The sequence below is a fragment of the Rutilus rutilus genome, assembly GCF_951802725.1.
Source record: "Rutilus rutilus genome assembly, chromosome: 18".
Classification (NCBI taxonomy): Eukaryota; Metazoa; Chordata; class Actinopteri; order Cypriniformes; family Leuciscidae; genus Rutilus; species Rutilus rutilus.
Genome location: NC_140231.1, coordinates 35,968,273 through 36,040,361, shown reverse-complemented (window position 1 = coordinate 36,040,361; position 72,089 = coordinate 35,968,273). Strand labels below are relative to the sequence as shown.

Sequence of the window (72,089 nt, the reverse complement as noted above, 5' to 3'; positions counted from 1 at the left end):
AAATGGAAACTCCCTGATTGTGTAAGAGTGAAAGCTCAATCACAGGTGAACTGGAGCAGAACAGACTCTGAACCCTCAGGATGAAAGTGAAAGGTGTGTTTCCACGTCTATCTTTATAACCACTCAGGGCTTTTTTTGGCGTGCTTCCGGCCAAACATTGGAGTATTGCCATGGCAACGTGTGGGCGCAGGTGTGGCGTGCGCACCTGTGCTGTGTCAGGTGAGAGGCTTCCCTCGGGGACGGGCTCCGGTTGCCAGGCGACCGCATACTTGACAAACAAGCGCATTCCACAGGATCTCCCGGGGAAAGGAGCACCTTTGTTGTTGTTGTTGCCATGGCGCTGTGATGACGTCGCATGACGCACACGCAAACCGCCACGGGGAACCCACTCAACTAGTCCCGCTCTGGCCGGCGGGTGTGAACGTGGGAATTCCGGCAGATTGTGTTTTTAAATTCATTTTGGCCTTTAAAAATATATATATTTTCACTAACACTTTTCAATAAGTTCCATTAGTTAACATGAACTAACAATGAAAAGTATAGCATTTATTAATCTTAATTAAACATTTAGTCATGCATTATTAAAATCAAAAGTTGTATTTGTTAATATTATTTAATGGACCTGCACTAACAATGAACAGCTGTATTTTTTTATTAACTAACATTAACAAAGACCTTATTAAGTGTTACAATGTATAATTCTTTTTTAAAAGGGTTACACTTTATTTTAAGGTGTCATTGTTACAATGTAATTATTGAGAAATATTAATTAACAACATGTACTTACAATAGGGTTAAGATTAGGGTTTGGTTGAGGGTTAGTTGCATGTAATTATGCATAATTTACTGTTATGGTAAGTTCATGTAACATATGTAACAAGGGCACTGTATAATACAGTGTTACACTTATATAGTGTTACATTGTAACTTGTTACAAACTGTACATTTTGGGTGGGAAACACATTTTTGCATTTACCCAAAATATCATTTAAGATTGAAAATGTATTTCCTGCTCCTTGAAGTACATCTGGCAATATATTTTTGCATTAAAATTAATTTATATTTTGGTAACACTTCATTTTACAGTGTCTTTGTAACACACATTACATGTAGTAATGACTTTAACATAACACCATAATCCGAACCATAACCCTATATAAGTACATGTAGTTCATTAATATTACTCAGTACTGTACACTGTAACACCGACAGTTAAATAATTTATTAATTTCAATGCCAAAATTACAGTGTAATTATTATTTAAGTACTGTGTAATATTAATTAACAACATGTACTTACAATAGGGTTAAGATTAGGGTTTGGTTGAGGGTTAGTTGCATGTAATTATGCATAATTTACTGTTATTACTTTGGTAAGTTCATGTAACATATGTAACAAGGGCACTGTATAATACAGTGTTACACTTATATAGTGTTACATTGTAACTTGTTACAAACTGTACATTTTGGGTGGGAAACACATTTTGCATTTACCCAAAATATAATTTAAGATTGAAAATGTATTTCCTGCTCCTTGAAGTCCATCTTGCAATATATTTTTGCATTCAAATTAATTAATATTTTGGTAACACTTCATTTTACAGTGTCTTTGTAACACACATTACATGTAGTAATGACTTCAACATAACACCATAATCCGAACCATAACCCTATATAAGTACATGTAGTTCATTAATATTACTCAGTACTGTACACTGTAACACCGACACCTTAAAATAAAATGTAACGTGTATTTTTTTAAACACATTTAGATTTTTTTAGTTACACCTTTATTTTAAGGTGTCATTGTTACAATGTAATTATATATTTAAGTACTGTGTAATATTAATTAACAACATGCACTTACAATAGGGTTAAGATTAGGGTTTGGTTGAGGGTTAGTTGCATGTAATTATGCATAATTTACTGTTATTACTTTGGTAAGTTCATGTAACATATGTAACAAGGGCACTGTATAATACAGTGTTACACTTATAGAGTGTTACATTGTAACGTGTTACAAACTGTACATTTGGGGGGAAACACATTTTGCATTTACCCAAAATATCATTTAAGATTGAAAATGTATTTCCTGCTCCTTGAAGTCCATCTTGCAATATATTTTAGCATTAAAATTAATTTATATTTTGGTAACACTTCATTTTACAGTGTCTTTGTAACACACATTACATGTAGTAATGACTTTAACATAACACCATAATCCGAACCATAACCCTATATAAGTACATGTAGTTCATTAATATTACTCAGTACTGTACACTGTAACACCGACACCTTAAAATAAAATGTAACGTGTATTTTTTTAAACACATTTAGATTTTTTTAGTTACACCTTTATTTTAAGGTGTCATTGTTACAATGTAATTATATATTTAAGTACTGTGTAATATTAATTAACAACATGCACTTACAATAGGGTTAAGATTAGGGTTTGGTTGAGGGTTAGTTGCATGTAATTATGCATAATTTACTGTTATTACTTTGGTAAGTTCATGTAACATATGTAACAAGGGCACTGTATAATACAGTGTTACACTTATAGAGTGTTACATTGTAACGTGTTACAAACTGTACATTTGGGGGGAAACACATTTTTCATTTACCCAAAATATCATTTAAGATTGAAAATGTATTTCCTGCTCCTTGAAGTCCATCTTGCAATATATTTTAGCATTAAAATTAATATATATTTTGGTAACACTTCATTTTACAGTGTCTTTGTAACACACATTACATGTAGTAAATGACTTTAACATAACACCATAATCCGAACCATAACCCTATATAAGTACATGTAGTTCATTAATATTACTCAGTACTGTACACTGTAACACCGACACCTTAAAATAAGGTGAAACACGTGTATTTTTTAAAACACATTTACATTTTTTTGGTTTCACCTTATTTTAAGGTGTTGGTGTTACAGTGTACAGTACTGAGTAATATTAATGAACTACATGTACTTATAGGGTTATGGTTCGGATTATGGTGTTATGTTAAAGTCATTACTACATGTAATGTGTGTTACAAAGACACTGTAAAATGAGAAGTGTTACCAAAATATTAATTAATTTTAATGCAAATATATATTGCAAGATGTACTTCAAGGAGCAGGAAATACATTTTCAATCTTAAATTATATTTTGGGTAAATGCAAAATGTGTTTCCCACCCAAAATGTATAGTTTGTAACACGTTACAATGTAACACTATATAAGTGTAACACTGTATTATACAGTGCCCTTGTTACATATGTTACATGAACTTACCAAAGTAATAACAGTAAATTATGCATAATTACATGCAACTAACCCTCAACCAAACCCTAATCTTAACCCTATTGTAAGTACTTGTTGTTAATTAATATTACACAGTACTTAAATATATAATTACATTGTAACAATGACACCCTAAAATAAAGGTGTAACCCAAAAAAATCAAAATGCGTTTAAAAAAATACAAGTGTTACACTTTATTTTAAGGTGTCGGTGTTACAGTGTACAGTACTGATTAATATTAATGAACTACATGTACTTATATAGGGTTATGGTTTGGATTATGGTGTTATGTTAAAGTCATTACTACATGTAATGTGTGTTACAAAGACACTGTAAAATGAAGTGTTACCAAAATATTAATTAATTTTATTGCAAAAATATATTGCAAGATGTTCTTCAAGGAGCAGGAAATACATTTTCAATCTTAAATGATATTTTGGGTAAATGCAAAATGTGTTTCCCACCCAAAATGTACAGTTTGTAACACATGTTACAATGTAACACTATATAAGTGTAACACTGTATTATACAGTGCCCTTGTTACATATGTTACATGAACTTACCAAAGTAATAACAGTAAATAAAATTATGCATAATTACATGCAACTAACCCTCAACCAAACCCTAATCTTAACCCTATTGTAAGTGCATGTTGTTAATTAATATTACACAGTACTTAAATAATAATTACACTGTAATTTTGGCATTGAAATTAATAAATTATTTAACTGTCGGTGTTACAGTGTACAGTACTGAGTAATATTAATGAACTACATGTACTTATATAGGGTTATGGTTCGGATTATGGTGTTATGTTAAAGTCATTACTACATGTAACGTGTGTTACAAAGACACTGTAATTTTGGCATTGAAATTAATATATATTTTGGTAATACTTCATTTTGCAGTGTAATTATATATTTAAGTATTGAGTAATAATAATTAACAACATGTACTTACTATAGGGTTAAGATTAGGGTTTGGTTGAGGCTGAGTTGCATGTAATTATGCATAATTTACAGTAATTACTACATGTAACGCGTAACAAAGACACTAAAATATATTTTTTTCTGGTGTAGTCCCACATAAAAGTGAACATGCATGCGTTTGTTGTGGTTTTCATCATTGATTTTAACCGACGTTACACACACACTTCATTAACGAGCGCTGGAGACGAATGTCTTGCGGCGTGTGAACATGACGTTACATGTGCTTGAATCTGCAGATCACAAAAACTATGTTGAAGAATATGTAAAGTATTAACCCGATGGAGGACACAAGGGGTTTAACATTTCATTATTATTATTCGTTGAAGCGGGAACACTTTACAGTAAGCTTCATTAGTTAATATATTAACATGAACTAACAATGAGCGATACATTTGTTACAGTATTTATGAATCTTTGTTAATGTTAGTTAATAAAAATACAGCTGTTCACTGTTCATGTTAGTTCACAGTGCATTAACTAATGTTCACAAATACAACCTTTGATTTTAATAATGTATTAGTAAATGTTGAAATTAATATGAACTAAGATGAATAAATGCTGTAGAAGGGTTGTTCATTGTTAGTTCATGTTAACTATGTTATGTCATGTTAAGCTCAGACCATCGTACACCTTTTTTATGTCCACTTTAAATCCTTGTACATTAAAACATTTATATAATGTTGCAAGCCAGTGCAAGAATGTCTAGTAAATATGACATTATTTACAGTCAAACTTCTTGTACTTCTTGCCAAGAAAAACATCTGCATATAAAAAAAGTCATCTGATTTTATTTCTCAATGTAACGAGAATCTATTAATCTGGACTAGGCCGTAATGAAACCCTGATAACGACACTGAACCACGAGGTCACGAGGACTTTCAGATGTCAGAAATGTGAAATAATGGGGTGATGTTGTTTTTAATCAAATCTACATAAATTAAATTCTGTCTGGTGTTAATAATATCAGTCACAGAGGCACGACTGACTCGTAAAGACTCAGAAACAGGAACAAAAGCAGATTACAGACTCACAAACCACTGTGAAACACACTGAAGATCACAGGATATATATATATAACTCAGACGCGTGTCCAGAGAAGCTGAAGCGTGTGATTCCTGCAGGGATGATGGTGTTCAGACGAGCTTCGGCATGTTATTGATCGTCCAACATGATGTTTAACATCTCATCTGTGGTTTCAGAAGCTTCATGTCAGATATTTATTTGTGTTTTATCAGTGTTTGTCTATTATGTCAAGACCTGATTTTGTCACTCAGTTGAACAGTTTTTATATGAACATGTAAATGAAGCATGAATACAGCTAGAAGCTAATGCACATGCAAATCTAAACGTTAGTTTAGTGTGTCCCAATACGAGCATACTGCCTTAAACATGGACCAAAACTAATGTTTCTGAAGTCCAATATTCAGTTACAGCTAGTGAGAGGATGTTGAGAGATTGTCAGACCTGTGGCGCCCTCTGCTGGCTGATACTGTACATTACATACACTGTACATCAACTCAATATATCGCCCTCTGCTGGCAGACACTGGACATCAACTCAATATCAATCATTACAGTTTACACTGAAGCATTCATGTGTTCTAGCAACAACATTATAAACCATAAACTATACACTGCAAAAAATGCTTTTCTTACTCAGTATTTTTGTCTTGTTTCCAGTCCAAATATTAAACATTTCTTAAATCAAGATGCATTTACTAGAGGAGTGAAATGACATAAGATATTATGTCCTGTTTTCCGGGAGAATTAATCAACACTCAAATTTTTTTTATTTTTTGCCTCTTGTTAAATGTAATTAATTAATTAAAATAAGCAAAAGTAACACAATTGTTTAATATTTTGTCACAACTTAATTTAATTGTGTTCAATCAACCCAATATATTTAAAACTGAAGTTACTTACTTAATTTGTGTGAAAACTACATGAATCATTTTTGTTGACAACTAACTGGGCAGTGGATCTGTAGTTCCCAGCATGCTTTGCAAGGGACTGCATTGGGAGGGTCAATTTAGGGATTAAAGTGTTATTTTATGTGTTTTTCTGTAAATGGAAAGATGTTGTTGGTTAATGTTAGTGTTTACTATTCAGTTATGTTAGAAACTTAGAGGACTTTCTGTAATGTTTTTGAATTTTGTGGTTCCCATTATGCAGAAGAGTGTGTTTAGTTTAGGGTTGTGGGCACTTACTCAGTATACACTATTCATTAAACCTCATTCGCAGACTGGCATAAGTAATATTCAACTTTACTCTGTAAAAAGTGGTTTTAATTAAATTGAACACTAGTAGCTTCTATCATTGTAAATAACTGTAGAGTCAAATTCGCTGAAATTATAATGTTGGTGATTTTAGGCAGGGCAAAAATTAAATGTAGTCAACCTGAGAAAAGTTTATCTAGCAGGAATGACTAAATGAATTTAAGTTCATACAACAAGATTACAACAAATTATTTCAAACAAATTAGATGTTAAGCAAAAACTAATTTTGATTTATTTCCCCAGAAAACAAGACATAATATCTTATGGCATTTTACTCCTCTAGTAAATGCATCTTGATTTAAGAAATGTTTAATATTTGGACTGGAAACAAGACAAAAATACTGAGTAAGAAAAGCATTTTTTTTGCACTGTAGTGTTAAATCAAATATAGCTGATGAATTCTTGAGCATCTGTAATTATTTTTCTCATTGCAATAGATTAATCTTTCCATCACTTCTGGAGCAAATGTGTGGAGAATTCATTGTTCGTATCAAGAAACAGTTTAGTGTGAAAGAGAGATCAGGACCAACAAATGAGAACAAACAAGATCATGTGCTTGGTTTAAGCAAAAACCCACTTTTTTATCAGAAAACAAGATAGAATTTCTTATGTCATTTTACTCATCCAGTAAATGCTTCTTGATTCAATATTTGGACTGGAAACAAGACAAAAATACTAAGGAAGAATTTTTTTTTTTTTGCAGTGTAAATATTATAACATTCATATTTATTAATTTAGCAGACAGTTTTATCCAAAGAGACTGATAAATGATTGAAACACTGCAAAAGAGTTTCTGTCTCGTTTTCCAGCACAAATATCTAAACATTCTTAAATCAGGACACATTTACTGGAGAAGAAGTGAAATCACTGAAGATATTAAGTGTTGTTTTCTGAAATAATTATCAAAATGAAGTGAGTTTGTGTTTAAAACGAGAGCAGATATCTGCCAATGGAGTTTTTGCTTTGAATAAAGTTATTTTTCTGACTCCATTGGCAGATATCTGCTCTTGTTTTAAACACAAACTCACTTCATTTGATAATTATTTCAGAAAACAATTTTCATCAATGCATCAGTTGCATTTCTTCGTCAGTATTTGTTGGATTACCTTCTGAGTTTTTCTTCATCATCGTGCTTACTGCAACTATGCATGACAATAATGTGTGAATATGATTATAATAATTTGTAATACAATATTTAAGGCCTTAAAAAGGTCTAAAATCAGAGCAGAAAGTGTTAGATTTGCATGCATAAAAAAAAAAGAGTTATTCCTCAATATTTCTGTCCTGTTTCAAATAAAAATATCGAAACATCTTTAAATCAAGATTCATCTTGATGATCTTTTCAAGATCAATTACTGGAGAAGCAAACGCAAAATGAAGTCTTGAAAAATGTAAGCGCGTGTTTATACTTAAAAAAAAAAAAAAAATATATCTGTCAATTAGTTATGAAAATGTCCCTCTGAATTGAGTTGATTTTTTTTTTTTAGCCCATTGGCAGATATTTATTCTTGTTTTGATCAATTTCACCGCAAAACAAGACTGCATATTTTATCTAATGTCTTTTTATTTCCAGTAACTTAATTTATGAAAGTTTAGATATTTGTACTGGAGAACAACTTACAATACTGAACACTCTTGTCCTTCCAGACTGAACCAGTGCATTACTGCCATCATCTGAGTGAACACACACACACACACACACACACACACACACACACACACACACACACACACACACACACACACACACACACACACACACACACACACACACACACACACACACACACACACATTAAATATATATATGGTGTGTGTAATGTGTGTGTTCCCCCAGATGCACACACACACACACACATTAAATATATATATGGTGTGTGTAATGTGTGTGTTCCCCCAGATTCAAGATTCAAGATTCAAGATTTTATTTGTCACATACACAGTTATATACAGAATATACAACCAGTAGTGAAATGTAAATAGGGTGAACTCCAAGATAGTGCAATGTTATAAAACACTAAAAATATTAACAATTTAAGCAATATAAGATAAAATTCTAATAATAATAATTATTAAAAATTAAATAAATAAAAATAATAATAATAAAAAAAAAAATAAAAAAAAATCTGTAAGCTAACTGAGAATATTTACAGAAATGTACAGACAATAGTAACGAGGTAGTTACATAGCAGCAGTGTAAAGTGCAGGGATGCAGATTTGTAGCTTCGTTACAATAAGAGCAGTCAGTGCTGAGTGCAGGTATTAATGTCCAGAGTGCGGGTATGATGTCCAGGGTACAGATAATGCTAGGAGGCCGAGTTTAGGAGCCTGATGGCCTGAGGGAAGAAGCTTCTCCTAAGTCTCTCTGTTTTAGACCTCACGCTGCGGTAGCGCTTACCTGATGGCAGCAAGTTGAAGAGACAGTTATGTGGGTGGTTGAAGTCCTTAATAATTTTGTTGGCTCTGCTCTTGCAGCGTTTGTGGTAAATGTCTTGCAGGGGTGGAAGAGAAGACCCAGAGATGCGCTCAGCTAAGCGCACAACTCTCTGAAGTGATTTGCAGTCGTGACTTGAGCTATTCCCATACCACACTGTGATACACTGAGTTAAAACACTTTCTATGGCCCCTGAATAGAAAGTTTTTAGGATCGTTGGTGATACCCTGAATTCTCTCAGCTGTCGCAGATGGTATAGTCTTTGCCTGGCTTTCTTCACCTGTGTGTGAATGTGAGAGGTCCAAGTAAGATCCTCAGAGATGTTCACACCGAGGTACTTGTAGCTGCTCACCTTCTCCACAGGTGTCCCACTGATCATTAGAGGAGTAAAGGCCTGCTGTCTCTTTCTGAAGTCCACAATCAGCTCTTTGGTTTTGGTCACATTCAGAGAGAGACAGTTGTCCTGGCACCAAGATGTTAATTTCTCAACCTCTTCCATGTATGCGGTCTCGTTGTTGTTGGAGATAAGGCCCAGAACCACTGTATCGTCAGCGAATTTGACAATAGAAGTGGAGCTGTGAGAAGCCACGCAATCATGTGTGTAGAGAGAGTAAAGTAGGGGACTCAGAACGCAGCCCTGTGGCGCTCCTACGCTCAGGGTGATGGAGTCGGAGGTGGACCGGCCTACTTTCACTACCTGGGGTCTGTATGAAAGAAAGTCCTGAATCCACTTGCAGAGTGAAGGATTCAGACCCAGATTTAGGAGTTTGGAAGTTAATTTGCTGGGAATTATAGTGTTAAAGGCTGAGCTGTAGTCGATGAAAAGCAGCCTTACATAGTTCCCATTTTTGCTGTCGATGTGGGTGAGGGAGGAGTGTAGGACGTGAGAGATGGCGTCCTTCGTAGATCTGTTTGTCCGATAGGCAAACTGAAGAGGGTCCAGTGTATCAGGTATGAAGGAGCAGATGTTGTTTTTAACCAGTCTCTCAGATGATGGCAGTAATGCACCAGTTCAGTCTCACTGTTCAGGATTGAGCTCTTCTTCATCTGATTTAAGTCATGTGAGTTTAATGAGAGAAAGGAAGTGTGTGTGAGCTGGAGTTTATCATGATGAGACACACACCTGTAGATTACTCTGAATCTCTTCAGGGAAATATCCTTCTCACAGGGGAAATGATGTTGAGTTTTTATCCTATAAACAATCTGATAAAGTACATCATCATCTTCATCATCATCATCATCATCACAGATCATGAGAAGGTGATTTACTTCATTCTCACAGCAGATTATTAGTTCATGAGGGAAATATTGTTCACACTGAAACTGAATGTGAAATTATACTCTGTCTTTAATTGAAGTGGTTTGAACTTTTCTAACACATATTCTGTACAGAAATAATTAGGAAAATGTATGTGAGACTCCTTGTAATGCATTCATCACTAATCCATGATTTATGAATATTCTCCAGATAGGAGATTATGGATATTTGATCATCATCAGATGAATCCAGTCTCTGGTAAGAATATTAATTATTCTCTATATTTCATGTTTGTAGTTTTAAAGAAAGTGAGAAACAGGTTTATTGTGATGATAAATAATGAGAATAATCATAATTCTGTCAGATCATCAAACCATGAGCTTCATCAACACACAGAATAAAGCTTTGATTGGGCCGTTATCACACGATTCACTACATTTATAAAACTATTATATATTTAATGAGCGCTCTGTCTTAAATTGGACATCTTTGTGTTTAGTTCTGCTTTAATGAACTGTTCTGATCTTATTAAAACTCATAATGTGGATCATATTCCCTGATCAACTGTAAGATCTGTACATGTGCTTCATTTATGATGCTGTAAAATATTTGCATATGGAGATTTAGTAATTCTGCTGTGATCCTGTAGAGGGAGACACTGATTTACACGAGCTCTGATAGAGGAATATTAGTTTATTTCATAAATGTCTGAATTCCTTCATTCATAAATCTGGTTTATTTCTGAGATGTTGATGACAGTGAAACTGATTCAGTTTAAAGGAACACTCCACCGTTTTTTGAAATAGGGCTTATTCACCTTCTTTCCTACATTTAGATAGGTTGGCAAACGCATTTTTGTCTCAGTGCATGCATTGTTTTAGTTTGACAGGGTCGGCGCTAGCTTAGCTTAGCATAATGAATGGAATCCTTTGTTGCCAGCTAGCATGGCCTGAGTAAAAGTGATATAAAAAAAAAAAAAACCCACCTAATTACTTCTTGTGGCCTGCGTATTCACAACGAGTACAAATAGCGATGCAGATTAACACTAGGTGATTTCCTATAGGTAGATATTGACTTGGGACTGTATATTAGGGGGAAGTACAGGCGAAGCACTGCTTGGGCACAGAGATATCACGTAATTCCCCCTAATATAGTCTTTAATAAATAAGTCAATATCTGCCTAGGAAATCGCCTAGTGTTAATCTGCATCGCTATTTGTACTCGGTGTGAATACGCAGGCCACAAGAAGTAATTAGGTGTTGTTTTTTTATATATATATCACTTTTACTCAGGACATGCTAGCTGGCAACAAAGGATTCCATTCATTATGCTAAGCTAAGCTAGCGCCGACCCTGTCAAACTAAAACAATGCATGCACTGAGACAAAAAAGCATTTGCCCACCTATCTAAATGTAGGAAAGAAGGTGAATAAGCCCTATTTCAAAAAACGGTGGAGTGTTCCTTTAACAAACACATGAAAGATTATATATTATATTTTCTGGCTAGTTTACTTTATTTTTTATTTTATTTTTTAAATTATAATACACCATACTTTCACCCAAAATTAATATATATATATTTTTTATCATGGACATTATCCACCAATAATAAAAAAAAATCCCTGCAAAAAACATACATTTTCTTGTCACACCGAGCAGATTACAGTCATAAACACACACATCCATATCCACACCAGAACCACACAGGGTCAAAGGTCACATGGCATCATAAAACCCATATAAGGCCATCCTGTCATAAAACCATAAACAAATGATCATAAATCATATATTCGAAGTTATTTTAAATTCTTCCCAGTTGTTGCTTTCCCTGGGAATCCCTGGGATTGCATTTCAAGCTACACATTACACTGTTATCTGTTCTTGCTTCCTTAATGTGTAAATATCCAGTGAGGGTTCAACCACAAGTGCTCACTACTAATATAACCCAACAATATTCATAATGACACATGACACAACCACCTAACACTTAAAACAAAACCATTTTTGTTTCCCGAGTGGGAGAAAGAAAATGTTCAACCCCCCAAAAAATAAATAAAATAAAAGTACCGCAAGGGAAAGCTGCAAGACAAATGAAACCCAACACTAAAGAACAGACTAAACCTTGAACGTTTTGCATCATGATTTAGCAGAAAACTCAAGCAAAGAGATCTTTAGTCTGAAACACTACTCAGAAATACCTTCAAAAGCTGGATTGTTCATTTAAGAGAACTACAGTCTGAACAAACGACACACACAAGTTTAACACATGGCTCAACGCTGAGGGTTTTCACTGCACAACAACTAATGAATAAAGTAAAAGAAAAGAAAATGGGCCTATAAAATAAGCCTAGTTTTGTTTTTGTTTTTTATGAGCCGTAATAAATAAGGTTAAGTACGGACACCAAAAGCTACTAGTTTAAACGGTAAGTAATAAAATAGGAACAAATAATAAAATTACGAGCAATAGCACAAATAAATAAAACAGAACAAACATATAAATGATAAAACTTGTTCTTTTCAGGTTTTTCATGTTCACTGTAAAAAAAAGAAAAAGTTACTGCCTTAAATTAAGTACAATTAACGTGGATGTTTAAGTGATTTAAACTTAAATTACATTAAACTGACTCAAAAAATTAATTGAATCATGTAAAACCTGAATAAACCGTCACAGATATGCGTCATAAGTCATAATTCACAGTTCAAATATTTTGTATGGAGAAATAAAAAAATAAAGAAATAAAAAAGACTGCAGGGCTATGTCTCCGTTCCTTTCTTCAGGGAACGAGGGTTACATGCACAACCGAGACGTTCCCTTTCAGTTCGTCATGTTCGACGTACCGACTGATTCCCCATTATAACGCCAGCAGTGCTGCCACCTTCCAGTGCCTATAGACAAAAGCCTTCAGACCCCCCGCATTATTGAGGCGGAGATAGGACAGGGCTTAGACCAGGGAAGTCACTGCTGACTTGTTAACACTGGGGAAATGGCGCAAACTCTAACAAGAGATTTATTCTTTCACAGTGATGAGTACTAATATAACCCAACAATATTCATAATGGCACATGACACAACCACCTAACATTGAAAACAAAACAATGTTTGTTACCCGAGTATGGGAGAAAGAAAATGTTCAACCCGAGTAAAAATAAAATTAAAAAAAGTACCGCAAGGGAAAGCTGTGAGAGAAATGAAACCCAACACTAAAGAACAGACTAAACCTTGAACGTTTTACATCATGATTTAGCAGCAACCTCAAGCAAAGAGATCTTTAGTCTGAAACACTACTCAGAAATACCTTCAAAAGCTATTTCTTTTTATTTTTTTTTCAATTGGAAAAAAAATAGCTAATGAAAGTGTAACAGAATGCACTCTTGCATAGCTCATATATTTGCAGGGCTGATAAAGGCAGGGCTCATAGTCAGTCAGAAAGTCTCGGTTTGAGTCTCTGTCTAGCCTCTTCTTGTTGAAGTTGGTCTGTTCTTGTTCCACAGCTCTGGGGAATACTGGAAGAACTAGCAGAGGAAGCTAGAGGAACAAAATCTAGAAATATTGTGGTCATAATAATCCACCTGCGGTTTAAAGATTGAGTAAAATGGCAAACACATGCTGTATGTTCAGGGGTGTGTCACCCATCAATTGAAGAAAATAAAAATAAAAATCAACATTTATCATCAGTAATGGAGCCCTTCGAACACAGTGACCTATACCAGTGTTAAAGCGCTATATAAATGAAGATGACTGACAGTGTCTTGACTCTTATCAGCCCTGATTCGTCTCATGTTTCTTTGCTGGCTTTTCGTGAATGACTGATGAATTCATGACATAAAAAGAGATTACTAATACAGAATATCAAGACCGACAGCATGTAAATTACAAATCATACACACATAGAAATTATTTAAACTAAAGCCCTATTTGGACGGGACTAGTGTAACATGGAGAGGAGGGGTAAAGAGTAATAATTATCAGTGCTTCTCTGTGATTTTAGTCCCGTCTGAATGTGATCTCAGTGATCATCACGGACAATGTCAGTAAAGATTACGGCGACTTTTACCTTCAGTAAAAAGGTCTGGAAAAATGACCTCAGGTGATACTAATCCGGTGCGAATAGACCCGCTGTAAATATGTACGTAAATGTTTCATCATTTCCTGTTTAAAAGTAGTTTTAATTAATTATTAATTAATTAAATTAATTCATTAGTTGTGTTCTAGTCGCTGGGACGAGTCTGTGGCGAAACTCAAGTGTTTTCCACATATCATTCAGTGCATATTACCACCGCAATCCAATCTGAAGGTCATTAATACATCGTTCGACCGGACATAACAGTTATATATAAATATATGTTATATGTGTTATATGGAATTCCGTCATTCCAGTGATCCTGATGTTGAGTTGCTACTTTTATTGTTTTTCTCCTAGTGTTTTAATATATATATACTATTCTTGTCACATGGCTCTGGGGAATACTTGATTCTGATTGGTCAATCACACCATCCAGCATGTTACTGTTATTCCCAGATTACAACCGCTGGAAAAGGGAAAGGCTCATCAGCGCTGCACACTAGCTAAACATGATTCTGTGGTGAAGTAAATACTACAGAAAAGCAAATGTAAGATAAAAAAAAAAAAAATGAAGTAAATCCTATATTAGTACTCTATTCAAGCTTGTAGAAATTTAGAAAATAGAAAACTTGATGGCTCAGATAGTTAGTAAAGACAATGTTTAAAATAGTCCAAGTGACTACAGCGGCTCAACCTTAAGTTTATCAAGCGACGAGAATACTTTTAGTGCGCAAATATATAATTTTCTTGTTTGTTTCTCTGAGTGAGTTCACAGTGTAACAGCGCAGCGCTTCTGGGTTCCTGCATCACATGACCAGCGGTGGCCAATAGTGAGCCTGCGTTGGTGATGAAGATGATGGTGATGATGAAGATGTTCAGGTCTTCAGCTGCTGATGGATGTCAGTGATGAAGATGATGAAGATGTTGTGTGATCTTGAGAACATGATGAAGGGTTTGATGAGAATCTCTCCTCAGTTTTGACATCAGAATCAAACTTTACAGGCTCGTCTGGATCACAGGAGACTAGAAATCACAAATATATTGAGTTTATGGGATATTGTTCTCCATCACAACAATCACAAGCTTCAATATTCTATAGCTTTAATAGTGCAGAAAGTCTGAAGAATCAGTTTGAATAGTAAATAATTCTTAATAATTTGGGGTTAAAAATAACCCCAACAAGTAACCCAACTGGGTTGGTGTAGCACTTTCCCAACTGTGGGTTATTTGTAAATCTTACAACACGATTAAATTGTGATAAAGAATTAAAGTTCAATAATGATCAAACACTCACAGTCTGGCTTTATTCCCTCGAAACTGCTCGATCTCACAAGTGTCTGTTTCTCTGGTGATTCTCTGGTTTGTGTCTCATTTCTGTCCTCCATTTTTCTCTCAGTCTTCTTGTTTTCTGCTGATCTGTGATTTCTGCTGATTTTCTTTCTCCTCTTCATTTGAATCTGTTCAATCACACAGACAGAGTTTCATTAAAGCGATATAACATCATATCACGAGACATCAGATCAACTCCTGATCAACATCTGCATGAGCTCAGTGTTATTACAGCATCTCAGATTAACTCTACAGTATTCAGAATAATCAATGATGATGACAAATGACAAATATAGAAATGTGAGTTTATCAGGAGTCCTGATCGGATACAAAACTGGTTTTCATCATAATTATAATACAGTGGCTGAACTGATGTTACAGGTTCAGATAACAGATTCAGTAATGTTATATCTTTTAAGAGGATCTTTTGCACCGGTTTGAGCCTGAACGTGCCCCTGGTCAAACCTCTGGCCAATAGTTAGATGGATCACGTGATCTTTTATTTTGACAGAAACTGCATCAAGCTTTTATTTTGGTGGAAAACATGTTATTGTGTAACTGGTTAATGGGTTCCCACACTCAGAACAATAGTCATAGCCTAAGTGTTTTGAAAGTAGTTCTTACAGCACACTCTACACACACTCATCTCTCTCTTGATCCTGCTCACTATGAGTGTTGCAACACCACCTCCACTCTCATTATCATCATCATCATCAGCCATGGGAAAACATATCAAAGCTTTATTAAGGACACACATGGTCAGTGTTAGGGGTGACTCATTACAAGTAACTTGAGTTACATAATCAGATTACTTTTTCAAGTAACTAGTAAAGTAACGCATTACATTTTCAACACAACAAAATTATCTATGTTACTTCTTCGCATTTATTGACTGACAGCTCTCCTGTCCTCATGTTGAGAGAAATAAAGTGAGGAGGTTTTGTGTGTGCTGTGTAAACATTATATTAGTAATATTATTTACTAATAATTTTATTAGTTAAATTAGTTAGTTGTTACTAGTTATTTTAGTTCTAGACTAAATGTGAACATGCATTTACTCGTCTCACTTGCACAAAAGCATTCAGTATTCCTCAAAAAGAATAAAAACAGTAAAATGCAATCTCAGAATTTTACACAAAATATTTATAATTAACTATATTAAATTATTCTTACTTTATTAACCAATGTATTTGCTGCTGACCTTCAATGATCTAATTCAACCATGCTAATAATCAAAAATTACTTTAGAAATAAGAAGTTGAACTTCCGTCTCCTGTATCCTATTGTTCTTTAATCCAGAATGGCAGCACAGCTGAAAGGATTGTTTGAGCGGCGCCCTCTACTGTATATCTACTGTACTGTTCTCTACTGTACTGTACTGTACTCTACTACTGTCTTTGTGTTGCGCAACTGCTCAGAGACAAGACGTTGAGATCCAAATGCAGCTTTATTAGGGTTAATCCAGACACGTAATCCAAGAAACAGGCAATGGTCGAAACACAGGTAAGCAGTCCAAACAAACAAACAAACAAACAAACAAACAAACAAACAAACAAACCAGGAAACAAACAAACCAGGAAACACAGGCAGGGGTCAGAAACAGGAGAATAATCTGAGGAACAGGCAGGGGAAACGGGAAACCATGAAGAAATGCTTAGGAGTGCAGTGTAACAACATACAAAACTTCGCGGAGAGTGAATGAGTGAACAGGGTACAAATAGGCTAGGGAGACTAACAGGGTGACGAGACACAGGTGAATGCAATCAGTGAAGATGAGTCCAGGCAGTGAATTATGGAACAATGCGATTGTTTCGATGGTTACATGCTATCTAGGTCACTTCACATGCGCTCTCCACAGTGAATAGCTTATTATCCCTATTTGACTGTTAACCGTAACTGGTATCACCACAAACGGTATTCTGTGCCCTAAAAACTGGCATATTTCATGGTATTGTGTCATGAAAGGTCATTGTAAAATCTAGAGAAATGTGCGAGGTGTCCAGCGGAGGAGACACACATCTACTGTACCCCCGATAGAGCTCTATAGGTCACACACTGTTTAGTTGTTCAGTGTCATTATGATAACAGGTTAAACGTCGTAATTAGCCAGCATAGGGCGCAAATGAAAATACAATTTTATATTTGTGATATTTAAACTGTGTATTATTAATAAATATTGTTACATTGTTATCTTGTTCCTGCTTTATAAATTTTAACCAGTGCTAATTTAAATAAAATTAATGAATATAAATGGATAAATAAACAAAAATGTTGCCTAATTGTTTTTTTCTTTATTTTTTTATGTTTGCAATGAATGGTTAATTACCTTTACATCATTAAAAACGGGTGTCTCAGCTGTACCATGGCACTGACTCAACTGTAGGCTACCACATGGGTACAGTTTAGACAAGGTTGAGACAAAAAACACCTTATTTTTATGAGCTAATTGTGGAAAATATAAACTACTCGTGGGTATTATTGATTGATAATATCTAATGTGTAATGAAATGACATGTGGAAATTCACTCAGTATCTATTTTTGTGTGAAAAATCAAAATGCAAAAAGTGTCTCAACTGTCTCAGTCTACCCACGTCATAAAGTGTCAGTATCATATGCACGCATAAAACCATTTTCGGTCTAGGCTATAAATGGCACAAGAGATACAATTCGTGGTGTAGAAACGCACTTTCATTAGATCGGGCTGATATATCTTATCTAGATCAAGATTATAGGCACCTTGATTCAAGTAGATATGAAGTGGATCTTCTAAATCACAGCTCGTCATACACACAAGAGGCGTATAATGCAAAAAGTGCAAGTGTTTTCAGTTCTCTTCCTCCAACAGTTTTCTGCAACGTCTTCTTCCCCTAAGCCACAGTTGCAGCGCAATAGACATTTGATAGAGCCGTTGTTGTAATGGATAAAGTACGGTAGATTATCCTTTTTCCTGTAGCCTATATTCAGTAAATGAAAAGTTATAGTTTAGAATTGATTTTACACATTCAGACACCAGAGAAGATGAAACTGCTGATGATGATGATGAATGATATATAACAGTGTTTGATCTTAAACATCAGAAATAGGGCAGACTGAGAACAGTTGAGACACTTTTTGCGTTTTGATTTTTCACACAAAAATAGATACTGAAAAGAATTTCCACATGACATTTCATTAGCTTGTAGACTAAGACATTATCAATCCATAATACCCACGAGTAGTTTATATTTTCCACAATTAGCTCATGAAAATAAGGTGCTTTTTGTCTTTGTCTAAACTGTACCCATGTGGTAGCCTACAGTTGAGACAGTGCATGGTACAGCTGAGACACCCGTTTTTAATGATGTAAAGGTAACAAGATGTGAAACAATATTTATTAATAATACACAGTTTAAATATTACAATTATCAAATTTTATTTGATAATTGTGATGAACAATAATTGTGCGTCTTATTAGGCTGTGTGTTATATAGCCTAATGCATTCATTTCTCATGAAAAAAACTCCACTTCAGTTTCACTAAAATATAGAAAAACAAATGTCCATATTTAAATAAATGAATACAATCTTTTCTCACAGAACGAAAGAGGAAGTGTTAGTCACCTTGTGCAGAGAAGAGGAAGCGTCCAGAGAGAAACAGCTCAGAGTGGTAATGTTCTCTGTGATCTTCTCCTCGCTCATACACACGCTTCCTCTTCCTCATGTTATATGAGTGTATGGGACGCTCAAGGGGTGTAGTCAACATTTCAGACAATATTGAACAAACCAGGTGATCTTTAACTAGGAAATGAATATAATATCTTATAGCCTAGTATAACTAGAGGAGAGCGGGGACAGTTGCAACACTTTTTGCATTTCTCTCAGTTACTCAGAGACTATTTGGACTAGACAAAGCAAATTTGTATATATTAATAAAACATCATATAATTATTATCAGTGTTAAATCATACAGTTGTGTAAAACTTCATTACAGAGATTAATTCAAAACATGCACAATATGAACAAATAGTGAATTTGGTGAATTTTATGATGGTTAGATAAATATTCACACAGCTTTCTGAAGAGAAAAGTTTCTGTCGATATCGCGTCACAAGAACTCTCTGATTATGATGTGTGAAACATCTGAATGAATCACTTTAGACCAAACGTATGGAAGCTTATGGGTAGCAAATTTCAATTTGAAATGTAATATGTAAAATGGCAATGCATTTCTGTATTTAAATTTAAATTTTCCAATCATTTGTGCAACGGTTGGTGCAAAATGAAAATGTAAATTCAATTATAAAATTTACATTTGCCATTTCATACACTAGTTTTAATATGCAAATTGAATACATATTTTAACGCTATATAAGTTGCAAAATTTTAATTAAAATGTATTACAGAAATGATTAGATATGTTTAACATGTTCAAGCAAAAACTGTAGCAAAATTGTAATTTAAATGTTATTTTTTCTTAATTGCATTTGCACTCACAGTTAAGACACTTGCGATTGCATTTCCGTGTCCCGCAATGAATGTAGCAAAATTCAATGTGAAATTTGAAAAATGCATTCTGAGCCGATCATATAAGTTCATAAGTTCATAAGTTCATAAGCTCATATAAGTTGCTTTCGGTGACGTGCACTCCATTAAATCTGCATATAGCGCGGGAATTCGGGGGACGTGGAGGAAAAGTGACAAAATAATTAATCAGAATACTTAGCAAAAGTTGCTCCTGCTCCAGCTCATGGACACCTCCTACTCACACTCTCCGTCTCTGCAAGTTTCGGAAGGAAATGATTCAGATTTCTCTCGGCACAGCTGCTAGAAGACAGACAGGCTGCTCACGTCACATCTACGTCGTACGCAGTACGCTCAGCCATCAGGAAGTGAGTGCTTCTAACTGACTTCACTTTTCTCTGTTGAAACCTATGGGGTCGCTGTGTCCAGTTTATATACTGTCTATGCGCGGACCGCAAGATCTGTGATTGGTCGGCTTGATGGCATCGCGTTTCCTCCTACGCATTTCTGGCGTGTTCTTCTCCACTGCCAATCATTTTTAAATTCAGTTCAACGTCAACAGGTTCACGGGTCGCACGTACCATCTCCTCCGACGCCTTCTCTCGTTTCTGCCTTTTAGTTTTTAGTAATTTCACTAAAATGAACTGTTTTTCCACCTCGATAAGCTCCAACTCCAACATGATCCGCTCTCTTTCAGTCGCTTAGTAGCCTAAACTCAAAACAAAACAAGTATGCAGGAATATCAAACCTAAAACTAAGTTTACTGCCCTGTTTTATTTGACAAACGGATCTACTGCCACATCAAATGTAGCTGCTAACTAACCTAAAGCGTGTATAGATGCATCTCTGAAGAGAATATAATCAGCAGACAAATAGGACTACTACTATTATCAACAGTGTCAGCCAATGGTGGCACAGAGACCCTCCTCTGATGTTTGATTGACACCCTCTCATTTGCATGTTGCGGCAAGGAAAAATAAACGGTTTGAAGGAAAAAATATTTATTTAATTATTTATCTCCTCTCAACTTGAGCTTCTCGTTACACTGCCACCTACAGGTTTGGCATGCTCTTGACAGCATATACACAGGTTCGTGTGCACGATGTTATTTTTGAAAACGAAGAGGGGTGAAATGTCCGTTTATGAAAATAGCCATCCACGTGTAAACGTAGCCTAAGTTTTTTGAAAGTAGTTCTTACAGCAGACACACACACACACACACACACACACACACACACACACACACACTCATCTCTCTCTCCTGATCTACTCACTATGAGTGTTGCAACACCACCTCTACTCTCATTATCATCATCATCAGCCATGGGAAAACATATCAAAACTTTATTAAGGACACACATGGTCAGTGTCAGGGGGTGACTCATTACAAGTAACTTAAGTAACATAATCAGATTATTTTTTCAAGTAACGCATTACATTTTCAATACAACTAAATATCTAAGTTACTTATTCACATTTATTGACTGACAGCTCTCCTGTCCTCATGTTGAGAGAAATAAAGTGAGGAGGTGTTGTGTGCGCTGTGTAAACATTATATTAATAATATTATTTACTAATAATTGTATTAGTTAAATTAGTTAGTTGTTAGTAGTTATTTTAGTTCAAGACTAAATGTGAACATGCATTTATTCATCTCACTTGCACAAAGTATTCCTCAAAAAGAATAAAAACAGTAAAATGCAATCTCAAAATTTTACGCAAAACGTTTATAATTAACTATGTTAAATTATTCTTACTTTATTAACCAATGTATTTGCTGCTGACCTTCAATGATCTAATTCAACCATGCAAATAAACAAAAATTACTTTAGAAATAAGAAGTTGAACTTCCGTCTCCTGTATCCTATTGTTCTTTAATCCAGAATGGCAGCACAGCTGAAAGGATTGTTTGAGCGGCGCCCCCTACTGTAATCTACTGTACTGTACTCTACTGTACTGTACTCTATATCTACTGTACTCTACTGTACTGTACTCTGGTGTACGCTACCCTATATCTACTGTACTCTACTGTACTGTACTCTGGTGTACGCTACCCTATATCTACTGTACTCTACTGTACTGTACTCCGCTGTACTGTACTCTAGTGTACTGTACTCTACTCTATATCTACTGTACTGTACTCTAGTGTACTGTTCTGTACTCTATATCTACAGTACTCTACTGTACTGTACTTTACTGTACTCTACTGTACAGTACAGTACGACTCTCTACTGTACTGTACTCTAGTCTGCTCCACCCTATATCTACTGTACTCTACTGTACTGTACTGTACTCTACTGTACAGTACGACTCTCTACTGTACTGTACTCTAGTGTGCTCTACCCTATATCTACTGTACTGTACTTTACTGTACTCTACTGTACAGTACGACTCTCTACTGTACTGTACTCTAGTGTGCTCTACCCTATATCTCCTGTACTCTACTCTACTCTATATCTACTGTACTCTACTGTACTGTACTCCGCTGTACTGTACTCCACTGTACTGTACTCTTGTAAACTGTACTCTACTCTATAACTACTGTACTCTAGTGTACTCTACTCTACATCTACTGTACTACACTGTACTCTACTGTACTGTACTCTACATCTACTGTACTCTACTGTACTGTACTCTAAATCTACTGTACTCTAGTGTACTCTACTCTACATCTACTGTACTCTACTGTACTCTACTGTACTGTACTTTGCTGTACTCTACTCTACTGTACAGTACGACTCTCTACTGTACTGTACTCTAGTGTGCTCTACCCTATATCTACTGTACTCTACTGTACTGTACTTTACTGTACTCCACTGTACAGTACGACTCTCTACTGTACTGTACTCTAGTGTGCTCTACCCTATATCTCCTGTACTCTACTCTACTCTATATCTACTGTACTCTACTGTACTGTACTCCGCTGTACTGTACTCCACTGTACTGTACTCTTGTATACTGTACTCTACTCTATATCTACTGTACTACAGTACGACTCTCTACTGTACTGTACTCTAGTGTGCTCTACCCTATATCTCCTGTACTCTACTCTACTCTATATCTCCTGTACTCTACTCTATATCTACTGTACTCTACTGTACTGTACTCCGCTGTACTGTACTCCACTGTACTGTACTCTTGTATACTGTACTCTACTCTATATCTACTGTACTACAGTACGACTCTCTACTGTACTGTACTCTAGTGTGCTCTACCCTATATCTCCTGTACTCTACTCTACTCTATATCTCCTGTACTCTACTCTATATCTACTGTACTCTACTGTACTCCGCTGTACTGTACTCCACTGTACTGTACTATTGTATACTGTACTCTACTCTATATCTACTGTACTCTAGTGTACTCCACTCTACATCTACTGTACTCTACTGTACTCTAGTGTATTCTACTCTACATCTACTGTACTCTACTGTACTCTACTCTACATCTACTGTACTCTTCTGTACTCTACTGTACTCTACTCTGCTGTTCTGTACTAATGTCTTTGATTGTTTGTGATAACAGTGAATCATTCTTTCTGATTCTAACGTCATTTCATGTAATCAGCGCTGACGCATCAACACTGACTCAACATTGTTTCAATGGTTACATGCTAGGTCACTTCACCATGCGCTCTCCACAGTGAATAGCTTATTATCTCTATTTGACTGTTAACCGTAACTGGTCTCACCACAAACGGTATTCTGTGCCCTAAAAACTGGCATATTTCATGGTATTGTGTCATGAAAGGTCATTGTAAAATCTAGAGAAATGTGCGAGGTGTCCAGCGGAGGAGACACACATCTACTGTACCCCTGATAGAGCTCTATTAGGAAACACACTGTTTAGTTGTTCAGTGTTATTATGATAACAGGTTAAACGTCGTAATTAAAATGAAAATAAAAAATTGTGATATTTAAAGTATTATTAATAAATATTGTTTCATATCTTGTTCCTGCTTTATAAATTTTAACCAGTGCTAATTTAAATAAAATGAATGAATATAAATGGATGAATAAACAAAAATGTTGCCCAATTGTTGTTTTTTTTATATATTTACAATGAACGGTTAGTTACCTTTACATCATTAAAAACGGGTGTTTCAACTGTACCATGGCACTGACTCAACTGTAGGCTACCACATGGGTACAGTTTAGACAAGGTTGAGACAACAAGCACCTTATTTTTATGAGCTAATTGTGGAAAATATAAACTACTTGTGGGTATTATGGATTGATAATATGTTAGTCTACAAGCTAATGAAATGTCATGTGGAAATTCACTTCTTTTCAGTCTCTATTTTTGTGTGAAAAATCTAAATGCAAAAAGTGCTCAGTCTATAATACATGTCATAAAGTGTCAGTATCATGTGCACGCATTAAACCATTTTCGGCATAGGCTATAAATGGCACGAGAGATACAATTTGTTGTATAGATACACACTTTCATTAGATCGGGCTGATATATCTTATGTCAAGACAACGATCTCCCCGATATAAAAAAATCCCCCCCCCCAAAAAAGAGTACCTTATTAGGAAGATGAGCCAGCTGACACTGACTGTCCCAATAGATTATCCAAATCGTAACTCTGAAGAACCAAGATTATAGACACCTTGATTCAAGTGGATCTTCTAATCTAAATGACAGCTCGTCATACACACAAGAGGCGTATAATGCGAAAGTGGAAGTGTTTTCAGTTCTCTTCCTCCAACAGTTTTCTGCCACGTCTTCTTCCCCTAAGCCACAGTTGCAGCGCAATAGACATTTGATAGAGCCGTTGTTGTAATGGATAAAGTACGGTAGATTATCCTTTTTCCTGTAGCCTATATTCAGTAAATGAAAAGTTATAGTTTAGAATTGATTTTACACATTCAGACACCAGAGAAGAGGAAGCTGATGATGATGATGAATGATATATAACAGTGTTTGATCTTAAACATCAGAAATACTCAGTTTGGTTTGTCACTATTAATGCTGTTTTGTCGACTATCAGCGTCTTTTATGTTTGTTTTTGGTTCAAAATATTGTATTAGATCATGTTTAGCATATTTAGTCTTTTTTTGCTTGCCATTTTTCTCTCTCTCTTCCATATGTGTCTGTGGTTTGTGATATATGTGTTATAGCCTATATTCTCAAATGCATTCATTTCTCATGAAAAAACTCCACTTCAGTTTCACTAAAATACAGAAAGACAAATGTCCATATTTAAATAAATGAATACAATCTTTTCTCACAGAATGAAAGTGTTAGTCACCTTGTAAAATATGCAGAGGAAGCTTCCGGAGAGAAACACAGCTCAGAGTGACAGAAAGAGTGACTGTGAGCTCTTTCCCTCGCTCATACACACGCCTCCTCTTCCTCATGTTATATGAGTGTATGGGACGCTCAAGGGGTGTAGTCAACATTTCAGACAATATTGAACAAACCAGGTGATCTTTAACTAGGAAATGAATATAATATCTTATAATCTAGTATAACTAGAGGAGAGCGGGGACAGTTGCAACACTTTTTGCATTTCTCTCAGTTACTCAGAGACTATTTGGACTAGACAAAGCAAATTTGTATATATTAATAAAACATCATATAATTATTATCAGTGTTAAATCATACAGTTGTGTAAAGCTTAATTACAGAGATTAATTCAAAACATGCACAATATGAACAAACAGTGAATTTGGTGAATGTTCTGCTGTTAGACAAATATTCACACAGCTTTCTGAAGAGAAAAGTTTCTGTCGATATCGCGTCACAAGAACTCTCTGATTATGATGTGTGAATGAATCACTTTAGACCAAACCTAAATGTGCTGTGTATCTGCAATAAACAAGCATGAGCTGAGCCAACCTGACACTTTCTTAAACAGAAGCTGGAAACTCCACATCAAAAGCAAACAGAACAGTGGTGTAGTTTTTGCATTTAAAAATATGCACAAAGATTTTACCAGACACACACACACACACACACACACACACACACACACACACATGTCTGGTTCACTATCTTTGTGGGGACTCTCCATAGACGTAATGGTTTTTATACAGTACAAACTGTATATTCTGTCCCCTTACACTAACCCTAACCCTAACCCTACCCATCACACACACACACACACACACACACACACACACACACTAACCCTACCCCTAAACCTGCCCATCACAGGAAACATTCAGCATTTTTACTTTCTCAAAACAACTCATCCTGTGTGATTTATAAGCCTTTTGAAAAGTGGGGACCGCTGGCTGGTCCCCACAATGTAGGTGATCTCAGGTTTTACTATTCTTATGGGGACATTTGGTCCCCACAATGTAATATAAACAAGGGCACACACACACACACACACACACACACACACACACACACACACACACACACACACACACACACACACACACACACACCTTAATACTATGTCATTTGTTCACAATGTCCCACCACACAATAAATCATTATACCATTACGACTAGACACATTCAAAATGCAAAAAGATTTGTTTTTCCAAACTGTTTGGAGCAATTTGTTATATTTTTGTATAGGCTATTTGTAATTTTGAAATATAACATTAAAGAGTATATTTGATGTGATTAATTGCTCTGTCATTTATCAGATTTACCAATTGTTATAATTTCAATTTGTGCTGGTTAATTATGAACAATGGTTAAAATTGGGGGGCGGGGACGGACGGGCGGGGGCGGGGCTCCATTAGGGCTCCTCCCCTAACCGCATGTGATCTCACTCCAAGCTTTTGATAAAACTTGAGAACCCTGTACGCGTACCTACTGCGCGCACCCGACGCAGAAGTATAAATTGGCCATAAGCGGATCCACAACAGTTTTGCCGCGTACACTGTTGTTATGTGTCGTCATCACTGTCCCGCCTTCTCCTTGGTTTGCTGGTATATGGGGGATTAATTCTCGCCGAGGAAACTGTGCTGCTGCTGTCATTCAACAAAAATCATATTGTGTTTGATACAAGACTAACTAGACTAAACCAAGTGAAAAAAAGTAAAAGTATTTTATTTTCTCCATAAGGCAAGTTATTTTTAACGAAAACTTATAAACTGTTATAGACGTATACTGTAAGCAGACCTGTTACTATCCGAGGCTCTTAATCAGTAGAGTATATGCGTTTGTTAAAGTCATCCATTTGCATTATTTCAACTTCCTTTAAATAATTATATTTTTATTATACTTACATTTATTATAATGATTTTTTACTTTTTTTTTTTTTTATTCCTCACCTTAATTTCTAATTATTTTGCAGTTAACACGTGTCTTTTCTTCTCCACCTGTATTTGTCTGACCCTGCTGACTCAATGAGCATTTCACTGTCCAATGGTCATGCCTTAACTGCAATCTCTAGTATTGCATTAGTATTGCATTCTTCTCATGGGGATTTAATAATTTTTTATTTTTCAGTCTGAGTTAAATCGTGTATTTGGCTTATTTTATCAGTAAAACAAAACGTGCCTAATAATTATGCACACCTGAATTAAAGGCATTTTTCATTTCCAGCCTTCATGAACAATTATATATCTCTTATAAATTATTAAATACAAAATTAATAGTAGTTATTAAGATTAATATGGTTTGGAATTGGCAAAATGTGCCTGGGAATAAAATACGATCAGAAAATCAACGTGCCTAATTTTGCACGCACTGTATTTGTTTTTCATGAGATGTATTTTTGTCATACTGTCCTGACATTTTGTATGAATTAACCAAAACTTACTTAGTTTGAATTATTGTTGTGTTGACTTCTAAGTGCCATGGTTAGCATGTGTCAGAGTCAGTGTGTCTAGCAGGCGTATGATGATCTGTCATGACTCATGGCTGATAGTGTTCAGGACGGTTGCAACAAGTTATAAATAGCATGTTTAATAAAAGTTTGTTGCATTGCAAATTGTTCAATTCTTCCTGTCTGACACTGAAATATGGAGAGATTGAATAGCATCTGTAACACCTGATCACTGAATATATGAATGTCTATGTTCTACACATGAACTAACAAAACTCAATAACTGTTATTTGATAAATATGACTAAATAAATAATATGATACAATAATATTATTGTATAAATATATAATACTATAATATTATAGTAGGCCTAAAACAGTTAATATTTTCAGAATTGTATGCTCATTGAGACAAAAAGCTCAAGTTAATTAGTGAAATTTAAGGTATTTTTAACGTGTTGCAACCGTCCCTGGGTCAGACTCAGTTACAGACAGATGCAAGTATTGTCTCCTCCAGTGGAGGTTCTCCTGTCACGACCAACACTCTTTACCAGTGTGTATGTGTGTGTGTGTGTGTGTGTGTGTGTGTGTGTGTGTGTGTGTGCTCTTTTACTGTCAGATGATGGTCACACACATCTTAAAGATGACATGTCTTCCACAGGTAGGTTTAGGGGGTCCTGTTAGTGTGTGTGTGTGTGTGTGTGTGTGTGTGTGTAATGTGTGTGTGTGTGTGTGTCTGAAGTGTGGCCTGGTAAACCTTACATTATGGGGACAAAATGTCCCCACAAGGATGGCAATATCCGAAATCCTTGTTCGTGTGGGGACATTTTTTGGTCCCCATGAAGAAAACGGCTTATAAATCAAAAAAGTTATGTTTTTTTGAAAATGTGAAATTGCAGAAAGTTTTCTGTGATGGGTAGGTTTAGGGGTAGGGTTAGTGTAAGGGAATAGAATATACAGTTTGTACAGTATAAAAATCATTATGTCTATGGAAAGTCCCCATAAAAAATTAAAACACTACATGTGTGTGTGTGTGTGTGTGTGTACACAAGAGTACACACTGCAGCTTATGAAATGTGTTTTGTGTTGTAAGTGTTTGTTGCACATTTTGACGCCTTGATAACATTGATATATTTAATGTTCTGGCCTAAAAATGTTAGACGAGCTTTCTTAATTCCAACTTACCTTCTCCATCACGACGTGTGTTCGCGTGATGTTGTTGGTTACTTAATAACGAACGTACGGCGGCCGAGAATTTTCCGTCAACTTCCGTGTGTTCGCGCCTATGGTTCGCGCATCTATGTTGCCTAGTAACGAACGCAATCTGGCCGAGATACGTGCAGAGAATGTCTGATACGTGCTGGCGGCAGGAAGCTTCACTTTGTGTGCCTGCGCCTCGTATACAATGTTATATATAAAGCTTGCAGGACAACTTGGTTGGCATTGCCTTTTCAGCGTGAGAAATACACGGTGTGGCGTGTGAGCGTGTGAACTGGTTGAATTGCGTGTGTCTCACGGCCAATGCGTGAGACTTGAGAACCCTGTACGCGTAGCATACACATAGACGTGTATCATACATCGTACTAGTGATGTAGTACTCGAGTCCGGTCTCGAGACCGATTTCTGCTTTCTCGGACTCGACTCGGACTTGTTCATACAAAGACTCGGACTCGACCCTTCAAAGACTCGGTCTTGACTCGGACTCGGCATAGGCGGTCTCGTCCCATCACTAGTCCACTAGAATACATGCCACTAGAAAATTTTAATTGACTGTTCGCAAAGACCCGCCCCCCTTAGGGAAACGGAAAAAATAAAAAACTTGCCTTGCCTTGCCTTAGTTACTGTCGCTATGTCCGACAAGCTACACCGTTCTCACGCCACACCATGTTCTCACGCAGTGAAAAATACATCGCGGAGCAGAGAGGAGACTGACAACACGCTGAGGACAGACAGACCAGGTTACTTTTCGGTTACTTTTGATATTAAACATATTAAACAAAGTCTCGCCTTTCAAATTTGGTCATTTTTTAAAAGAAATTTAAACAATAAATACCGTTTTGTGGCTCTTAAATGTGTAGTGACAGATCGCTGTAGAGCATCAGTTAAAGCTGCTCGTGAACCGATCATCTCTTCCTTCTAGTTAATTTATAGCCTCAAATAAACATGAACTAACATAAGAAGCAATGTTGTTTTAACCACGGAAAGGCGTCAGTACACTCCGTGTTTCAAGTTCAAATCCTCCCATATTAACCAACGGACTCGGTCTCGACTCGGACTCGACCCTTCAAAGACTCGGTCTTGACTCGGACTCGGCATTGGCGGTCTCGTCTCCATCACTACGTCGTACCCTTCGCCGTACCCTGACGCGCACCTCCTCAAAAATGTAACTACGCGTCGCGACGACGCGGACCGCAAGATCTGTGATTGGTCGGCTTGGTAGTATCGCGTTTCCTCCTACACATCTCCGGCGTGTTCTTCTCCACCGCCCGTCATTTTTAAATTCGGTTCAACGTCAACAGGTTCACGGGTCACACGTACCATCTCCTCCGACGCCTTCTCTCGTTTCTGCCTTTTAGTTTTAGTAATTTCACTAAAATTAACTGTTTTTCCACCTCAATAAGCTCCAACTCCAACATGATCCGCTCTCTTTCAGTCGCTTAGTAGCCTAAACTCAAAACAGTAAATGCTCATGACTGCGTCGCCTACGTGCGTAGCATTATTTAACAGCTGAGCTGACTTTTCTTGTTCAAAGAACTATGACACTGGCACAAAGACAATGTAGGCTACACACTCCAGCTGAACAAGTTGTCACTTCACTATAAATACGGAAAAAAGATAACAACCCCAAAGGTTGGACATGGCAACATTGCAAGTGCGCGCTTGGTGAAGCTTTAAAACACAGCAGAGCGAGACAAACATGTTCTTCAAGCGCATGTTTAGGTTGCGCAGTGGAATGGAAAAAAACGTCACACATGTCCTGAGATAGCACAAACTTAAGCGACTTAAACGAGACATTAGAAACCAGAGGGGAATGGGAATTTTGTCTTAATGAAAATTATATATTGGATCGCGGGTATAATTTTGTCTTCACGATAGGTGGCCTATCAATTTTCTTAATCCTAGTCTATTAAGCAACTCCTAAACCTTTACAATTTCTCGATATAAAACAATATAAATCACCTGACAGCCAGACAAAAAAAAAAATCACTTTCGTTACAGCCTTTATTCACATAAAAGTGAAAGCAAAGGGACGGGATCGAGACCACAAGCTCGATAATGTGTTGGAGCGCTAAACAAGAGGATATTAGAAATGGTCGTGTTTAGGTTGAAATATAAATGTAAAAAAATAAATAATAATTTAACGAATTAAAAAGATAAGGCATTTTGATTTTCAGTCAATCTATTGACGCCAGAGGAAAAGGAGAGAGAGCGACATAAACCAGTTCAAGGATTACTTTAGGTTTGGTTTACATCAGGTCAAGACAGGTGACACTCATGTTTCAAAGAGGCTCAGTCTAATGCATACTCTTTTGATAGCCTTACATACAAAATGCAAATATACTAACAAAAACTGTACTATCTTTAAATATATTAAAAGTATATTAGCATCATGCCTTTACCTATTTACACAATACAACTTTTAACACACTTTAAAATAATTGCACTTTAGTATATTTTCTAAAAATATATTTGAAAAAAATATAGCCTACTTGAAGTGAAAATTTGGTTTATTTTTTAAAATGTATTTTGATGATACCTAATATATAATATTAGGTATCATTTAACTGTGTGCTGGAAATAATCATTGTTACAATGCATTGAAAGTACTTTCAAAAATACATTACAGCATACAATATTTTGTACAAAGTATAGCTAAGTTTTATTTATCTAATAATGTACATTTGTAATTGAAGACAAAGTATGCAGTTTGTAGTATTTGGAATAAGCCAAAGGTATTAATGATCCTATATCCTTGTGTGCTAGTGCGCTGACGTGCTTCAGGAGACATGAGTTCAAGTCCCGGCTCGTGGACCTTTCCTGATCCCTCTCTCTCTCTCTCTCTCTCTCTCTCTCTCTCTCTCTCTCTCTCTCTCTCTCTCTCTCTCTCTCTCTCTCTCTCTCTCTCTCTCTCTCTGAGCGGATGCTGTGAGTGAGTGGGCGGAGTTTGCTGTGAGAGTACTGCTGGTGTGAGTGCTGAGTACGGGCCGAGTGCGTTTGGACTCTGTGAGTGTGAGTGAATCTAATTTCTTTCTTTCTGGCTTTTTTTCTGGTCTTTCTTTTGTTTGTTGTTGTTGTGCGTTTTGAGGGGGGGTTTGTTGTAGTTGTTTTGGGCCGCGTGCCACCTTACCGGGAGCATGACGGCCCCACACTCACGGTGTTGTTTGGGTTCATTGACCCGGCGTCATGGCGTGAAAGTGGCGTCCGCGGTTAGTGTGGAGAAGTGCTGTCTTGCAGTGGGAGAGGTAGTTGGGCATGAAAACATAATGTCTGCCTCCAGGATGAATAATGCCACTGTGGTATTTCTCAGTACTGTCGAAAAGGCTAATGAATTAGTTGAGACAGGAATAGTTCTTGACGATCTGTTTAACCCTGTACTTCCGCTTTCTACACCTTCAAAGAAAGTTACGCTATCTAATGTGCCGCCGTTTTTAAGTGATGAAATACTAGCTAAGGCTTTGTCTCGGTATGGAAAACTTGTCTCCCCCATTAAAAAGATCCCTATCGGTGGTGGATCGCCTTTATTAAAGCATGTTGTTTCATTTAGGCGGTTCGTCTACATGGTAGTGAATGATGATGCTGATATGGATCTGTCTTTGCACTTTCGGGCGGATGATTATGATTACATCATTTACGTGACATCGGGAAACATGAGATGTTTTAGTTGTGGCCAAACTGGTCATTTAATTCGTGCTTGTCCCGGGAAAAATTCAAACAATGTGTCAGGTGGTGGTGACGTCAGAAGTGATGTTGTTGTTAGTGCTGAAGCAGGGCCGGTTGACGAGACTCCGGGTGGGTCAGGGACAGGGTTACACGTCTCAGAGGCTAGAAGTGATGTTGTTCCTGTGATCGCTGTAACTGAAGAATCTGCGCTTGAAAGTAGTTTCTGGTGTTACATTAGTTGTGTCTAATGTTCAGGTGGGGGGAGCCGTTATTGAGGCAGAGAAGCATTTAAACGATGCTCTCGATGTTGAGCTGCAGCCTACTGTGGAGAACATAGGTGACGTCATTCCAATGGAAACGGAGCAGGCAGATTTTAAAGTCCCGTTAAAGAGGAGGAAGCCTGGTAGAACTGGGGTTGATAGACACGCGAAAAAGTCAGATACAAGTGATTTGTATGATGACACGGAAAGTGATAGTGCATCATCTGATTCAAGTGTTTGTCTTTCTCAGAGTGATTTTTCTGGTCAGTATGAGGTTGATGATATTAAACTGTTTCTTAGAGCTACTAAGAATAAAAGGGGTGTGCGCATTAATGAATTTTTTCCTAATACAGAGCAGTTTGTTGAGAACACTAAGGCTTTTATGATGGAGGGATCATTTACAAATAAAGAGGTATATAGGTTAAAAAAAATAGTGAGGAAACTTAACTCTGAGCATGGTAATGAGGATAGGGGGGAAACCTAATTTCATGACTTTTAGTGGGTCTTTTCTGTGGACATTGTTTTTCTTTTTTTTCTTTTCTTTAAGTATGTGTCACGCTAATGTTGCTACTCTGAATCTGAATGGTGCCAGAGATATGTATAAAAGAGCAGCATTATTTGAAGTAATTCATCAGAAAAAAATTGATGTAATGCTGTTACAAGAGACACATACTGATTTTAATAATGCTGCTGATTGGGCAGTGGAATGGAATGGGGTTGCTGTTCTAAGTCACAATACCACAATTAGTGGTGGAGTCGCTGTTCTCTTCGCTAAGGGTTTCAGCCCACACTCTTATCAGGTTGAAGAGGTTATTAAAGGTAGACTTCTAAAAGTAAGAGCCTCTTTTGAAAATGTTGTCTTTGTTTTTATTTGTGTGTATATACCAACTTCAGCTGTTGAGAGAATGCTTTTTTTAAGTACTTTGTCTTCTGTCTTACAAAATGTTGCTGTTGACGAGTATTTAATTTTGGGTGGTGATTTTAATTGCACAGAGTCTAATCTGGACAGAAATCATGTGGAACCTCATGTACCCTCACGTCAGCGTCTTGTTCAGTTAAAAAAAACACATGAATTAATTGATATTTGGAGGCAGCTTAATGGAGAACAAAGGCAATACACTTGGTCCCATGTTCGTGGTAATACAATTTCTTTGGCAAGACTGGATAAGTTTTATGTTTTTAAACATCATGGCAGTATTGTTGAGAACTGTTCTATTATTCCATCAGGTCTTTCGGATCATAGTATGGTGCAGTGTGGTATCTGTTTAAATTCGATCAAGCCAAAGAGTGCCTATTGGCATTTAAATACCACTTTATTGGACGACAAGTGTTTTAGGGAAAGTTTTAAATATTTTTGGAGTATGTTTAAAACTACAAAGAATTCTTTTAGAACATTGCAGCAATGGTGGGACTTTGGGAAAGTCCAGATAAAGCAACTATGTCAGCAATACTCTCAGAACGTCACTAGAGAGGTAACCCTGAGTTTGAGCTCCTTAGAGACTGATATTTTAAAATTGCAAGAATTGGCTCACTTGCCTGAGGTGGAGTCTCTTATAAAAAATAAGAAGACTCAGTTATCTGACCTTTTGGGGGTTAAGACGCAGGGTGCTCTGGTCAGGTCACGTTTTCTAAGCATAAATGAAATGGATGCACCATCAAGGTTTTTCTTTAGCTTGGAAAGGAAAAATGGGCAGAATAGAGTTATTCATGCCTTACGTTCTGAATCTGGAGCTTTGCTGACTGACCCTAAGCATATCCGTAAGAGAGCAGCCAATTTTTATGAGTCTTTATATAAAAACGAACTGGGTCCAGATTATAGGTGTGACAGTGCTTTTTTTGAAAATCTTCCTCAAGTGGCAGAGGAAGTCAATGCAAAGATCTCAGGTGCTGTGACCATGGGGGAGCTGGTTAAAGCCCTCCAAGGCATGGCGTTGGGAAAAGCACCAGGGATTGATGGTCTGCCTGTTGACTTTTATAAGTCCCTTTGGTCAGAGATTGGAGAGGACTTGCTGGAAGTACTGAATGACAGTTTAGCCGGAGGGCTTCTGCCGTTGAGTTGCCGTAGAGCGGTCCTGACTCTCCTACCCAAGAAGGGTGATCTGACGGACATCAGGTGCTGGCGGCCGGTCTCCCTTCTGTGCGGCGACTACAAGCTGCTCTCTAAGGTCTTAGCTAATCGTTTGGCAGAGGTTATGGATCAGGTAATTCATCCTGACCAGTCATACTGCGTCCCCGGGAGGTCAATTTTTGATAATGTTTTTCTGATTCGTGATCTTCTTGATGTCTCTAAGAGGCTAAATTTAGATTGTGGCTTATTATCATTAGATCAAGAGAAAGCCTTTGATCGCGTTGAGCACATTTATTTATGGAGAGTTCTGGAAGCCTTTGGTTTTTGCAAAACATTTATAGATCAGGTGAAAGTTCTCTATAGTGACGTTCAGAGCATTCTCAAGGTTAACGGTGGTTTGTGTGTTCCCTTTAAAGCCTGCAGAGGTATTAGACAGGGGTGTTCCCTTTCTGGTATGCTCTATTCTTTGGCCATAGAGCCTTTATTACAGCAGATTAGGTTGAAACTTGAAGGTATTTCTTTGCCAACGTGTAATTGCAACTTTTCATTATCAGCGTATGCTGATGATTTAGTAGTTATGATTAGTAAGCAAAGTGATGTGCAGGTTTTATTCAAATTACTTGGAGATTTTAAAACCTTGTCTTCTGCTAATGTAAATTGGAATAAGAGTGAAGCCCTTCTGATAGGAAGCTGGGAAAGTGGGAAACCACAACTCCCCTCTGGTTTACAGTGGGGAAAAGAAGGATTTCGATATTTGGGGGTTTTTCTGGGTGAGGAGACAGTAGTACAGAAAAACTGGGAAGGTTTAATTGAAAAAGTCAAAGGACGCCTAGACAAGTGGAAGTATTTGTCTCCAAAATTGTCATATAGAGGACGCATTTTAATTGTTAACAACTTGGTGGCGTCTTCCTTATGGCATAGGTTTGCCTGTGTAGATCCTCCCTTGCAATTACTTTTAAAAATTCAGACTCTCATGGTGAATTTTTTTTGGGATAGGTTACATTGGGTTTCACAAAATGTATTGTTTTTGCCTAAGGAGGAGGGTGGCCAAGGACTAATGCACCTTCAAAGCAGAATTGCAGCCTTTCGGTTGCAGTTTGTGCAAAGATTGCTGGATGGACCTTCGGACTGTAACTGGCACGCTGTTTCATGCCTGATTCTACGAAGTTTTGCAGGTTTGGGACTGGACAAAGCTCTCTTTCTAATGGATCCCCTAAAACTGGACACCTCTAAGTTGCCAATTTTTTATAGGAATACTTTTAAAGTTTGGAGTCTCTTTGTTGTTCAACGTCCAGAAAACTCACCTTCTCTTTTCTGGTTACTGGAGGAACCTTTAGTCTATGGCGCTCGGTTGGATTTAACGGACAATTCCTTTTTTCCTGGACTCAATAGGGTGCTAGTGGGACATGACGTTATCACTCTGAGTCAGCTACTGAACATTGTAGGACCGGATTTCAAGGATGAAGCAGCGCTAGCTCAACACTTGGGAATCAGGTCTATTCGTCTGGTTACCCAGTTGCTCATGAAATGGAAAGCTGCTCTTGAAACAGCTGAAATGGAATTGTTAACAGAATATTGTGAAGGTTCTTGTGTTGCAAATCCCAAAGACTCTTTTCCTTGTTTATCTTTGTCTATAAATGTTGAAGGGATTTTTTCCCCTTTTTTTAAAAATTCTGCATCTCTGTGTAATAATTTTTTTTTAAGTGCTGGTAAATCTTTGTACAGGTCTTGTGTTTTGGTTTTTAGCAAAAATGTCTTAAGTGCAAGAGTTGATACTCCTTGGCGTGATGTTTTTAAACTGGATGAAGGCGTAAAGCCTGAGTGGAGATCTTTGTATAAACCACCGTTGACCAAGAGAACAGGTGATTTGCAATGGAAGATCATTCATGGCGCTGTTGCAGTTAATGCCTTTGTTTCAGTTTTAAACCCTGAGGTTGACTCTGGATGTCCTTTTTGCTCTACTAGAGAAACCATTTTTCATGCGTTCATGAATTGTTGTAGACTACAACCTTTGTTTGAAGTTGTAAGCAATGTTTTTATGAGGTGCAATGAGATCTTTTCTCTGGAGACGTTTATTTTGGGGTACAAGTATGTGAGGAAAAAAAGTGTTGTCTGTCAGCTTCTGAATTTTGTTCTAGGCCAAGCAAAACTGGCCATTTATTTAAGTAGGAAAAAGAAAATAGAACATAATCTAAATCAGAATATTGTTGCCTTGTTTTCTAACTTGGTGAAGTCAAGAGTTATGGTAGATTTTTTATATTATAAGTCTATTGATGATTTTGTTACTTTTGAATGTATTTGGTGCTACAAGGAGGCTCTGTGCTCTGTTTTTGAGGGTGAATTGATTTTTGTGCTTTGAGTTTTCCTTTCTTTCTTTCTTTTTCTTTTTATTTATTTTGTACATATATACTTTGGTGTAGAAGTCTATGGTAAATACTAGGTAATGTCTTGTATACTGTATTGTAATAAAAGTTTTGTTAAAAATCAAATCTCTCTCTCTCTCTCTCTCATCTCTCTCTCTCTCTCTCTCTCTCTCTCTCTCTCTCTCTCTCTCTCTCTCTCTCTCTCTCTCTCTCACATCACTTCCTGTCTAGCTATGTCCTATCCCAATAAAAGGTGAAAATGCCTTAAATTTATATATATATATATATATATATACAGTGCAATGCATAAGTTAATACACCCATGCTAAAGTTGACTAAAAAGAGGAATAAAAAATCATATGTTGGAAATTGAACTTAATGCCTTAATTTAAAAAAATAGGAAAAATCCAACCTTTTTGGACACCAATTTTCTTTGTGAATGAATAATGTATCGTAAATAAATAAATGTTCTTCCTTAAAATACAGGGTGCATAAGTGTGTACACCCCTATGTTAAATTCCCACAGAGGCAGGCAGATTTTTATTTTTAAGTATTTTTTTTATATTAATTTTTAGGATACTATGCATCCTGATAGTAAATTTCCAATTTCCAAAATATGATTTTTTATTCCTCTTTTTAGTCAACTTTAGCATGGGTGTATTAACTTATGCATTGCACTGTGTATATATATATACACACACACCCACATATACATATACACCTATGGTATATTTCTTTTATGTTTCAAAGACACTTATAATGAATATGTACTGTATGTGTAACACACAAAAAAAATAAAAACTTTAATATCACTAATCAAGCATGAAATTAGTCCCTACACAGACATATACTTAAAGTATACTAAATATACTTTAAATAGTTCCAATTTATTAAACAAGTACACTAAACAGTTATGCTTCACTACAATTTAATTACAACTAAAATATACTTAGTACAAAATTAGTTGTTTCAAAACAGCACACTTCAAGTTAACTAATCATTAACACACATGAAGTATCCTGATAATTAATCTGGCTGCAAGTGTACTTGGCATATTTTTTTAGAACGTTTTAACCTGAAATAAACATCATTTCAAATATAGTTTTTTTTTTTGCCTCGTGGATATGTAAATTTATGGTCACAACTGTAACGGTAAATTATGCTTTTTTTTTCCTATATAGTGAAATGAGCTGAAACGAGGCACTCATATCGCACTGCTGGTCATTTTCTGCCAGGACATTATCCAGTAATTTTATGGAAATTTCTGTTAACTCTTAAAACACAACCATATGCAATGTGTAAGTCAAAATACAGGTAAAACAATCTAAATCGAAAATTCCTAAATATTTATATATTGTGCCCTATTTTTACAGATGTTTTTGGAGTGTACGGACCAGACTCAACCCTGTTCAGCTTCAGTGGGGGACCAGTCTGAGTTATAGTTCATGAAGAGTGAATAATGTAAATCATTTATATAATGTAAATGAAAAGTTATAGTTTTAGAACTGTCTCGCACATTCAGACACTAGAAGATGAAACACTAAAAGATTATTAAAGATAGGCCTACATACAGTGTTTGATATTAAACATCATAAATACTCAGTTTAGTTTGCCAATATTAATGCTGTTTTGTGCTTTTCTGTTTTGGCTCATTAGATTGTAACTATTTGTCCTTTTTGTTCCCCATTCTTCTCTCTCTCTCTCTCTCTTGTCCACATGTGTAATTCTGTAGTTGTGAAGCTCAACACATGTTCTCCATGCTGTAATTCCTCATATATTCTGACTTTGGTAATATCTGTTTAAAATAATACGGTTGTTCAGTTCAGAGTGAAGTTTGACATCAGTTAATGATTGTTGAGCAATACAGGTTTACATTTCAGTTTCACTATATAGAGACATTAATGTCTGGATATAAATGAGTAAATAAAAATCTCTTTAAAAAACAATTAAATAGTAAATAGTAGTGTTTCAGTTACCTTGTGCTGAGCTGAAGAGAGGGAATTTCCCGTGCAGCCGCTGAGAGATCAGGCGCTCAGAAAGTTCAGTTTTCATATGAGTGGTTTAAACTCACTCCTGCTATACTATAGGCTGATGCAGTCGCGCAGTCAAGTCACTGAAGCCACACCCACCTCAGGCTCAATATGTCAATGTGCCCATGTCTATGTTTTAGGACTGATTTCACAGATCTTTATTTCTTTCTTTCAACTAATTTCTTTCTTTCTAATTTAATCTTTCTTTATTTCTAACTAATCTGTCTTTCTTTCTAACTAATCTTTTCTTTCTTTCTTTCTTTCTCTTTCTTTCTTTCTTTCTTTCTTTCTTTCTAATTTAATCTGTCTTTCTTTCTAACTAATATTTTCTTTCATTCTTTCTAACTAATATTTTCTTTCTTTCTTTCTTTCTCTTTCTTTCTTTCTAATTTAATCTGTCTTTCTTTCTAACTAATATTTTCTTTCATTCTTTCTAACTAATATTTTCTTTCTTTCTTTCTTTCTTTCTTTCTTTCTTTCTAACTAATCTTTCTTTCTTTCTTTCTTTCTTTCTTTCTTTCTTTCTTTCTTTCTTTCTTTCTTTCTTTCTAACTAATCTCTTTCTTTCTTTCTAACTAATCTTTTCTTTCTTTCTTTCTTTCTTTCTTTCTTTCTTTCTTTCTTTCTTTCTTTCTTTCTAATTTAATCTGTCTTTCTTTCTAACTAATATTTTCTTTCATTCTTTCTAACTAATATTTTCTTTCTTTCTTTCTTTCTTTCTTTCTTTCTTTCTTTCTTTCTTTCTTTCTTTCTTTCTTTCTAAATAATCTTTTTCTTTCTAATCTATCTTTCCAACTAATATTTATTTTTAACTGATCTTTCTTTCTTTCTTTCTAATTTAATCTGTCTTTCTTTCTAACTAATATTTTCTTTCATTCTTTCTAACTAATATTTTCTTTCTTTCTTTCTTTCTTTCTTTCTAACTAATCTTTCTTTCTTTCTTTCTTTCTAACTAATCTCTTTCTTTCTTTCTAACTAATCTTTTCTTTCTTTCTTTCTTTCTTTCTTTCTTTCTTTCTTTCTTTCTTTCTTTCTTTCTTTCTAAATAATCTTTTTCTTTCTAATCTATCTTTCCAACTAATATTTATTTTTAACTGATCTTTCTTTCTTTCTTTCTTTCTTTCTTTCTTTCTTTCTTTCTTTCTTTCTTTCTTTCAACTAATTTCTTTTTTTCTTTTTCTAATTTAATCTTTCTTTATTTCTAACTAATTTATGTGTCTTTCTTTCTAACTAATCTTTTCTTTCTTTCTTTCTTTCTTTCTAAATAACTAGTTAAATAACTAATCTATCAATCAAAATTTTAAACTTCTTCAAACTAATCTTTTCTTTCTTTCTTTCTTTCTTTCTTTCTTTCTTTCTTTCTTTCTTTCTTTCTTTCTTTCTAATTTAATCTGTCTTTCTTTCTAATTTAATCTGTCTTTCTTTCTAACTAATCTTTTCTTTCTTTCTTTCTTTCTTTCTTTCTTTCTTTCTTTCTTTCTTTCTTTCTTTCTTTCTTTCTTTCTTTCTAATCTATCTTTCCAACTAATATTTCTTTTTAACTGATCTATCTTTCTTTCTTTCTTTCTTTCTTTCTTTCTTTCTTTCTTTCTTTCTGTATTTCTTTCTAATTTAATCTGTCTTTCTTTCTAACTAATATTTTCTTTCTTTCTTTCTTTCTTTCTTTCTTTCTTTCTTTCTTTCTTTCTAACTAATATTTTCTTTCTTTCTTTCTTTCTTTCTTTCTTTCTTTCTTTCTTTCTTTCTTTCTTTCTTTCTTTCTTTCTTTCTAAATAATCGTTTTCTTTCTAATCTATCTTTCCAACTAATATTTATTTTTAACTGATCTTTCTTTTCTTTCTTTCTTTCTTTCTTTCTTTCTTTCTTTCTTTCTTTCTTTCTTTCTTTTTTTCTTTCAACTAATTTCTTTTTCTTTCTTTCTAATTTAATCTTTCTTTATTTCTAACTAATTGATCTGTCTTTCTTTCTAACTAATCTATATGTCTTTCTTTCTAACTAATCTTTTCTTTCTTTCTTTCTTTCTTTCTTTCTTTCTTTCTTTCTTTCTTTCTTTCTTTCTAAATAAATAACTAGTTAAATAACTAATCTATCAATCAAAATTTAAAACTTCTTCAAACTCTCTGGTCCGGCTTTCTCAAGCCAACTTAAAGTTTGTCTCAACAAAAATCATTGATTATTTTTTTGCCGTTTACTTGCAAGTGAGTCAGAACTCATTGTGTTTTCATTCCTCTTTAAGAAAAGTAGTGCATATTTAAAATGTGCATTTATCCGTTTCTTATATTCAAATCAGGGACCGTGTTTATACTCGGGCCAAACTTTAAAAGCCATCATAGCCTCTGCATGAAACTCTTCAACATCATTATGAACCTGGCTTGTACATCTTGGTCTCGTACAAAGTCCTGATTTGAGACCAGAAGGGCAATTTGATTGCAGAGAAAAGTGATTTATAAATGTAATGAATTATTTTTATTATTATTATCACCATCACAGCATGCAGCCGTGTCTTTTGGTAAGTCAATATTACTCAACAACGTGTCAGACTAAGATCTGTATACTATACTCCTCATTATTATCAGTTAAATGCACTTTACTAGAGAAAATCAAACCATTATCAGAACAAAACTGCATTAAATGGTTGGCAAATAAAGAGCTACCATCGAAATCATCCACACTTTCCCATTCACAATGAAATGTTTTAGTTCTGTTAAGCTTTCCTTAACAATTGAAATCATCACATTCTATTAATATTTAACAGACCCTTCAAGCAGAAGCTGTACATTGTGTCAAAATAACAGATATGTTTTGTACATCGGCTCCTGTGGCTGATGATTTTAGTGATGTTGTGATGTGATGAATGAACTCTATACATAAAGCTGGAATAGTTCATGGCAGAAAACCTGCAGCGTTGATATATATTGCACATATATTGAGTTTGATCAGCTAGTTAATGTGGTCAGACTGGATGTGGACTGGGCTACAGGAACTGAGTTATGATGAAAACTAATTCATCATTCATGCTTCACTATCATTCTGATAACCCCTGTCAGTTGTGCATTTCCTCTCTTGTGGCAAATGAAAACACAGAAAAGTGTGAAGAAAATTTTGTTTTAATTTTGACTAGTCTTACTTTTACTTAAAAAAGGGGAGATACCCGGCTATTAACAGGGGTTCTTTATTAATACATACATGTATATAAGGGGATTTCCTTGCCAGCTTGGATAACACAAACACTGTAAAAAAAAAATCTGTAGAAATTTGGCAGCTGCTTGCCAGTAACTTATTGTAGATTTAAATTGATGTTATTTACTGGCAACAGTTTGTTCAAAGTTAAATGAACATTAAACATTAACAAGTCTTTATCTTTACAGAATAAAACTAAAATAACAGCCTCATGCAAAGCATTCTGGGAACCAAATTCTTTAGGAAAAAAAACAGAAAAAGGTTGATGAAGATTTCTGGTTCCCAGAATGCTTTGCATTAGATTGATATTTTATAGTTCTCTTACGAGAGGTTCTCTCGTATTGCGTAAGTCCAGTCACTGTGGCGCCATTTCGGCAAAGCGAAAGTCGACCTCTTTCCGTCAAAAGACAACGCTCACTGCCCAAAGTTCTTTACGAAGAACGAGGATGCGCTGGCCCAGCGGCCCACTATATGCTTTTCCCCCGGTCTCCATGTTGCCACAAGTCATCAGGAGAATCAGGGAAGCGCGCCGCCCAGTGCTCCTCATAGCCCCGTACTGGGAGAACCAGCCTTGGTTCCCAGAGCTAGTACAGCTGGCAGACACAGTCCCCTGGCCGATACCGGCGAGGAGAGACCTTCTCTCTCAAGCCCGCGGCTCGATCTGGCATCCCCATCCAGAGCACTGGTCTCTGCATGCATGGAGATTCAACGGATACCCGTTGACCTGCCGAGAGGGGTTATGAACACGATCACGCAGTCTAGAGCCCCCTCTACGAGACGGATCTATGCGTCCAAATGTTTTACAACCTGGAAGTTCCCGCCTTGCAGGCAAAAGTTTTGTCAGTCTAAGTCACGCGTAGACCGGCCCACTATCTGTGCGTGGGCTACTGTGGTTGATTTAGCTCTGCTGGTTGAGCTGCGCTATACAGGGATTATCAGTTCAGACCGGCGGTGCCGCTCTGAGCTCCCTAATGTGTGCTTGTGTACGGCGCTAGCCTTTCGGCCGCCCGGCTCCATCTCAGCGTGTTCCCCGGGCTTCCCTGGGACTCATTTAGTGGATGCTGGGTGCGCACGGTGTTGACAACGGTGTTGACAACGGTGTTCCCACAGCGTAAGCTACTTACGTAATCGGTTACCTAACGTAACCTCTGTTCTCTCTAGAAGAGGGAACGAGTATTGCGTAATCTGCCGTGCTCGCGCCACGAGCTCTCTCGCTTCAGCGACAGAAACCAGTGAAGCAGCCTCTGAGCCATGCTTATATACGCTAAGCCACACCCCCCATTTCGTGGGCTGTGACACATGAAGCGCGCCAAGCGCGCTCATTGGACGTGACGTCACGCCAACGGCTCAGCGATAGGCTGCTGCAGTTGCCGCAGGGCAGCCAATGGGCACGCTAGTAAGCTCGCCCTAGGTCTGCAGGCTGCCGCACTGCGTTGACAAGATTATTAAAAATTAAGGATCATTTTTTGGCTTCATATCTCGAGAAAAGATCACTTTTCCCGCAGCGTAAGCTACTTACTCAATACTCGTTCCCTCTTCTAGAGAGAACAGAGGTTACGTTAGGTAACCGATTACGATTTATTCTGTAAAGATAAAGACTTGTTAATGTTTAATGTTCATTTAACTTCGAACAAACTGTTGCCAGTAAATAACATCAATTTAAATCTACAATAAGTTAGTGGCAAACTGCTGCATAACTACAGCAATTTTTTTACAGTGTATGAGACGTGTCGTAAATTACAGTTTTTCTCGATTGCTTAAACACATTTCTTGAAACTATGCCTCGTATTCTCAAAACTATAAACACAAATCCATAACGTCTCACCCAATTCCCCAAACATCCTATTTTCAGGTCAAAATGAAGCTCTACACTCAAAACCATTCACTCTTGCTGAAAAACCAAACTGTGCCCTCAGACAGGACACACAAGCCCTCAAAATCACACACACTACAACATAGTCTAACACACTGGTGCAATACATTCAAAACAACATTTCCAAAACTGGTAAGTTATGTTGCTTGTGGTTCCCCCCTCACAAACCTTTCCACATGATGAACACAAAAGACACAACCAGTGGATACACTGGCACATTTTTATTCATACACAGAAAACACACACACACAAAAAATTTTTTTTCCTGTTTTAATTTTTTTTTTTTTTACTCTCTCCTCTAATTTTTTTTTTTTATATTTACTTACAGTAAGATGTGTGTGACCATCATATGACAGTAAAAGAGCACACACAAACCTTATTCTAATATGGAATTGTATTGGAATGGTAAAGAGTGTTGGGTCGTGACAGGAGGGCCTCCACTCAAGGAGACAATATGATGAACACGTCTAAGAATGTTCCACGTATGGTTGAAATACCATCATTGGCCTAGAAAGATCATTCTGGGAGTCAAGACTATAAAGGAGAAAGGATGAAGGATGCCCTCTCTTCACTGTCACACTCTGTGCCACTCTGTGTGACTGTACGACTGCTGGCCTTTTCTTGCAAGAAAATACACCTCATCAAAGACTATTGGAAATGTTTGTCTCTTATTCAGTGATAGAGTTGTGTTTGCCACCACACCTCCCTGAAGGCTCTCGAGGCGACGGTAAAGCGACTCAACTTTGGCCTTACTCGTAGCCCAGCCTCCCTCACAGTCATACCATTGACAAAGACATGGGCAACTAGAGTGACTTGAATTTCATCTGAGACTGCTTGTCTTCTTGCCCTTGCCCTTGCCCTTCCTCCTCCTCATTCTTATCCCTCTTCCTTCATGTCTTTCTGGATCCATTGTTCCAAAACTCAATAAACTGATTTGGGCCCCTTTATCTATCTATTGAAGGATCTGATTGATGTGTGTTAAATGTTGACTCTTAGTGTTTCCACCTGGGTAATTGTGTGCTAACTGAGCTGAAGCTGTGCTGACTTGAGTGAACAATATTGAATGCTAGTGCTTTCTAAATGACCACATGGTCTAGGCAATGAGAAATGAAGGGATTTGTGTGTAGAGTTTTGCAGTGACAGTTCAACAAATCTGACTCATGTGTCAAAACAGGGAATAGTGTTTATAGTTTAGGGAAATGGGTGTGCTTTCTGATAAATGGCATTATGGTTTTGAAATTTTAGTTCAAAAGCCTGGTTATAGTGTTTAAGCAATCGAGAAAAACTGTAATAAAGCATTAATAATAATAACACACTCTAAAAAGAGATGTTAAAAAACAACACACAGCATGTGTTGATGGTATTTTGACACGTGTATATTTTTAACACACAATGTGTGTTAAAATGTAACTCTGGATAGAATAGCACTGGGTGGAGGGCAGTTTGTGTTTATGAAAAAAAAAAGGTATATTTCATATGGTATCCCATAAAATGCTCTAAAATATATAAAACAACACATTCAAGTAAATTAAATCTTAATACATGAAAACTTAAAGATTAACAGGTGTTTTTTGGCAGCCAATCACATCATGCCTTATCACTATTGTAGAGATTCATATACGCTGATTCTTGAGGTCTGTGTTTGACTAGTTTCTGCTGCAGATTAATATTTTTAGAAAACATTTTTTATTATGATGGATAGCATGATGTAGTGTCACAAGATTGTTTTAACTAACAGCACATAAATAAATAAATAAATAAATAAATGCGCACCATCCATATACTAATAAACTTGATCAGATCAGCATCTGATCATATTATCTCTCACCATAACAAATGTATTTTATTAAAATACAGTTAAAGCAGCCAGAGAAAAGGTAAAAGAAGAGTAAAGGGTCAAGAGCTCAAATAAAGGAGCCATTAATCACGATTCGGGTGACTTCAAATACAACATTCAATGAAACATCAACATCTAAAACTCAATTAATTCTCAATAAGAGCTTGTCTATGTAGATTCACGATGTCTAAACCATCCAAATGTTTAAACAAACTCTTTATTAAACGTCACTGGACTACATAAAAAAAAAGGAAACAATACGTTTCAGCTTTCATCCAAACACTCAGTTGTAAAAACACAGGCACTCTGGCAAATACACACCAACTACAGTACAGTCACATGTGACACATATCTGACACAAGTTGTGTAACTATAACACATTAATGTGTAAAAGGTTTCAACACACTCTCTGTGTTAAGAACAATAGGTTGAGTTAAAAGTAACACAAAATGTGTTGTCCTTAACTAGACACACAGGTGTGTTAAGATATAACACAGGTTGTGTTGTTTTTAACACATCCGGTTTAAGAGTGCACACCACATCTCAGTCAAACCGACGACTCGTATTTTACTAAAGTTCACGAAACCATTATTTTATTGTTTGAGTTTATACATTTCAATATTAATTTAAGGTAATGAAAAGAGGGTTTTTTTATAGCATTTTTAGTATTATTTTTACTGCAAATATACTAATGATGTTTAAAGTGACTTTTTTTTTTTTTTTTTTTGCTCAGTTCAAAATTCATGGACTGCACAGAAAAACACATTAACACACACACACACACACACACACACACACACACACACACACACACACACACACACACACACACACACAGAGAGACTGTGCCAGTTATTTTAATCAAATTATTTACATTTTCTTACGCAAATAAAAAACATCTTAAATATCACAGTATAGACTACCGTAAATTGCATATTTCACTAAGAAATTTTCAGTTATGAATTGAACAATCAACAATCGTTTATAATTTAATTTTTTCAATAATTGTCTGGGGTTTGAGACTTCTCCACCGGCATAACTCTACAGTTTGCACATTGCTTGTGAAATATCTCAAGAATATCCACTGGCTCGCCTTCATAGTTTAAAATGTAGCCTAAATATTTACAATATTGTGCAAAAAATGTCTTTTATCAGCTCGCAAAAATTATGGACAGATATTTAGATTTGCGTCATTTTCTTCTTCCTTTTTCCTCCATTGCCGTATCAAACGGCACACAGAAAACTCCACTCAGTCCGTTTTTCCTTTCAAGACAAATATGACTAAATCCTGTGTTTGACTCATTCAGGACGGGATGTGGTCACTGACAGCCGCTACACCTCTAGTCTTACATTTCAGGTAAAATAATGACAAATGTTTTTGAAACAAAAAAGCCTGTTGAATTGCACTACTTGAAAAAAAAAAAAAAATTCATTAGTAAAAATTCAATAATCCATATTCACCTTTCATATTTCACTTCCAAAATATTCAAACTGTTTAAAAAAATATAATGTAAAATATTCAACAGGCCATTTTCGGTCCATTTTATTTCTCTTTGCAAATTCGCTTCCACAAATTCAGTGGTTCAAATTAGACGGTAAATTCAACATTGACATTCAGGAACTGCATAAAATGGACCGAAAATGGCCTTTTGAATATTATAGGTCGTATTTTTAAACAGTTTGAATATTTTGGAAGTGAAATATGAAAGGTGAATATGGATTATTGAAGAAAGGTGAATATGGATTATTTAATTTTTAATAATGAAAATGTTTGAAATGTTTTGAATTGAAATATTCAACCATGTTGACATTATTTTACTTCCATACATTTCCATCTATGCATTTTATCCAAAGCGACTAACTTGCATTTCAAAGTACACATTTATTAATTTATCATGATATTTATGAAGCCTATTTATTTATCAGTTTATCTTCTTGCTTTGCCTAGGAATCGAATCCATGACCTTGGCGTTACAAGCGCCAACACTCTACTGTTAGAGCCAAAGGATTAAAATGTAATAATAATAATAATAATAATAATTATTATTAAGTTATAAATGAACTATAAACGAGTTAACTTAGTAATACAGTAATATGTTTGTCATCAAATAATTTATCAATGTTTTATTATTATAGGCTATAACCTATCCTTTTACAGTTTTGGATAAAATAGGCCTACATTTTTTTGCATAATTTTTGCTTAAAAATCAAGCATTCATAAATTATTTTATGATAAACATATTACTGTCTTAAGTGAACTCATTTATAGTTATTAACTCAAACAATCATAATCATAATTATTATTATTATTATTATTATTAATATTATTAAATTTTAGGCTACATATTTTGAAGACGCTTTTGTTCAAAACTTACAAAAAAATTAACAAAGCAATCCGTCAAATATCAGTCATAATACAGGTTAGAAAATAATAATAAAGTGCTAAGATTATCACAAATAAACAAAATATTTTGATGCACGTCATTCATATTAAATCGTGTATTCCACCCCATACCCGCTACAATTGAGAATCACTTTGAGCATGCAGACGTATGTCAATTTGCTGTATTCTTAATATTAAATATTAATAAAAGCCACAAATCCGTGAGTACAGATTACAAACCCGTGGGAACGGATTGTGAAAGCATGGGCACGGTTTATGAATTTGTGGGTACAGATTGCAGAAACTGAAGGCTTTACAAATCTGAGAGCGCGGATTAGGTACGGTTAGTTAATCCGAGGGAACAGTTTGAGAATTCATGAGTACGGTTTATAAACTGAGCGGACGGATTGCAAAACTGTCGCCACGGATTTTTTTTTTTTTCTCCCACAGGTGACTTCCCGGGCTCCGTACGCATGACATCTCCTCTACACGCAAGACAAGCCCTCGCATGATCATTCCCCATGCTCTCGCACTTGATCTTCTCTCGCCTTCTGCATTTGCTCGCTCAAACACTTTTATTTTTGGCAGTCATGGGGCAGGGCTTACTGTTTTAATTACCTCAAATGTCATTGGTTACTTCACCTTTTCCGGAAGTCAGTTGTGATTGGACGCCAGTCCAATGACCGTAATTCACTTGACCTCAGACATGAGACATCATTTAGGGTAGAGTGGGGGAAAACGCCCCCCTTAAGGAAAATGTGACATTACAGTGAAACAAAACATAAATGTGACTAGAATTGCCATCCCGGTTTTGAGTGACTATGGCAGGAGTTATTCACCAAATATTAAAATTGCTCAGCCTTCATAATTAATTAGTATTTTGACTGAAAATATTTTTGTACAAAGGGGGCGTTTTGCCCCAGCGGTGGGGTAAAACGCCCCCCAAGGTGGGGTAAAATGCCCCCTTTCTTACCAACCAGTTTGCTTCATAGATCAACAGCAAAATTAACAGACAATCTCTAAAGGTAAAAGGCAAGTAATGTATCAACATGTATATATATTAATATTTATTTCAGCAATGTTCAAAATAGGCAAATTTAACTACCTTCCATCAGTGAGCTAACTGTGCTAGCAAGCTAGCTAGTTAATGCTCACTTGAGGTAATTTTTTTTATGTTTTGTTCAAATATTTAGATTTTACCACCTAGTTATACTGCATTAAGTGTAAAACAAAGGATTTGATAGACAGAAATATTTTATTATAGTAATTACGATAGAGAGAGAAACTATGCCCCCTGGGGGACGTTTTACCCCACAAGCTATGACTTTTTTAAAAAATGTAATTTTTTTAAAATATAATTATATTCCTTATAAATAACATATGATCTCAAACTACAGACTTCACTATTCATCTATCATACATCACTGCGATATCCTGCAGAACAATATTCTCTTAAACACTTATTTACTAATATCTGAAAATTATAGCATTTACCATGTAATCCTCTTCTCTTCAAATGTGTCGCTGGTGTCAGCTTCTCCATAGAGATTTGTATATCCCCGTTATCAACGTAGTGGATAGCAACAGTAAAAATGTATATTGACTCCTTCTAGTGGTTATTTGGGGAAAAACAGGTGGGGGGCGTTTTACCCCACTCTAACATATTTTTTATTTATTGTATTTTATTAATGTGCAATGTGATTTTATGCGTTGTTAATATAGAATAGATTCTTACCAGATACTTTATTATCAGGAAGTCTTACAAGTGATTGCATTGCGTTGTTAAAGTCTGCGTGAACCGGAAGTTGCAAACGACTTTTCTCCAGTTTTCTCCGGAATATTGAACAGAGGGCAGGGTTTTACTCTAGCGCTCCTCCTCTCCATCTCTCGCTCATAGCAGACTGACGGTTTGAGGGGAGTGGATAAGCGTTTCCCAAACCAAGCCGTCATCAGAGAAGGAACGCCATTCCAGACCGGAAGATTTAGACTTTGATTAAAGATTACGACGGCAATTTTTTTTTTTTTTTTTTTTTTTTTTTTTGAGTATTAACTTGCACAGATTAATTTTCCACCACAAGACTAATATGCGCTAACAAAGTAAATAGGGTCAATTTTGATTTCAGTTGGACTTTAAGAGATATTACAGACTGTGATGACGCACTTCCATGGTTATTAGCATTGCAGATTTCCCAAGCTCTGTGCACAGCCCTGACCGAAGGGAGCGTCAGCAAAGATAACTTCGTCAACTCAACTCAACTTTTATTTATAAAGCACTTTCAAAACCATTAGAATTGACCAAAGTGCTGTCCATAAGTAATCAATAACTCTAAAATACATACAAACATTAAATTACATTAAAACAGGACACCAAGAGAATCAAACAACAAATCACTCACAGTTCTCAGACCTAATCAAATGCCAAAAGCTTGATAAAATAAGTCTTCAATTCCTTTTTAAAAATACCCATGCCTGACGAGGATTTTAAAGATAATGGCAACACACTACAAAGTGCCGGAGCCGCAAGAGAGACCGTGGGACGGTTAGATTATATTTTGGTATAAAAGTATTTTTGCATAATTTTTATGATTTTTTAGTTATGAAAAATATACAATAACCTCACTGTAATTCACTGCATTGTTGCCAAATTCAGTTCACACACCACTGCTGTCCTGCTGGTTACTACAACACTTCTGCAATATAAAAAAAGAATACCTGGATAGATGAGCCAGATGATGTTGACTATCCCAAGAGATTATCCAGATAGTAACTCTGAAGACCCTAGACTATAGGCACCTTGATTCAAGTAGATATGAAGTGGATCTTCAGGGATCTTCAAATCACAGTTCAGGGTCGTCGTCATACAACCAAGAGGCTACTCAATCTCTCGGCTTTATTCGATGCGAAAAGAGCAGTGTTTCCAGTTCTCGTCTTTTTCTTCTAGCCACAGTTGCAGCGCAATAGACATTTGATAGAGCCGCTGTTGTAATGGATAAAGTACGGTAGATTATCCTTTTTCCTGTTGCCTATATTCAGTAAAGGAAAAGTTATAGTTTAGAATTGATTTGACACATTCAGACACCAGAGAAGATGAAACTGATGATGATGATGAATGATATATAACAGTGTTTGATCTTAAACATCATTTTTTAGGCTAAAACATTTACAGCACAAATTTACACAAACATTTACTGCTGTCACATCCAGCAAACATCTCCTCACCATCTGCTAGCTGCCTGTCCCCTGAACACACTGTAAGAAACGTGATCTCTGTAGACACCACAGGCTCCACAGACGACAACAAGGACAATCATGACCACGAAACATAACAAACTGAGCTAACCCGCACCACGACATAACTGTTCCGGCCAATCACTGACAAGAATGATTTGGGGTGTGGTTGCGGGGGGTGGGGGGTGGGGTGCGCGGATGAGGAGGAGGGAGGGTCGAGCTAGCCTCTGTCTTGTTTGAAAATACTTTTAACGTCAACAGGAAGTGACGTCATCACTTATAGCAGCTTTAAGACATGTCGGGGATGAGCTCATCCTAATATATACTTTGGAGTTAAATCTGGGTCGAGGCAGACTCATTTCTTAGTTTTAAAGCTGTTGAGATCATTGAAAAACTTTTGTCCAGCAATTTGTAGGCTATGTCAGGCTGGCAGAGCTGCAAATATGGCTCTTTTATTAATAAGGTTATTACAGTGCAGATGATAACTGATGACAGATTTGTAGATCTCTATCAAAAACTGATCATATAAAGTACGGGTTGGTTGGTAAAGTTTCCGTGTCAGGTGAATGTAAACTCTTTTTAAATGTTAACAACTGAAACTTGTTTAAATGCATTGTTCATTACTCAAAAATATGCATTATATCAGTTTTTAAAAGAATCTTCAAAAAACAGAGTTTTGAAGCTTTATTTGCTTTCTATATTTATATAGAGTTTTGCACTGATTCAGCACAATATAAATGTCTAATAAACTGCAGGTTGTCATATACTGCGGTGTATCTGCACTTTTTCACAAAGACCAACACAGGGAAGTTTAATGATTATAAAAGGTTTATTAAAAATAAGAAGCAAGGAAAGGCTTGAAACTGAAGGAGAAGGTGTCCGTCTCCAGGATCCACTGAATCCCCTTTGAGCTTCTGTGTAGAAAGAGAGATAAAGGAGACAAAACAGGAGACATTATTATATTATAGGCAAGTAGTATAACTCAGTTATGGTATTTAGTATGATTCTCCATTTAGCCAGTATGATTTCTTTCGTAAAACGGCTTGCTGCTTTTAAGCATTGGTTTTTTATAATCTCACTTATAAACTTCCATATCCATCAATCCAAAAACCAGCTGAGCTGAAACATAATATAGACAAGTAATAGTCAACAGAATCACAAGCCTAAAAACTCCATATGCCTTTGCTGACTCTAATATGCATTCTAAAGTAAAGATTTTTTTTTAAAGATTTCTGAATGAAAAAACTTCATAATTTGTAAGAATCATTTTAATATGCTTTCTCAGCTTATTTCTGTTTTATGTGCAGTGCTGTATTATTTAAGAATTTTACAGTTATCCTGTATAGAGTTTACTTAAAGTTTTCCTTGAATAATTTTCTTTGTATAATTTAGCTTTAAAGCCCGTCCTCGCATACAGTATCTGCTGTTTTAGCTGAAGGGATTCAGGAGGAACAGTCTCTACCGTCTGACTGAGAAAATTAGAAAATTGTCTAAATCGGAATCTAAGGAAGATATTATACGGATTTAAGACATGTAAGATTCCAAAGGTATTGGAGTCACTTGAGAGCACTGTTCGGAAGTATTGGCCGAAATAATCATGTTTTTGCCTTTTTGTGTTTGTGAAAATAAATGTGCAACACTTTAACAGACTGGCTGTGTATTTTTCTGCGTGTAAGACACTTCAACTCCTCCGAATAAAAGCAAGAGAAACGTGCGGCTTTGATCCTTGTTTCTGTAATGATGTGCCCAACATTTTACACACTGTAAAAAATAATTGTTGGTTTAACTTAGTTACCTGGTTGCCCTATTTTTAGTTCATTGAAATAAAAAATTTGAGTTAATACAAAAGAGATTGGTTTAATCAACAGAATCTCAAAATATTATGTTATCTGAACCATATTCATTATCTAAGTTGATTTGACAAAAGAAAAAAAAAGTTGTGATGACAAATCATAAAAACATTTTTTTACAGTGCATTGTGCCTTTAAAGCTACACACATGTCAGATGAAACATCTTGTGACTTACAGAGCATTGTGACGCATGTTCATATCTACTTTACACAAACAGGAAGTTGTGTTAAACTTACAGTTTCCTCAGTTTGTGTGTGAAGATGTGTGTAGAAGAGAGACCCAGTATTCAGTATCTTCAGGAAACTGAGTGTGACAGTTCTCTGTTGTCCAAATGACAGTCAGATGTTCTGAGTTCATACACTAAACGATGCTGGGTTGTTTCAAGTTATTATTCAAGTATTTATACAGCACTTTTTACAATATAGAGTGTTTTAAAGCAGCTTTACAGAGATAACAGGAAAATAATGCAACAAAGTTTGTTTCCAGAAGAAAATAGCATCACAGTCCAGCTTAAGTTCGGTGATGTTTAATTTTTGTTGTAAAAAAGTTATTAATTTATATATAACGCCACTCTGGAGATAACCGTGATGTCATCGTCCAGCTCAGTTCAGTTCTCATATAATAGTGTCAATGCAGGAGATCAATAATATTGTTGAATATTAAATTAAATGACAACCCAAATTTGGGTCAAATATGCTCAAATCTAACCATTGGGTTAAGTTTTTAAATACATTTTTTTTTTAACCTAATAGTTGGGTTTGTTCATATTTGATCGTAATTTGGGGTGAAATAACCCAGCATATTTTATAGTGTAGTGTGCATGTGTCAGGGTTTACAGATGATACAGACAAGTAAGTTTAATGCTTTAATTGCAGAATGAATCGGAGATGAAGACAAAAGGTGAGTAACAGCAACACAGATAGACTGAATATGCTTAGCTGGATGGTAAAGTCTTTCTTTCTTTTTCTCTTGCAGGTGAGGATGATGGAGGATCAATGAAGATGGCTGGCAGACAGATGGAAGGCGTTCGTGTCTCAGGTAAGGGACCAGGTAAGTGTTCAGGGAGTCTGTGAGTCTTGAATTGTCGTGTATAGACGAGACCAGACGAGGAGTGAAGGGAGAGTGCTGAATATAAAGGGTAAGACTGATGAGGGGGTGCAGGTGATGCTGATGATTAGTGATTGAGAGAGTGAGTGCAGGTGTGCGCCACTGAGGATTCTGGGGAATGTAGTGCACACACACAGGTGAAGGCAGATGAAGGGAGAAGAACATGAACGTGACCGTGACAGCATGGTTATGTTTAACTCAAGGTTTTCCACCAGGCAGAAATCTTTGCTCTTGATAGCATCAGTTATGGACATATTTGCATACTTTAAGGGATAATTTATTTATTTATTTTTGTTAACAACTGGTTATTGACATTTCTTTCTTTTTTTTAAGGTCAAGAAATACAAAAATACAAAGCAAAAAGCAACTATACAAATCTGGAACCACCCCAATACATTTACATATTTTATCATTTAGCAGACATTACAAATGAGGAGAACAATAGAAGCAATCAGACCAACGAGAGGGCAACTAACTAATAATATATATATATTAACCTTCACAGGCGAGACTTGGAGAGTTTTACTCAAAACAATTCAATAGGCAGAGTTTCAGTGCAACAAAACATAACTTTAATTCTTCATAAAGCGTGGGAGAGGGGAGTGGGAGAAAACTGTAACTCAGGTTTTCCTTCTTTCTTAGGTAGCTCCTTGTGACATCAAGTTTATATCTGGAAGGGAGGCAGAAGAGATGTAGGGTTAGCAAAGGTTGTTCAGGCTACTCACATCCTCCCCTAGGCCTCTATCCTCCAGAACGTTGGTGGGTCAAATCTGCTCCAATGTTTGGGCAGTATAACATCCAGCACTCAGTGTCTGTTCTCTCCTACTCTGACTGCTTAGCTCTCTTTTATGTAGCTGCTAATTGGCCCAACAGCCTGCAGCTGAGGCTCCCTGCCATAGGGGGAAATTGTGCACACCTGTGTTGGAGCTATCCTTGGTCCTGAACCTCACTGTGCAGCCCTGACCTATTGTCTTCCTCTGATGGCGCTCTCCATGGTGCTGCAGGTGATTGTGCTGTGGGGCCATGTTCCCTTCTGGCTACCACACACCCCCTTTTCCAGCTCCAAGCTTCTGCTTGGAGTGCACGTCCCAGATTAGTCATGCCTCCTGGACATGGCATCCGCATTCCGATGAGTGTTCCCAGCCCGGTGTTCCACTGTAAACTGGAAGTCCTGCAACTGAAGAAACCAGCGAGTGATTCGTGCATTTTCCCCTTTGTTTTGAGACATCCATTTAAGCAGGGCATGATCAGTTACTAAGACAAATTTTCGGCCCAACAGGTAATAACTAAATTTTTCAAAAGCCCATTTGACAGCCAGACATTCCTTTTCAATTGTGGCATAATTCTTCTCAGGGGGCAGTAGCTTATGGCTAATAAACATGACTGGGTGCTCCATACCATCCTGCAATTGAGATAGCACGGCTCCAATCCCTACTTCCGAGGCATCTGTTTGTAGAACAAAGGGTTTGTTGAAGTTTGGGGTTTGCAGGATGGCTTCACAACCGAGGGATCGCTTTAGCTCGACGAAGGCCTGCTCTGCTTCTTTTGTCCACTTTACCTGATTTGGGAGGTATTTGCGAGTCAATTCGGTTAGGGGGGTTGCTTTTGTGGCAAAGCTAGGGATGAATGTCTGTAGTAAACAAACTAGCCCGAGGAAGGTTCTTCACTCTTTCTTGATTTGAGGCCGGGGCCAGGTGAGTATGGAATCAATTTTCTTAGGTTGGGGCTTCACATTTCCCCTCCCAACAGTGTACCCCAGATAGTTGGCCTCTTCTTGGGCAAGTGAACACTTGCTGGGGTTTGCTGTGAGAGCCGCTGACCTTAATGCTCATAAGACAGCCTCTAGATGGTGAAGATGTTCTTCCCAAGTCTTGTCGTGGACAACTATGCTGTCCAGATAGGCGGCAGCGTATTGCTGGGTGGGACGGTGGACACTACCCAAGAGTCTTTGAAATGTGGCTGGTGCCCCATGGACCCCAAAAGGAAGTACCCGGTATTGAAAGGCCCCCTCAGGAGTGGAGAAGGCGGTTTTTGATTTCGCTTGAGGGTTTAGAGGTACTTGCCAGTACCCTTTTGTCAAGTCAAGGGTTGTGATGAATCGTGTGGGGCCCAACCGCTCAATCAGCTCAAGTGTCAAACTGTGAAATCTCATTAAATGTTCTGTAATTATTGCAGAATCGTGTGCTTCCATCTGGTTTTGGGACTAGGACGATGGGACTTGAACAAGCACTTTGAGACTCTTCTATAACTCCTAACTCAAGCATTTTCTTTACCTCCTTCTGGATGGCTTCTCTTTTAGCTTCTGGAATCCTGTAAGGTCGAAGCCTAACAATCTTCCCAGGTTCTGTTACTATATCATGGGATATAAGAGAGGTCAGTCCCGGGAGATCAGAGAAGACATCACGGTTCCACCGTAAAAGCTCTTGTAAATCCTGCTTTTGCCTAGGGGAGAGCTGGATACCCATCTTCACGTCCGGGGTTACAGGGGAAAGGACACTGGCTGTGAGGACATCGCTTGGCAGGGTAATAGGTTCACGCCACGGTTTTCAGAGGTTTATATGGTAGATTTGTTGGCCCTTTCTTTGGCCGGGTTGGCGTTCTCTGTAGTTGACTGGGCCTGTCTTCTCTATAACTTCATAGGGTCCCAACCACCTGGCCAGGAATTTGCATTCGTTGGATGGGATTAGAACTAGTACCTTTCCTCCAGGGTGAAATTCGCTAATCTGTGCCCCTCTGTTGTATATCCTGTTGAAAGGGTGAGAAACCAGTGGAACTCTGTGGGACTTCTCGAACAGAGAACAAGATATATGGTAAGAGCTGATCCCAATTTTTCCCATCAACATCAATCACTTTCTTTAACATTTAAGTTTAAAATTTTTTAAGTTCCTCTTCTTCTTCTTGAAGTAAATGCTTCTCCTCTTCTTCTTCTTGAAGTAAATGCTTCTCCTCTTCTTCTTCTTGAAGTAAATGCTTCTCCTCTTCCTCTTCCTCTTCTTGAAGTAAATGCTTCTCTTCTTCTTCTTGAAGTAAATGCTTCTCCTCTTCCTCTTCCTCTTCTTGAAGTAAATGCTTCTCTTCTTCTTCTTCTTCTTCTTGAAGTAAATGCTTCTCTTCTTCTTCTTGAATTTTTTGAATCTATGTAAGCTCCCCGTGTTGTGAAAACACAACTGAATGAGATTTAATCTGTGAAATAGTAAAGTCTAACCAAATCAATGGAATTTCTTCCCTGTAACTTTTGTAACTTTCCCTGTAAACCGGTTAAGTTTAGTGAACATGCTTTAGTTTATTTAAAACTGCACTGAAAAATAAAAGTGTGTAGGATTTGCGTGATTTCTCAAAAGACTTTCTAGACTATAGCTAGCTATTAGCTAATAATAGCACTCATTAACATCTTAAATGTTAAGATTGAATTGCTCCTTCAGCCACACGGGTTATGAATATTGTAATCAGTCCATAACCCAAAGCTCTCTTCTCGGTAACCCACAAATGGTTTGAATAATTCCAGTGTAATTGAACATTAAACACAATTACACACGATCAAGTCTTCCCTTTTCCTCATTTTCTCAAAGACACGTAAAATAACACTCACTTTCTACATTTATTCTCTCTTAATTCAGTCATATGCAAAGCATGCTGGGAACTAATAAGCACCGCCCACTGTCAGTTAATGCAACACAAGTCATTCATGTTATCCAACACAAACGGATTAAGTAAACTTAAATTTTACAAATATTTAAGCAGATTGAACACAATCAAATTAAGTTAGGACAAAATGTATAACAATTGTGTTGCTGGAGCTCATTTTAATGAAGCAATTTTAACAAGTAGCAAAAATCTTTTTTTTTTTCAGTGCATCTGGTTTGAAGTAAATGCTTCTCCTCTTCCTCTTCTTCTTCTTGAAGTAAATGCTTCTCCTCTTCTTCTTCTTGAAGTAAATGCTTCTCCTCTTCCTCTTCTTCTTCTTGAAGTAAATGCTTCTCTTCTTCTTCTTGAAGTAAATGCTTCTCTTCTTCCTCTTCTTCTTCTTGAAGTAAATGCTTCTCCTCTTCCTCTTCTTCTTCTTGAAGTAAATGCTTCTCCTCTTCTTCTTCTTGAAGTAAATGCTTCTCCTCTTCCTCTTCTTCTTCTTGAAGTAAATGCTTCTCTTCTTCTTCTTGAAGTAAATGCTTCTCCTCTTCCTCTTCTTCTTCTTGAAGTAAATGCTTCTCCTCTTCCTCTTCTTCTTCTTGAAGTAAATGCTTCTCCTCTTCCTCTTCTTCTTCTTGAAGTAAATGCTTCTCCTCTTCCTCTTCTTCTTCTTGAAGTAAATGCTTCTCCTCTTCTTCTTCTTGAAGTAAATGCTTCTCCTCTTCCTCTTCTTCTTCTTGAAGTAAATGCTTCTCCTCTTCTTCTTCTTGAAGTAAATGCTTCTCCTCTTCCTCTTCTTCTTCTTGAAGTAAATGCTTCTCCTCTTCCTCTTCTTCTTGAAGTAAATGCTTCTCTTCTTCTTCTTGAAGTAAATGCTTCTCCTCTTCCTCTTCTTCTTGAAGTAAATGCTTCTCTTCTTCTTCTTGAAGTAAATGCTTCTCCTCTTCCTCTTCTTCTTCTTGAAGTCAATGCTTCTCTTCTTCTTCTTGAAGTAAATGCTTCTCCTCTTCCTCTTCCTCTTCTTGAAGTAAATGCTTCTCCTCTTCCTCTTCTTCTTCTTGAAGTCAATGCTTCTCTTCTTCTTCTTGAAGTAAATGCTTCTCCTCTTCCTCTTCTTCTTCTTGAAGTAAATGCTTCTCCTCTTCTTCTTCTTGAAGTAAATGCTTCTCCTCTTCCTCTTCCTCTTCTTGAAGTAAATGCTTCTCTTCTTCTTCTTGAAGTAAATGCTTCTCCTCTTCCTCTTCCTCTTCTTGAAGTAAATGCTTCTCCTCTTCCTCTTGAAGTAAATGCTTCTCCTCTTCCTCTTCCTCTTCTTGAAGTAAATGCTTCTCTTCTTCTTCTTGAAGTAAATGCTTCTCTTCTTCTTCTTGAAGTAAATGCTTCTCCTCTTCCTCTTCTTCTTCTTGAAGTAAATGCTTCTCTTCTTCTTGAAGTAAATGCTTCTCCTCTTCTCCTTTTTGAAGTAAATGCTTCTCCTCTTCCTCTTCTTGAAGTAAATGCTTCTCTTCTTCTTCTTGAAGTAAATGCTTCTCTTCTTCTTCTTGAAGTAAATGCTTCTCCTCTTCCTCTTCTTCTTCTTGAAGTAAATGCTTCTCTTCTTCTTCTTGAAGTAAATGCTTCTCCTCTTCCTCTTCTTGAAGTAAATGCTTCTCTTCTTCTTCTTGAAGTAAATGCTTCTCCTCTTCCTCTTCCTCTTCTTGAAGTAAATGCTTCTCCTCTTCCTCTTCCTCTTCTTGAAGTAAATGCTTCTCTTCTTCTTCTTGAAGTAAATGCTTCTCTTCTTCTTCTTGAAGTAAATGCTTCTCCTCTTCCTCTTCTTCTTCTTGAAGTAAATGCTTCTCCTCTTCCTCTTCTTCTTCTTGAAGTAAATGCTTCTCCTCTTCCTCTTCCTCTTCTTGAAGTAAATGCTTCTCTTCTTCTTCTTGAAGTAAATGCTTCTCTTCTTCTTCTTGAAGTAAATGCTTCTCCTCTTCCTCTTCTTCTTCTTGAAGTAAATTCTTCTCTAGCCAGTTTTTCATTGTTCTCACCCAAAGCTAAGGCTGGTGTGTTTCTGCTGGACGCATTATCTTAGATGTCTTGCTTCTTAACACTTCGTTATACTTCAACTGTGTTAATGATTAGTAAACTTGAAGTGTGCTATTTTGAAACAACTAATTTTGTACTAAGTATATTTTAGTTGTAATCAAATTGCAGTAAATCATAACTTTAAGTGTATTTAGTGTACTTTTGTGTAGGCTATTAAATTTGAACAACTTCAAGAATACTACTTTATAAGTATATGGCTGTGTAGGGACTAATTACATGCATGATTAGTGATATTAAAGTGTGTATATACACTTTAGAACTGGATACATCACTTCAGGTAAACGTTTTAGGCCTACGTTTTAGCTAGACTTAAAAAGTATGTGCTTGTCATTTTGTTTCGACATCTCTGTGATTTAAAAACCGGAAAAGCTTCAGGACCAGACATGCACAGTGTCACTGCAACACGTCTGTTATAATTTACTTCCTTCAAATGTTCTATAACCCTAACAGATCATCAGGATCACATTATAGATTATAGAAATACCAAGAGTTCACTCTGAACACGTAGAATCTGCTTTAATGTTGAGAGAAGTCAAGAAACTGTGGACAGAGTTTATATGGCAGTGAACAGAATAATGAACTCTTCCTGAACACTCAGTCACATTAAAGATTAACAGCGAAACAGGAGCAAAAAAAGAGGAACACAGAAACTGCTAAAATAAAAACACTTAACATCTGTGTCCTGTTTAACCGTTTAACCGTTTAACCGTTTTTAAAGCACACATTGGTTTAGAGATACTGAGAGATACTGAGAGAGGTTTACCACATATCTCGTGATGCGCAGAATCATCTAAAAAACACTGTTTCAGATAACCTATATTCTTAAGGGTAAAGAAGACTAATTTAAGAGGGTCTGGAGTCCCTTTTTATTATTTATGGAACATGCAGATATTAACAATATAATAGAGGAGCAACAAAATGCTTAGGTATTATATTCATATAAAAATCTATTTTGGTTTGCACCATATTAACCCTATTTTATACTTCTCTACCTTCGTATTTTCTAAGTACATTTTTTTTATACATTTTATTGAATTGAACAATCGTGTTACATGATTTTTGCACAATGTCCAAAGAGTTCCATAAATTGATCCCAATTACAAGAAACCCTTTTTGTTTTTGTGAGGTGCGTGAATATGGTACACAAAAATTGCCTTTTCTTCTATTATTACTGTCAGTAATTAGCATGAATTTGTTTTGAATATGTATTGGCACCAAATTATTTTTCATTCTCCACATAATTTGTAGTATTTTAAATTTGACCAACTCTTTAAATTTCAAGGTCTGCAATTTTATAAACAGTTTATTTGTGTGGTCTCGTAAACCTTTGTAAGTCACAATTCTTATCGCTTTCTTCTGCAATAAGAACAGCCTTTCTGTATAACTGGTGCATGCATTACCCCACACTTCGATGCAATATGTTAAATATGGAACAATTAAGGTTAAATATAGAAGCTGTAATGAAGCTTCATCCAATATGTGTTTAACCTTATAAAGAATACCAATATTTTTACTAACTTTACCTTTGATATACTCGATATGAGGCTTCCAGCTAAGTTTGCTGTCTAGGATAACTCCCAAAAATTTGATTTCTGAAACACGTTGAATATTTACATCCTCAATAACTAATTTTGGGCATCCCTGTTTTCCCTTATTTCCAAAAACCATATAATTTGTCTTATCCCAATTTAAAAACAATTTATTACAATCAAACCATTTCTTTAATTCTGTCATTTCCCTTTCAACTAGATGTACCGCATCGCGGTACAAAATATGACCGCCGCTCAGGCCTGCACTGGCTTTCCACAAAAATAAATGACGTGGAGTAATTTGGCTGTATTGCGTGTTTATGTATATACCTAAAAAAAGTAGTAGTATGTGCATGTCTGTCTGTGTATGTGTGTATGTGTGTGTGTGTGTATGTGTGTGTGTTTGTGTATGTGTGTGTCTGTGTGTGTGTGAGTGTGTGTGTCTGTGCGTGTATGTATGTGTGCGTACATGTGTGCGTGTGTGTGTTTGTGTGTGTGTGTCTGTGCATGTGGATTTGTATGTGTGTGTATGGGTGTGTGTCTGTGCGTGTGGATGTCAGTGTGTGTGCATGCTTGCGTTTGTTTGTATTCCTGCATGTGTGTGTGTGACAGTATCATCCTAAACCAGCAACCCTTCGCTCAACAGCACCATCTACAGGCCGATGAGTGTACAGTCACTAAATGTGCACATAAATGAATTTATTTTATACCCCCCCCATGGATGAAATTCTACAAAACTTAGCAGAGGATACCCCCAGAGGATGTCAAGTTAATCATACACATGAAATATGGTGCAGTTCTGAACATCTCCACTGAAGATAGGGGCGATTAAAGCAGAATAATATTGCATTTTCATTTTTTATGGGAGGGGCGCAAATCACAAATGAGTGATTATGGGCTAGGTTGATGTGGGCCCTTAAGAGCAACATACCATAAAAATGTCTTCATCCTCGGTGCCACGGTTCAGGTAGTTATTTAGGAAAAACTGCATTTTTTTGGGTCTGGGGGGGCCCAGCGCAGGGGGGGAGTGGCCCCCGGGGACCAAACGAAATTTTTCCGTAGAAGTCTAGTGGGGCTACATGCCCACCAAATTTCATGTTCCCCGGTGCTTCGGTGTCCCTGGTATCGTTGACGAAAAATGTACGGGGGCCCCAGCGTGGGGGGGGAAGTGGCCCCCGGGGACCAAACGAAATTTTTCCGTAAAAGTCTAGTAGACCAACATACCATAAAAATGTCTTCATCCTCGGTGCCACGGTTCAGGTAGTTATTTAGGAAAAACTGCATTTTTTTGTTTTGGGGGGGCCCAGCGCGGGGGGGGAGTGGCCCCCGGGGACCAAACGAAATTTTTCCGTAGAAGTCTAGTGGGGCTACATGCCCACCAAATTTCATGTTCCCCGGTGTTTCAGTGTCCCTGGTATCGTTGACGAAAAATTTACGGGGGCCCCAGCGCAGGGGGGGGAAGTGGCCCCCGGGGACCAAACGAAATTTTTCCGTAAAAGTCTAGTAGACCAACATACCATAAAAATTTCTTCATCCTCGGTGCCACGGTTCAGGTAGTTATTTAGGAAAAACTGCATTTTTTTGGGTCTGGGGGGGCCCAGCGCAGGGGGGGAGTGGCCCCCGGGGACCAAACGAAATTTTTCCGTAGAAGTCTAGTGGGGCTACATGCCCACCAAATTTCATGTTCCCCGGTGCTTCGGTGTCCCTGGTATCGTTGACGAAAAATTTACGGGGGCCCCAGCGTGGGGGGGGAAGTGGCCCCCGGGGACCAAACGAAATTTTTCCGTAAAAGTCTAGTAGACCAACATACCATAAAAATGTCTTCATCCTCGGTGCCACGGTTCAGGTAGTTATTTAGGAAAAACTGCATTTTTTTGTTTTGGGGGGGCCCAGCGCGGGGGGGGAGTGGCCCCCGGGGACCAAACGAAATTTTTCCGTAGAAGTCTAGTGGGGCTACATGCCCACCAAATTTCATGTTCCCCGGTGCTTCGGTGTCCCTGGTATCGTTGACGAAAAATTTACGGGGGCCCCAGCGCGGGGGGGGGAAGTGGCCTCCGGGGACCAAACGAAATTTTTCCGTAAAAGTCTAGTAGACCAACATACCATAAAAATGTCTTCATCCTCGGTGCCACGGTTCAGGTAGTTATTTAGGAAAAACTGCATTTTTTGAGGTTTGGGGGGGCCCAGCGCGGGGGGGGAGTGGCCCCCGGGGACCAAACGAAATTTTTCCTTAGAAGTCTAGTGGGGCTACATGCCCACCAAATTTCATGTTCCCCGGTGTTTCGGTGTCCCTGGTATCGTTGACGAAAAATTTAAGGGGGCCCCAGCGCGGGGGGGGGGAAGTGGCCTCCGGGGACCAAACGAAATTTTTCCGTAAAAGTCTAGTAGACCAACATACCATAAAAATTTCTTCATCCTCGGTGCCACGGTTCAGGTAGTTATTTAGGAAAAACTGCATTTTTTTGGGTTTGGGGGGGCCCAGCGCGGGGGGGGAGTGGCCCCCGGGGACCAAACGAAATTTTTCCTTAGAAGTCTAGTGGGGCTACATCCCCACCAAATTTCATGTTCCCCGGTGTTTCGGTGTCCCTGGTATCGTTGTCGAAAAATTTAAGGGGGCCCCAGCGCGGGGGGGGAAGTGGCCCCCGGGGACCAAATGAAATTTTTCCGTAAAAGTCTAGTAGACCAACATACCATAAAAATTTCTTCATCCTCGGTGCCACGGTTCAGGTAGTTATTTAGGAAAAACTGCATTTTTTGGGGTTTGGGGGGGCCCAGCGCGGGGGGGGAGTGGCCCCCGGGGACCAAACGAAATTTTTCCTTAGAAGTCTAGTGGGGCTACATGCCCACCAAATTTCATGTTCCCCGGTGTTTCGGTGTCCCTGGTATCGTTGACAAAAAATTTAAGGGGGCCCCAGCGCGGGGGGGGAAGTGGCCCCCGGGGACCAAACGAAATTTTTCCTTAGAAGTCTAGTGGGGCTACATGCCCACCAAATTTCATGTTCCCCGGTGCTTCGGTGTCCCTGGTATCGTTGACGAAAAATTCAGTAAGGTGACGAAAAAAAAAAAAAAAAAAAACTTTGACAATCCCTATATGACCGCTTTCGCTAGCTACGCTAGCGGCGGTCATAATAATGACCATTAATTCATTTAAATCTGTCCCAGTCTTGAACACTGTTGTGTCATCAGCAAACAACAAAAAATTAATGTCTTTGGAAGCCTCAAATATATCATTAATAAATAATATAAAAAGTTTAGGGCCTATTACAGAACCCTGGGGAATTCCGCATACAACAGTTCTACAGTCCGAGTTATGATTTTTAAATTGAACATATTGGCTTCTATTACTTAAATAACTTTCAAGCCATTTATATGTCTGACCCCTTAATCCATAGTGTTGTAATTTTGTCAACAATAGGTTATGGTTGACGGTGTCAAACGCTTTCTGTAGGTCCAGAAATATACTTACAAAATACTGTTTTTTGTCCATTGCAGCAAGAATTTCGTCAGTTAAATGAATTAGTGCAGCAGCAGTTGATCTATTGGATCGAAATCCGTATTGATAATCAAAAAGTAAATCATTTTTTTCCAAAAATAAATCTAATTTATAAGTAAACCATTTTTCTATTATTTTAGAAAACTGTGAAAGTATTGAAACGGGTCGATAATTATTAAACTCGTGTTTATCTCCTTTTTTAAAAATAGGTATTATCTTCGCAATCTTCATCTTTTGAGGGAAAACACCTGAACTAAAAGAAAGATTGAAAATATAAGTTAAAGGTTGAAGTATGCAATCTATCGTTTTTTTTACAATACTCATATCTATTCCATCACCATCACAAGAAGTTATAGTTTTACACTTTCTCACAATATCTAAAATTTCAGATTCGGTGACTTCATTGAGAAACATTGACTGTAAAATTCTACTACCTACTGTCGCACTACCATGCAACATGATTGGATTTTTCAAGTCTTTTCGCGATATTAGGTCCGACATTGACAAAGAAGGAATTAAACTCATCTGCAATATCTGTTCCATTATTAATAACCTTTCATTTGTGCTCAAAATACTCAGGTAAATTTTTACTCTGAGAATTTGGCTTCATAACCTTATTTAAAATTTTCCAAGTTTCTTTAATATTAGTCTTGTTTTCATATAGTTTGTTTTTATAATAGTCTTTTTTGGCCTGTCGCATTATAGTTATTAACTTATTCTTATATCTTTTGTATTTAATTTCATGATTACTAGACTTGTATTTTATAAAGTCTCGGTATAGTTTGTTTTTCTTTTTACAGGCCTTCTGTAACCCGTTGGTTATCCATGGTTTTTTATTGAATTTATTCACTTTACCCATTTTTAAGGGACAATTTTTATTATAAAGGGTTACAAATATATTCAGAAAAACCTCATAAGCATTATTAATATCCTCTACAAAAACTTGACTCCAATCTTGGTTAATCAGATCCTTCCTAAATGAGCCTATTTCCTTCTCTGTCCGAATTCGAGTGTGTTTAACTTTATCAACATCACTAATTTTCTTACCAATTTTTAGGCCACAAACAATGAAAACTGGTAAGTGATCACTGCTATCACATAATAGCAGACCACTATGGAAAGTAATGTCAATATTATTGATAAAAATATTATCAATCAATGTTGAAGTTGTCCGTGTCACTCTACTGGGTTGTGATATCACTGGAAACATACCTCTACTGTACATTTCGTTTAAAAAATCATGGGTTACTGTTTTACCTTGTGGGTTCATTAAATCAACATTAACATCACCACATAACCACATGGTCTTATTTAACATTGTACAATCTACAAGTTCAGTGAGTTTATCTTTAAATACTTCTACATTTGAGCCTTGTGCTCTGTACACACAAGCTATAATTACTTTTTGCTTTGTTTCCAACTCAATCTCCACCGCCACACATTCTAGAAGACCTTCAATAGCCACAGACATTCTTTCAACAATCTTACAAGTATATGTTTCTTTAACACACAATGCCACACCTCCTCCTCGTTTTCCCTGTCTGTCAACATGATACAAACTATATCCATCAATTCCCAAATCATAACCTTTGGCCGCATTTAACCATGTTTCAGAAAAAGCGATTATATCAAACTGACTTTTTAATGTATTTAAATAATCTATAATTTTATTAAGGTTTGTATAAAGACTTCTACAGTTAAAATGGACAAGTGAAAAATTATTGTCTAGTTTAACATTTAAATTGAATTCGTCTTCACTATAATATTTGCACGGAATTAAATTATGGTTGCGCACATGCCTTTCTGAATCCAAATCTACATCCAAATCATATATTTTATATTCCCCATTTTCTCTCATCTCCAGTGGGTTCAATTGTTCAGCCATAAGTCGTTAATCAAATGTTCAAACATAAATACACAAGAACGAAACTCAATGCGCGACAATTCCATTTTTCTTGATGAACCAGCGCCTTTAAAGTAAAAACTGAAAGTCAGTACCTTGTACGCGCGTTCCCCTCTTGGATTCATTGTCCCAACCATAATCTTGATCCGTAGCCAATACAACCCCCCCTAAGCCTTTAGCATGTAGCTCCAGTTAGATGCTTATTTTCCAACAATGATTTAACAGCGCCTACAAAGTCGCACACTGACGTTTTCCTTCTGCGCGGACTGACAGTTTGCCAACCAGCTGCACATAGCGTTGTCTCCAAGTCTGGTTCCTTCCTCCGCAGGTAGATCCATTGTGATGCCGAACTCAGGTAGGCCTCGCACAGCAGCCGCTGGGTTTTCAAAGATCTTGGCATTACCGTCTTCACAGAAGATTTTCAATTTGGCAGGGAATAATATGCGGTGTTTGATATATTAATTTAAATCAGACTACTTTTCAAATTGTATTTCATAAACCAACATCTCAGGAAAACGTTATGGGCATTTAAATCAAAAATTGACTTTCTGTTTCAGAACAGGGCATTGATTTCATAATGTCCACTGTAGAGGACATCAGGACTTACATCATGTTTATCAGGCATTCTGGGAGACACAACAAGTGAATATGGAAATAAATTATACATCAATATTCCTATGAAATATTAGATATTATTATTTAAATTTTGCCAATTATTACTCCAATTATTACACTTCTTTTTTCATTAAATGTTGCTCCAAGAACATATTAATGTGCAAATTAGATACAGTGTATAGATACATTGCATTGAATGGGAATATTAATTTATGGCCATTTTACCCACATATTGCATAAAGTAAAATGGTGTATCAATTCATTCCGTTATATCTTTCATAACATAGTTGAGAATCATCTTTATACAAATTTTGGTTAAAAAAAAAATCCTGAAACCCCCAAATTTATTGGTGATTGAAACAAATAAATCCCATTGTTTTTGCTTATACATATAATTTCATGTCATTTTATTTTTTAAACAACTTGGTGTCCACTACAGAGAACATAGCATAACGCATGAATAACATATTATTTTTCAAAAATGTTTTTATTTTTATTTATTTTTTACCATTTGTTTCTTATGCTCTAAACAATGTGATGACACGAAAAAAAAAAAAAAAATCATTAATTATTTTTTTTCTGGGTCAGGTGATCTAAGCGATGTCATACGTTTTTTGGGTCAACACTTTTTTTGTCCCATCCTGCAAACATCTCCTCTCCATCCGCTACCTGCCTGTCCCCTGAACACACTGTAAGACACGTGGTCTCTGCAGACATCCTGAAGCTAGTAGCTGAGCTAACCCGCACCACGAAACATAACAAACTGTTCCAGCCAATAACTGACAAGAATGATTTGTGGTGTGGTTTGGGGGGTTAGTGTGTGGATGAGGAGGAGAGAGGGTTGAGCTAGCCTCCGTCTTTTAAAGGTTCTCTAAGCGATGTCGGGAGACGTTACTTCTTGTTGACATTCGAATTGTTGTCAAACAAAACGGAGACTGGCTAGACCCTCCCTCCTCCTCATCCCGTCTCCTCCCTCCTCCCCTCCCTTCCCTTTCCTTCCGGCATAAAGGAAAGTCAAAATAGTCACTACAAAGTTAAGTTATACTGATACTTCATTCAATGTGTAATGTCGCCAAGTTAGATAAATGCTTTTATATATTGCAGAACAGAATACAGAAAAAGAGAAACATTATCTTAAAATCGTTTTGCCACCTGAGGTCATAACTATATGTTAGCTCCCATACAAGGACGCAATGAAAGCAAGATAACGTTAGCTTCGCGTTTCCCAGTGAGCATAAACAACGGCGGCGTCGTAAACAAATTTAGTCAAAGTTGTCAATAGCCTATATATGAACATTCAAATTCATAACAAACTGTGGGTGAAAACAACCATTAACTTACACAAATTGTAATTGTCGCCCTATTGTGAATTTGCTTGATCATTTACAATAGAGATTGATCGCTGCTAGAAACATACATGTTGTATTCACCAAAGTTAACGCTGACTGCATAAATCTAGCTAATAACATCCTTGTGTTGGTTTTGCGAACATGAACGCCAGTTTAGAAAGAAAAGTGGATTTACCTGTTCTGCAAAAACAGAGCAACTGAATGTCGGATAGTAGCTAATCCCTTCTGCCGGCGGAGTTCTCGCCACCTTTCGAAGGTTTTTCCGATGTAAATTCCGGACTTGCCAGTGATTGAGCACTGTTTGTTATGTGTCGTGGTGCGGGTGAGCCCAGTTTGTTTTTGTTGCCGTTTGTGGAGCCTGTGGTGTCTAGAGAGACCGCGTTTTTTTACAGTGTGTTCAGGGGACAGACAGCTAGCGGATAGTGAGGAGATGTTTGCTGTATGTGACAAAAAATGTTTTGGCCTAAAAAACGCGTGACATGACTTAGAGCACCTTTAATTTGACAATACTTTGAACGTCAACAGGAAGTGACATCACCAACATCACTTAGAGCAGCTTTAAAGAACTCTAAAATAATGAAAGACATTTCTGACTAGTTTATTTTAGCACCAGTGACTTCTGTCTCTGTCTGTCTCGAAACTGAAGAATATAATCAATATTTACTGTTGATCAGTTATGACTTTGAGCTGATGACATAAAACTTCAAACAATCACAAACAACTGAGTAAATAGTGAGCAGATATGAAAAAAAAAACAGCTGAAAACCCATCTCTTCCGTGAGCACTTAACTTTCCCTTTAAAAACCTCACTTATCGTGCTTATGCTACTCTGAATAATGCCTGAACTTCGTATTTTGAGCACTTCTTGCGTTGTTGTTGTTTTTTGCCTCTTCATGATGACTCGCTTAATTTAGTCCTAATTTTTAAGTCGCTTTGGATAAAAGCGTCTGCTAAATGACTAAATGTAAAATGTAAATGTAAATATGAATAAAATAAATACAATATAAAAATACAGCACAAAAATACAGCAAAACCTCCAGTGTTAAATTAACAAATTTATTTGAGATGCGCTCAAGAGTGTTAAAATAAGAGTGTTAAAGTATTAAAATAAGAGTGTTAGTGTTAAAATAAGAGTGTTAAAGTATTAAAATAAGAGTGTTAAAGTAATAAAATAAGAGTGTTAAAATAAGAGTTCAAGTGTTCAAATAAGAGTGTTTTAAAGTGTAAAAATAAGAGTGTTAAAATATTAAAATAAGAGTGTTAAAGTGTTAAAATAAGAGCGTTAAAGTGTTAAAATAAGAGTGTTAAAGTGTTAAAATAAGAGTGTTAAAGTGTTAAAATAAGAGTGTTAAAGTGTTAAAATAAGAGTGTTAAAATAAGAGTTCAAGTGTTCAAATAAGAGTGTTTTAAAGTGTAAAAATAAGAGTGTTAAAATATTAAAATAAGAGTGTTAAAGTGTTAAAATAAGAGTGTTAAAGTGTTAAAATAAGAGTGTTAAAGTGTTAAAATAAGAGTGTTAAAATAAGAGTTAAAGTGTTAAAATAAGAGTGTTAAAGTGTTAAAATAAGAGTGTTAAAATAAGAGTGTTAAAGTAAGAGTGTTAAAGTATTAAAATAAGAGTGTTAAAGTATCAAAATAAGAGTGTTAAAGTGTTAAAATAAGAGTGTTAAAGTGTTAAGATAAGAGTGTTAAAATATTAAAATAAGAGTGTTAAAATAAGAGCGTTAAAGTGTTAAAATAAGAGTGTTAAAGTGTAAAAATAAGAGTGTTAAAGTGTAAAAATAAGAGTGTTAAAATAAGAGTTAAAGTGTTAAAATAAGAGTGTTAAAGTGTTCAAATAAGAGTGTTAAAATAAGAGTGTTAAAATAAGAGTTAAAGTGTTAAAATAAGAGTGTTAAAGTGTTAAAATAAGAGTGTTAAAATAAGAGTGTTAAAGTGTTAAAATAAGAGTGTTAAAGTGTAAAAATAAGAGTGTTAAAGTGTAAAAATAAGAGTGTTAAAATAAGAATTAAAGTGTTAAAATAAGAGTGTTAAAGTGTTAAAATAAGAGTGTTAAAGTGTTAAGATAAGAGTGTTAAAATATTAAAATAAGAATGTTAAAATAAGAGCGTTAAAGTGTAAAAATAAGAGTGTTAAAGTGTAAAAATAAGAGTGTTAAAATAAGAGTTAAAGTGTTAAAATAAGAGTGTTAAAGTGTTAAAATAAGAGTGTTAAAATAAGAGTTAAAGTATTAAAATAAGAGTGTTAAAGTGTTAAAATAAGAGTGTTAAAATAAGAGTGTTAAAATAAGAGTTAAAGTATTAAAATAAGAGTGTTAAAATAAGAGTTAAAGTATTAAAATAAGAGTGTTAAAATAAGAGTTAAAGTATTAAAATAAGAGTGTTAAAGTGTTAAAATAAGAGTGTTTAAGTATTAAAATAAGAGTGTTAAAGTATCAAAATAAGAGTGTTAAAGTGTAAAAATAAGAGTGTTAAAATAAGAGTGTTTAAGTATTAAAATAAGAGTGTTAAAGTATCAAAATAAGAGTGTTTAAGTATTAAAATAAG

General features: G+C 36.4%; 1 protein-coding gene across 14 annotated transcripts; it reads right to left on the bottom strand.

Annotated features, from left to right (window-relative positions):
• Nucleotides 1-13,545: 13,545 nt before the first annotated feature.
• Nucleotides 13,546-52,117, bottom strand: LOC311277356 (uncharacterized protein). Of its 14 annotated transcripts, none has more exons than XR_014625217.1 (6): nt 51,976-52,117; nt 51,469-51,779; nt 24,673-24,968; nt 20,344-20,401; nt 15,611-15,773; nt 13,546-15,339 (listed from the first exon to the last, which is right to left on the bottom strand). XR_014625217.1 is itself a non-coding variant. In XM_084387650.1 (3 exons), exons 1-3 carry the CDS (start codon nt 49,384-49,386, stop codon nt 15,200-15,202), a joined length of 315 nt encoding a protein of 104 aa, XP_084243776.1. In that variant the 5' UTR covers nt 49,387-49,401; the 3' UTR covers nt 13,546-15,199. The 14 variants fall into 14 exon arrangements, 2 of the variants coding, with proteins under 2 accessions (XP_084243776.1, XP_084243775.1); XR_014625218.1 differs by lacking the exon at nt 20,344-20,401 and adding an exon at nt 18,383-18,600; XR_014625219.1 differs by lacking the exon at nt 20,344-20,401.
• Between the last annotated feature and the right edge of the window lie 19,972 nt (nt 52,118-72,089).

Coding starts and splice junctions, on each gene's coding strand:
- LOC311277356 (XM_084387649.1), bottom strand. CDS start 19,323: ATGAGCGAGGAGAAGATCACAGAGAACATTACCACTCTGAGCTGTTTC. Junction 15,774..19,245: donor CTTCCTCTTCTCTGCACAAG/GTGACTAACACT, acceptor GTGATTGAACAG/ATTCAAATGAAGAGGAGAAA. Junction 15,340..15,610: donor CGAGGGAATAAAGCCAGACT/GTGAGTGTTTGA, acceptor TGTGATTTCTAG/TCTCCTGTGATCCAGACGAG.